Source organism: Microcaecilia unicolor, chromosome 11, assembly GCF_901765095.1.
Source record: "Microcaecilia unicolor chromosome 11, aMicUni1.1, whole genome shotgun sequence".
NCBI classification, from domain to species: domain Eukaryota; kingdom Metazoa; phylum Chordata; class Amphibia; order Gymnophiona; family Siphonopidae; genus Microcaecilia; species Microcaecilia unicolor.
The window spans coordinates 194,025,496-194,082,193 of record NC_044041.1 but is presented as its reverse complement, the minus strand read 5'-3'; the positions used below and the strand labels follow the sequence as shown (position 1 = coordinate 194,082,193).

At 43.4% G+C, this 56,698-nt stretch overlaps 3 protein-coding genes across 6 annotated transcripts; all 3 read right to left on the bottom strand.

The window, feature by feature from the left end:
* Nucleotides 1-5,060: 5,060 nt before the first annotated feature.
* GPN2 (GPN-loop GTPase 2) lies at nucleotides 5,061-21,671 on the bottom strand. Of its 2 annotated transcripts, none has more exons than XM_030218450.1 (6): nucleotides 21,543-21,671; nucleotides 15,026-15,470; nucleotides 11,085-11,241; nucleotides 8,778-8,938; nucleotides 7,389-7,519; nucleotides 5,061-5,936 (listed from the first exon to the last, which is right to left on the bottom strand). In XM_030218450.1, exons 2-6 carry the CDS (start codon nucleotides 15,434-15,436, stop codon nucleotides 5,864-5,866), a joined length of 933 nt encoding a protein of 310 aa, XP_030074310.1. In that variant the 5' UTR covers nucleotides 15,437-15,470; nucleotides 21,543-21,671; the 3' UTR covers nucleotides 5,061-5,863. The 2 variants fall into 2 exon arrangements, with proteins under 2 accessions (XP_030074310.1, XP_030074309.1); XM_030218449.1 differs by having other exon boundaries at nucleotides 21,570-21,671.
* GPATCH3 (G-patch domain containing 3) lies at nucleotides 14,866-37,749 on the bottom strand. Of its 2 annotated transcripts, XR_003943780.1 has the most exons (8): nucleotides 37,424-37,749; nucleotides 33,025-33,452; nucleotides 31,695-31,872; nucleotides 30,372-30,431; nucleotides 30,101-30,201; nucleotides 29,210-29,337; nucleotides 28,383-28,726; nucleotides 14,866-14,876 (listed from the first exon to the last, which is right to left on the bottom strand). XR_003943780.1 is itself a non-coding variant. In XM_030218448.1 (7 exons), exons 1-7 carry the CDS (start codon nucleotides 37,737-37,739, stop codon nucleotides 28,477-28,479), a joined length of 1,461 nt encoding a protein of 486 aa, XP_030074308.1. In that variant the 5' UTR covers nucleotides 37,740-37,749; the 3' UTR covers nucleotides 28,253-28,476. The 2 variants fall into 2 exon arrangements, 1 of the variants encoding a protein (XP_030074308.1); XM_030218448.1 differs by lacking the exon at nucleotides 14,866-14,876 and having other exon boundaries at nucleotides 28,253-28,726.
* A 1,622-nt stretch (nucleotides 37,750-39,371) lies between these two features.
* Nucleotides 39,372-53,693, bottom strand: NR0B2 (nuclear receptor subfamily 0 group B member 2). 2 transcript variants are annotated; one of them, XR_003943799.1, is made up of 3 exons: nucleotides 53,033-53,693; nucleotides 48,668-49,717; nucleotides 39,372-39,383 (listed from the first exon to the last, which is right to left on the bottom strand). XR_003943799.1 is itself a non-coding variant. In XM_030218781.1 (2 exons), exons 1-2 carry the CDS (start codon nucleotides 53,577-53,579, stop codon nucleotides 49,476-49,478), a joined length of 789 nt encoding a protein of 262 aa, XP_030074641.1. In that variant the 5' UTR covers nucleotides 53,580-53,693; the 3' UTR covers nucleotides 48,494-49,475. The 2 variants fall into 2 exon arrangements, 1 of the variants encoding a protein (XP_030074641.1); XM_030218781.1 differs by lacking the exon at nucleotides 39,372-39,383 and having other exon boundaries at nucleotides 48,494-49,717.
* Between the last annotated feature and the right edge of the window lie 3,005 nt (nucleotides 53,694-56,698).

Sequence of the window (56,698 nt, the reverse complement as noted above, 5' to 3'; positions counted from 1 at the left end):
CCTGGGACAGTGCTGGGCAGACTTATACGGTCTGTGCCAGAGCTGGTGGTGGGAGGCGGGGATAGTGCTGGGCACACTTGTACAGTCTGTGCCCTGAAGAGGACAGGTACAAATCAAGGTAGGGTATACACAAAAAGTAGCACATATGAGTTGACCTTGTTGGGCTGACTGGATGGACCGTGCAGGTCTTTTTTATGCCATCATCTACTATGTTACTACTGAAAAAGGTGTGAGCAAAATCTAAATAAATATTTAGATTTAGCTCTATTTTCATTGGTTGCTCAAGGTGAGTTACATTCAGGTGGAGTTGTTATTTCATTAGGTTTCATGAGATTTCCCTGCAAAACTGGAGGAGGCATTATAAAGTGAAAAAGTAAAGCCCTAACTATGAAATGAACACTATCTGCACATCTCACATGTTCCCCCCCACCAATCCTTATGCTTTGAATAATGAATGTGTCATTGGAAGCAGGAGAAAACTCTCAGAGCAGTTCCTAGAGACAACCAAGCAGACACACCATGAATCAAAATTCCTAGTGCAAAACTGCCATCTCTTTCAAAAAAAGCTTCAGATGTACTAGAACTGTAAAGCTGTGACCTAAACCCAAAGAACCGGCTCCAGTCTTTCTCTATCTGTACCGGAGAAGGGATCTATCATTTCTACTGCAGCGAGGGAAAGGCTTTTCTAAGTGGAAGGTAAATCTTCTTTTTGCACCTTGAGCTATTAAGAAAAATGATGGTGCAGCACCATGCAGGTTATTTTGGAAACAAGCTAGGCTTTTAGGTGGTTTATACATTTTTTTAAATAAATAAATATACAGGAAATCTCAGTGCAACAAGAAAGCCTTCAGCCGTTCTCTCTCAAAATCGGCCTCCAGTGGACTTCGAGCTCACTGTAGCACTTCTGCTGACAGAGGGAGCCCCCTCCTCTGGGAGTCCACTTAGCAAGAATGTTCCAGTGGGTTTTAGACCTTTCAGGGCACATATTTCACAGCAAGGTGCTAAGATGAGTCTTCCCTTGACTCATCTTTTCGACAAATATCTAAACTTTGAGGCGAGTGGGAAACAGAAAGATTTAACTATTTCATTTCTAGGATCTGTTAAATGCACAGAAGGCGATGTTAATTCTCTAAATAATTTTCAGATGATAATCTAAGCAATGCCAGCTCAGAGTGGCTGCAGCTCCCTAACACGTGCTATACATTAGTTAAATCTGCAAAGTATTGTCACTGCCCAGATAATGATCTTCCCCATAATAATCCGCCATTTCCATTCCACTGCTAGAGACAAAATTAAGACTGATTGATCTGAAAGGTCACTTAAAACTCTGTTCCCATTATTGGTTCAAAAGGGAAATATGGTCCATTTACCTGAAACTGCAGCCCACTGTTTTATTCTGGATAGGATTCAGGACAAATAGAAGATGAAAGCACCTGCTCAGTTTTTTTGCTCTACACAAGAATCTTATAAAGAAACCACTGCAATGTCAGACCATGCACGACAGTTTGGATAATTCTTATGTTGCCCCAGTAAAAGAAACGGAGTCTACCAGGGATCTTCCTCCACAGAAGAGCTATGGATGTCGGAACACAGCACTACAGCTCATCAGGTAAAAATACCAGCACACACTGGAGCTTTATTAAAATACTAGTAAAAAAGGCCCGTTTCTGACACAAATGAAATGGGCGCTAGCAAGGTTTTCCTCGGAGTGTGTATGTTTGAGAGAGTGTATGTGAGAGTGACTGTGTGTGAGAGAGAGACTGTGTGTGAGACACAGACTCTCTGTGAGACTGAGTGTATGAGACCAAGAGAGTGTGGGAGTGATTGTGATACAGTGTGAGACATAGAGTGTGTGAGAGACGGTGTGTGAAAGTAAGAGAAAGACATTGACTGTGAGAGAGAGAGAGAGTGTGTGTGAAAGAGATACCTCCCCCCACCCCCTCTCTGGTGTCTGAGCTTTACTGTGCAGGACGCTGAGCTCTGGCTGTGCTTCAAGGAACTGACCAATCCTATTTAATAAAATGCACCTCCAACATTCTGAAGCGGAGAAACCTCGTGTGGTTGGTCACTTCTGCTTGTGGCGAACCCGGAAGTACATGATGTCAATTCAGGAGATGGATACAGAGAGCAGGAATGCCTCAGCCATGCAGTCAGCTTCAGAATGTTGAGGTGCGTTTTATTATATAGGATAACTACTTACCAACATGCTCACTTCCTAGCTCCGGTCTAATTCCTAGATCTCCCAGAGCTTGAAAAATATATTTGTCAACTCACCAGCAACACCTACATTTTCCAGGCTGTCAAATAAACATTCGCAGTCCTGTTTGCCATGGCTGCAAAATTTGCAAGTCTTTCTATGTGCGATTCACCTACACGGCTTTCTGCTGTCAGTACTTGTAGGCAGCACTGCAGGGAGGGGGGGGTGGGGGTGTAGAAGACAGCAAAGATGGGACAGTAGCTTTCACTTTTATTTCCTTTGCTTTAGCACCTGGATACCTGCAACATAATGAAACCAAAGACCGTAATGGACATATCCTAACTCTTCCTCTCCCTCTCTAATGTTCCCCCAATTGTATTATTTTATTTTAGTTACATTTGTACCCTGCGCTTTCCCACTCATGGCAGGCTCAATGCGGCTTACATGGGGCAATGGAGGGTTAAGTGACTTGCCCAGAGTCACAAGGAGCTGCCTGTGCCTGAAGTGGGAATCCAACTCAGTTCCTCAGGACCAAAGTCCACCACCCTAACCACTAGACCACTCCTCCACTGTTGCTACTATTTGAGATTCTACATGGAATGTTGCTATTCCACTGGAAGTCGGCCCTTGCAGATCACCAATGTGGCCGCGCAGGCTTCTGCTTCTGCGAGTCTGACGTCCTGCACGTACGTGCAGGACGTCAGACTCACAGAAACAGAAGCCTGCGCAGCCTTCTACATGGAATGTTGCTAGTGGAATAGCAACATTCCATGTAGAATGTCCAATAGTAGCAACATTCCATGCAGAATCTCCAATAGTATCTATTTTATTTTTGTTACATTTGTACCCTGCGCTTTCCCACTCATGGCAGGCTCAATGTGGCTTACATGGGGCAATGGAGGGTTAAGTGACTTGCCCAGAGTCACAAGGAGCTGCCTGTGCCTGAAGTGGGAATCGAACTCAGTTCCCCAGTCCACCACCCTAACCACTAGGCCACTCCTCCACTACTCCACACATGTACCTCTCTCTACCACAATATCACCTTGTAATTGTATTATTTCATACCGCAGTCGGCTAACGCCGTTTACGGTACTATGTAAGCCACACTGAGCCTGCAAATAGGTGGGAAAATGTGGGATACAAATGTACCAAATAACTTATGCCATAGGTCATTCTATTGCCGGAGTCGTAAAATCTTGGTCCAACTCCAAGATTTCACACTCGTTTCAGCCTTACCCAATTCTAAAAATATTGCTTGCTGAATTCTGTCTTTCTTCAGACAGTTGGCGCATAGTCCTTCGTGTGTATTAAGATTTTGCAAAACTCTGGGACAGCAGCAGACCCCTAGTTACTTGAATGCATAAAGGTGAAAGTGACTAAGGAAACCTTTTACCAAGCTGCGATAAAAAGGGTCCGTTTTTTTGCCAAACGCTCAGGCCCTTTTTATTGCAGCGGGTATAAAGGCTGCAAAGAGCAGCACTTAGAGCCACCCATCTCTTCAAGACAGCTTACCCAAATGATCCAACTTAACCAACACGTGCCAATCTGATTCTTATTGACAATAGTCATATACTGACCATGTTCCCCATATCCATCCCTTTCCATCTTTTTACGCTTACCTCCCAACGCTCATTTCCTTCAGAGCCCAATTCCTCCTAGTTATGCGTTTACCACAAACTGTATATTCTTATTACGACTTTGTATTATTTATATTGTTGCTATGTAAGCTGCACTGAGCCTGCCACGTGTGGGAAAGCACGGGGTACAAATGTAATAAATAAATAAAGGGCTCCTACGCTTCCCGATTATCGCCGTCCAAAAATTAAATTTTTTTTTTTTTTTTAAATCGAGCCCTATTTTCCCCAGCGAGGGAAATGGTGCGGGCTGGAGCTACCGCCGTCGCCTGCATTCAGCTGGTGGCAGCTCCAAATTGCCGAGCAGTAAAAGGGCCCCTAAGTTAAGAAACCTCTCGAACAAAATATAGGAAAATGCAACATTCAGAAAGCTTTGGTTCTACACCGTGCATTTCTAATAGCCAAAGTCAAATTTGCCCTCATCCCACATCCCCCACAAGCAGAAAATCCGATGTCCTTTGCCACTCAAAGGCCTCAATTCCTGATGTGAATTAATGTGCAAGGTTGGGAGTTCTACACTTGGTAACCAGACCCCACTGAAATTAATAGGGCCTGAGGTTTTGTGCGGTTAGGTCTAACCATTCAAAAGACTCGAGGGAAAACACGAACACACAACCTGCAACGGACAGGAACATTTTACCATCACTGAAGTCTTGCTGTCACATCGAACAGAGACTAAAAAGGGGAACTGGGATAATTCCGTAAATCTCTTCGGAGCAGCAAAGGGTAAAATGATTTCAGAGTTGGTCCCTGCCAGCAGAAAGTTAACTAATACCCAACAGTGGAAGAAAGAAAGAATTCACAGTCGCAATGTAATTACTAGCCTGGCCCTGAGCCTGTTTACCAAGAGTTGCCAGGGTGGTTATTGCTTTCAGAGCACATGCCGGCCACAGCCTGCTGCTGTTTGATGATCACACACTTGCTAGGCTCGTTACTCTCTGATTTCTGTGTGCTTGTGCTAATGAAGAAATTCTGATACCCAAGTGAGACATTGTTTTCATCTTGAGTACACTGGCCCCTTTAAGTCCATCCCCACTCAGAATCCCCGGCTCTGCCACCCAGCCAAAGCAACTAGGGCTCACCCTTCCCCCACCGTTCGGCCCTATGGCAGTACAAGGACCAGAACACCCACCCCCTCATCTCCTGAACCTCACCTACAACAGCTGCATTAAATGGATCCCACATCGATTACGTTATTTGCAATAGCAAGAAAACAGAGAGATACAGCAGGCTTTACAATTTTTTTTTTTACATGAAAAAATAATTAACTATAAAACCATTTTCTCCCTCACATACACAGAAGACCAGAATTATGGATTTTCCTGTTTTTGTCACGTTATTTTTGGTGCCTGTTATACATAATCTAAGCAATCAGAGGCTTTTAGGACATCTGCAGGAAGGGAGCATCCCGTAACTTAAACAGTGTAAGGGACGTCGGTTTAGGTGGCTCTCTTGGGCAAACGTGTCATCAACCAAGCTACAGCGAAGGTGTCAAATGACACTAAACCCAGTACACCAAGGTGTAAAAATAGACATATTTGATCAGTCTTGATTCTGCCTGTCCAACAAAGTCTACTTTTAGCGTCATTCGTCACCTTCACTGTGTCTGGTATCCTTTGGGGCTGTGGAGATTATTGTTCGTTTGTCTTTTTGTTTCGTTTCATCAACCAAGCTATCATTCCACCTCTCTTCGGCTACTGCAGGAAGGTGGTGACAAGTCCAGTTCCCTTGCTCCGATTCTGATCCAGAGGATTACCTGCTTCCGCTGAGCACAGACTTCCCTTCCTTTGAAATAAGATAATTCAGAACGCTTCCCTTCCCATTGTAAATTGCATAATCTCAGGAGAGCAACCATGAGAGCTTAACGCCAGTGGGCCAAGCAATGGATAAGAAGTTCCTCCCTGGGCGGAAGGGATACTAGGATAGCATTACACATCTAGCATGTGCCAGCCCACTTCCCACCATAAATGAAGATGTTGGAATAAAGAGAACTACCACCCCATGAACCATAGTGGATCGGGTTAGCTGCCGATTACAACTGCATGGCTTCCTGCTCCACAGTCCGATCTTCAACGTGCACATACTTCTCCTGAACAGCCAGGGTTCTGCACAGACTGGAGTTAAGGACAATTTGCAGCAGTGACCAAAATCCCAGAAACAAGGTGCTCTTGCACACTCAGAATGCCATTTTCCTCAGCACTAGCAAGGACGAGGAAGGTATAATTAAGAATAGCAGAAAGACCCACGGCACCGAGACTTGTAGTTCTCTGTATATGCAGAAAGAACAGGAAGACTACAATTCCCAGAAAACACCGAGATGACAGCAGAATAGCAAAGATACTTACCTGTAGCAGGTATTTTCCGAGGACAGCAGGCTTCTTATTCTCAAAAGTGGGTAGACGCCGATATGCACTGCGACGTCTGCCCACTTCTGAGAATAAGCAAGCCTGCTTGTCCTTGGAGAATAAATGTTACACCGAAACACCTTCCCTGAAGCTCAATGCTGTCAACCCCACCCCCAAGACAAAGTCTCCTGAAGACAGGAGTAAGCCATGCAAAATGAAATTGACTTGGGGAAAATCCACTGCTTATTTCTGGGATATAACAAAATGTTTAAACACACATGAATACAAGTGTATTGCTTATTGAGAGTGGAGTAGTCTCATATGTAACACACGATAAAGATTATTTGATTTTTCACCCAATGACTGGGTCAATGATTAGACAATACACACAGATAATACACCCAGTCATTGGGTGAAAAATCAAATAATCTTTATCGTGTGTTACATATGAGACTACTCCACTCTCAATAAGCTGAAGAAGCAATACACTTGTATTCATGTGTGTTTAAACATTTTGTTATATTTTGATGCTCGACAGAGCACAGGCACAATTGTTTATTTCTGGGATAAGCAGCATTAAATGTATTGAGCTGTTTTGGGATCTTGTCAGGTATTTGTGACCTGGATTGGTCACAGAAACAGGATGCTGGGCTTGATGGACCTTTGGTCTGTCCCAGTATGGCAATACTTATGTATTTGGGATTCTGAATGGAATTTTGCTGCTCTTTGGGGTTCTACATGGAATGTTGCTACACTTTGAAATTCTGCATGGAATCTTGTTATTCTTTAGAATTCTAGAATCTTGCTACTCTTTGGGGTTCTACATGGAATGTTGCTACTCTTTGGGTTTCTGTCAGGTACTTGTGACCTGGAGTGGCCACTGTTGGAAACAGGATACTGGGCTTGATGGACCTTTGGTCTGTCCCAGTATGGCAACACTTATGTACTTATGAACAGGGAGTTAAACTTGAAAGATCCTTATCGCTGGATCTAGTGAGGAAGGAAAGGGAGTTTCAAGCATCCAGATGGCATCTAAAATTTACCCAAAACAAACCACTGAGAATTCGACAGTTAGTGAATTTCCCCCTTCCTCAGTGTAAGACAAATGGATCATGAGACAGAAACCTTTTTTAGGTAGTATTGGCAACCTCCCTCCTCTAGTGCTTGTGTGACAGGTCCCGATGTGCGTTAGGTAGACATAGCAAAGGATACGAAGTGAACTGGAAGTCTGCCCCCACTGCTGCTGACATCATGGCCTCCAGACTCCTCTGCTCTGGTTCTCCGAAGCAGTAGCCATTGGCTTTATCAACTGCTTTGATCACCCGTCGCATACTCTCTTTATCCTGAAAGGGCGAAAAAGGGTAGAAGGTGAAAAGACGGTTTACGTTAAGTTTTCAAGCAAGCAGCAGGACAAAGTAGGTTACTCGGTACTGTGCATGGGTGTGTAACAATCAATACAAAAAAAGGCCAGAAAAGGTGTGCCCTAAATAAATGCCATAGAATTATAAAGATTATAAGGAAATCAGGCACACTTAACCTTCTGTAACATATAACTGACAGAGATATGTACCAGTCATCGGTCAAGAAACATTCCTTTTTTTTTCTGGTTGTCATGAGAACCCCCGAAGAAGAATTATTATATTGTACGATGAAGGCCTCCATTATAAGGTAAGATCTAGTTTAGTTCATTTTCACTGAAATCTGGGTATATGTGTGGAATGATATTGAATTTACACTAGTATGATAATGACTCTTGCTGAACATGTTAAAGATGGATTCAGGACTTGGGTGTTTTGAAAATACTTAACCATTTTTTAAAGATGTTAAGTAGAGGAGTGTGGTAGCCGTGTTAGTCCACTCTTAAGGTTATCAATAGAAATCAAACAAAATAAAACATGGAAAAGAAAATAAGATGATACCTTTTTTATCAGAAACAGAAACAGAAGCCTGCGCGGCCGCATTGCTGATCTGCAAGGGCAGGCTTCTACATGGAATGTTGCTAGTGGAATAGCAACATTAACATTCTATGTAGAATCTCCTATAGTAGCAACATTCCATGTAGAATCTCAAGGTGAGTTACATTCAGGGACTCTGGCTATTTCTCTGTCCCAGGAGGGCTCACAATCTAAGTTTGTACCTGAGGCAATGGAGGGTTAAGTGACTTGCCCAAGATCACAAGGAGCAGCAGCGGAATTTGAACTGGCCACCTCTGGATTGCAAGACCGGTGCTCTACCACTAGGCCACTCCTCCACTCCAACAAAGAGTTATCCAGCAATAGTACCCGTGGCACAAATACACCAACACACAATGACCCCGAGAGAACCCCAAATTAGCTGAGAGGAAAAAAAACCACCTAAGACCTGAAGCTTTAAATGTAATACTCGGAGTGAGTATCCACAGATCATAGGTGCCAGCTCTGTGGATGCCTCAGAACCCCCCATTTGCCTTTACTTTGTCCAAGGAGGGGTAATTTGTGATGGCTTCAGCACTCACAATCATTCTAAAACGTTGGCTCCTATGTCATGCGTACAACGTTGCCTAAACCAAGTTTTTCTACAGTTTACAAGGCTTCTCTCCCTCTTAGGAAACTCTTCCGTTACCTGCACATTGAGGGGCACAAAGGAGACCAGGCTGTAATCCTCAATCACTTCCACCAACTTTTCATTGAGACGACGATAATGCTGGAAGAAAGGGTCTGAGGCCAAATGATCCAACAGATAAGAGAGATCCATCACCTCTGTATAAAAGTCCAGATTAAAGGCTGCACGGAGAGGAGGAGCTGATTAGCATGGGATGCATATGCTGGCTAACAGGCATCTTTTTCACAGATCTCTGAGTGGCAGGGGGTACTAAGCACATGAAAAACGATACAGATAAATAGTAATCACCCCAATATCCCCGAAGCTTCACTGTATTAAACTAATGTGGAAAAAAAGGACCTCATCAAAGTGTGAAAACTCAAGATTAAATTGAAATGAAATCAAAGCGATTTTCACACACCAGTCATCACAGATCCTAAAATAAATAGTCCAGCCATAAACTTTTCAATGATTGTTTTTCAATACATTTTTATATTCAATTTAATGAATTAAAAAATATATATAATACATGGCACCTATCTTGCATCCAACCAATGAAAATCCAGCGCTGCTACGAGAGTCAAGCTGGTTACCCAATGGAGCTTCATAAGCCAATAAGCTGCCTCCTCCTCAGGGGTCCCAACAGGATACCTTGCTTCGCAGGACAGACATCTAAACCCTGCAGCTTCCGTGTGGCTTCAAAATATAAAAATGTATCGGAAAACAATAACTGAACAGTTTACAGCTGGACTATTTGTTTATGGTTGGTATGTGAAATTCACTTTGATTTAATTTCAATTTAATCTTGAATTTTCACACTTTGCTTTTTTCCTCTGCATTACTTTAATACAGTAAAGATTATTACCATTATTTATCTACATCAGAAAGACTGCAACTGATGGGGGAGCTTCTCATTTTTCCCCCCAAACCCACCTCCCCACTCCCCCCGTTTTCTATTTCTGTTGATGGCTCTCTCATTCTCCCTGTCTCCTCAGCTCGAAACCTTGGGGTCATCTTTGACTCTTCTCTCTCCTTCTCTGCTCATATCCAGCAGATCGCCAAGACCTGTCGTTTCTTTCTTTACAACATCCGTAAAATCCGCCCCTTTCTTTCCGAGTACTCTACCAGAACCCTCATCCACACCCTTGTCACCTCTCGTTTAGACTACTGCAATCTGCTTCTTGCTGGCCTCCCACTTAGTCACCTCTCCCCTCGGTTCAAAACTCTGCTGCCCGTCTCGTCTTCCGCCAGGGTCGCTTTACTCATACTACCCCTCTCCTCAAGTCCCTTCACTGGCTCCCTATCCGTTTTTGCATCCTGTTCAAACTTCTTCTACTAACCTATAAATGTACTCACTCTGCTACTCCCCAGTATCTCTCCACACTCGTCCTTCCCTACACCCCTTCCCGTGCACTCCGCTCCATGGATAAATCCTTCTTATCTGTTCCCTTCTCCACTACTGCCAACTCCAGACTTCGCGCCTTCTGTCTCGCTGCACCCTACGCCTGGAATAAACTTCCTGAGCCCCTACCTCTTGCCCCATCCTTGGCCACCTTTAAATCTAGACTGAAAGCCCACCTCTTTAACATTGCTTTTGACTCGTAACCACTTGTAACCACCTGCCTCCACCTACCCTCCTCCTTCCTGTACACATTAATTGATTTGATTTGCTTACTTTATTTTTTGTCTATTAGATTGTAAGCTCTTTGAGCAGGGACTGTCTTTCTTCTATGTTTGTGCAGCGCTGCGTATGCCTTGTAGCGCTATAGAAATGCTAAATAGTAGTAGTCTCTTGTAACCAGAGCTAATATTGTGATGTCATAATGCCTCAGGCCACCAATAAGAGCCAACCTCATCAGTGATGTCACAATGGCTTGATTGTCCTATACTTGGCTCACTTTTATTACATAGCTCTTTGAGCAGGGACTGTCTTTCTTCTATGTTTGTGCAGCGCTGTGTACGCCTTGTAGCGCTATAGAAATGCTAAATAGTAGTAGTAGTAGTAGTAGGAAGGTATTCAAAAGCCACACATGTCCAAGTATATGTAATGGGAAGAAGACAAAAGTAAATTCACTTCCTCATCTAGGGCACTGGTTCACAACCCAGTCCTCGGAACACTAAGCCTGTCTGGTATTCAGGATATCTATAATGAATATGCATGAAACAGATTCACATGGAGGCAGTGCATGCAAATCTCTCTCGTGCCTGTTTTATTGTGAATATCCTGAAAATCCAACCGGACTGGCATTCACCAGCCCTCCCCAAAGTAGCCACTCATAGCCATGCACACACTGCCGCAATTTTCCGGCTCCCCAGCCCTCTACTTACCCAGTCTGCCAAACTGTTCAATCAGATCCATCTTGGAGAGTACGTTAACATGAGGAAGCTCCACGTGCAGCATGGTGGACAGAGAGGTGCAGAGTACAGAGATGAACTTGGCGGGGTCTGTGCAATAATGAGAATCCACCAAATGCACAGCTGCCAGCTGTGATGCAGAAACGAGAAAAGACGACACCAGTCAGGCTCGTGTGCAACAACCTATTCAAAAAGGGGGGGGGGGGGAAGATTTGCAGAGGGAGACTGCAGATGTGGCCTTTGACCCAGTTCTACATAGACAACTTATACGTAAGCTTAAACACCCCTGGTGTAGGGCCCTCAAGTGACATTAGAAACTGGTTGAGTGAGAGGTGACAAACGCTGAATAAAGCTCACTGGGAGGATATGGGCATTGCCAGTGATATGCCACAGGGATCTGTCCAAGATCAGGTTTTTAAAAATATTTTTGTAAGCAATACTGTAGAAAGGTTTATGTATTTATGTCACTTACACTTCGCGTTAGTTTGCAGATACCAACAAACACAAATATTTAAAAGCATGATGTCCAATTATATCATCATAGAATCATTCAGTGAAAGGGGATGTTGGAGTGATCAGGCCCCAGGCTCCATCCCTCCATTTGTCTTGAAACTGGGGATGATTGGAAAAGGGTGAAGGTACACCTAGGACAGTGATGGCGAACCTTTCAGAGACCGAGTGCCCAAACAGCAACCCAAAATCTAATTATTTATCGCAAAGTGCCAACAGGGCAATTTAACCTCCCTCCCAGTTCCAGGGTCCCCCCCTCCCTCCCTCCCAGTTCCAGGCCCCCTCCCTCCAAATTTTAAAAAAGTCATCTATCTTACCTCATCGGGTTTAGGGCAGCAGCAGCGGTAAAAAGCATGCAAGCTTGGCTCGGTGCTTAGTTCAGTTTTCCCTTATCTCTCTCTCTCAGCTGTGGTCCCGCCCTCATTTCCTGTTTCCGCAAGGGCGGGACCAGAGCTGAGAGAGAGAGAGAAGGGAAAACTGAACTAAGCACCGAGCCGAGCTTGCATGCTGCCACCCTAACCCCGGCGAGGTAAAATAGCTGACTTTTAAAATTCGAAGGGAGGGGGCCTGGAACTCGAAGGGAGGAGGGAACGAACTTCCGGTGGGTCTCTCCTCCTTTCCGACACAACTCTGAACTGCTAGCGTGATTGCGCCAGCAGTTCATAGCGGCAGTACGACTCTGGCTGAGGCAATGGCACGTGTGCCAACAGAGAGGGCTCTGCGTGCCCTCTCTGGCACGCGTGCCATAGGTTCGCCATCACTGACCTAGGACATCTAAAAAGAACAGCAGCCGTGAAGGTCGAAAATTTTGTATCAGCAATGGATGCTGTTCAAAAATATCATCCTGGAAGCCCAGGCCAAATATATTCCGCGTATTAAAAAAAGGAGGACGGAAGACCAAACGACGGCCGGCATGGTTAAAAAGTGAGGTGAGGGAAGCTATTAGAGCTAAAAGAAAATCCTTCAGAATATGGAAGAATTATCCAACTGAAAATAATAAGAATAAGAAACGGCATAAGGAATGGCGAGTGAAATGTAAAGCGCTGATGAGGACTTTGAAAAAAAGATTGCGTTGAAGGTAAAAACACATAGTAAAAAAATTTTTTTTATGGTATATTAAAAGCAAGAAGCTGGCAAAAGAATCAGCTGCACCGCTAGATGACCGAGGGGTAAAAGGGGCACTCAGGGAAGACAAAGTCATAGTGGAGAGATTAAATGAATTCTTTGCTTCGGTCTTCACCGAGGAAGATTTGGGAGAGATACCAGTGTCAAAAATGGTATTCAAAGCTGGTAAGTCAAAGAAACTGAATGAAATCTCTATAGACCTGGGAGATGTAATGGTGTAATTTGACAAACTGAAGAGCAGCAAATTGCCTGGACCAGATGGTATTCATCACAGAGTACTGACTGAATTGAAAAATAAACTTGCAGAACTATTGTTAGTAATATGTACTTTATCTTTAAAATCAAGCACAGTACGAAGATTGGAGGGTGCCCAATGTAACGCCGATTTTTAAAAAAGGTTCCAGAGGTAATCCGGGAAATTATAGACCAGTGAGCTTGATGTCGGTGCTGGGCAAAATGGTAGAGACTATTATAAAGAACAAAATTACAGAGCATATTCAAAAGCATGGATTAATGAGACAAAGTCAACGTGGATTTAGTGAAGGGAAATCTTGTCTCACCTATTACATTTCTTTGAAGGGGTGAACAAACATGTGGATAAAGGTGAGCCGGTTGATATTGTGTATCTGGATTTTCAAAAGGCGTCTGACAAAGTACCTCATGAAAGACTCCAGAGGAAATTGGAGAGTCATGGGATAGGAGGTAGTGTTCTATTGTGGATTAAAAACTGGTTAAAGGATAGAACACAGAGAGTGGGGTTAAATGGTCAGTATCCTCAATGGAGAAGGGTAGATAGTGGGGTTCTCCAGGGTTCTGTGCTGGGACCGCTGCTTTTTAACATATTTATAAATGACCTAGAGATGGGAGTAACTAGTGAGGTAATTAAATTTGCTGATGACACAAAGTTACTCAAAGTTGTAAAATCGCAAGAGGATTGTGAAAGAAAACCAAGAGGACCTTATGAGACTGGGCATCCAAAATGGCAGATGACGTTTAATGTAATCAAGTGCAAAGTGATGCATGTGGGAAAGAGGAACCCGAACTATAGCTATGTAATGGAAAGTTCCAGACTAGGAGTCACCAACCAGGAAAGAGATCTAGGTGTCATCGTTGATGATACGTTGAAACCCTCTGCTCAGTGTGTGGCGGTGGCTAAGAAAGCCAGTAGAATGTTAGGTAGTATTAGTAAAGGATGTTATAATGCCTTTGTATCGCTCCATGGTGTGACGTCACCTCGAATACTGTGTGCAATTCTGGTCAGCGCATCTCAAAAAAGATATAGTGGAATTAGAAAAGATACAGAGAAGGGTGACAAAAATGATAAAGGGGATGGGACGACTTACCTACGAGGAAAGGTTAAAGCAGCTAGGGCTCTTCAGTTTGGAGGAAAGACGGCTGAGGGGAGATATGCTAGAGGGCTACAAAATATTTGAGTGGAGTGGAACGGGTACATATGGTTTGTTTATTCTTTCCAAAAATACTAGGACTAGGGGGGGCACGCAATGAAGCTACAAGTAGTAAATTTAAAACGAATCAGAGAAAATATTTCTTCGCTCAACATGTAATTAAACTCTGGAATTTGTTGCCAGAGAATGTAGTAAAAGCAGTTAGCTTAGAGGGGTTTAAAAAAGGTTTCGATAGCTTCCCTAAAGAAAAGTCCATAAGCCATTATTAGGATGGACTTGGGGAAAATCCACTGCTTATTTCTAGGATAAGCAGCATAAAATGTATTGTACTGTTTTGGGATCTTGCCAAGTACTTGTAACCTGGATTGGCCACTGTTGGAAACAGGATGCTGGGCTTGATGGACCTTCAGTCTATTCCAGTATGGCAACGCTTATGTTCTTATAATATTTCTGCACCAGACCCAGGTTACTACCTAGGTCTCAGCAAAAGAAGTGCTACCCTCTAAGTTAGCACTGAATCAATACACCAGTATATTATAGCTACCAGCCATGACATAATTTGGATAAGGTGTTGAACCAAGACACGTTCTATTCTGTGCACATTCAAGTTTACCTGGTACTTTTAGTATGAATATGAGTAATATCTTAGTGTCCAGGTCAAACTGTCATAAAGGTTACACAAACTGAACTGTGTAAACATTAAATACTGGCAACAGTACATCACCTTTCTAAACCTATCAACACAGATTCTGCCTCTGAGTATGTTTTCTCCTTTGTGGATACTTTACTACACTGTAATAATACTGCGTTACTCCTCAATACAGTTACACAACCCTCTCTGAATCCTCTTTTAAGAACAGCAAGAGGACACACCCGAAAGTTCCATCTGCTCAGCTGTGCAAAGATGTTTTTCAGCGAAGCCTGGTGAGTGTAGAGCTCCACCTGCCCTGGGCAGTCGAAGAGGAAGTAATGATCCTTGAACTTGCTCAGTTTTTCCTGCAGCCAGTCAAAGTTGGCCTCCAAATACTCCATGCAATAGATAAGCCCACCATTTGGACCCAGCTTCAAAGCGTCCATCACATCTGCCAAGGTGACCAACTCGGAGATATCAATGGCAGAGTCATAAGGAGGTCCCTCATTGGCTGGGTCAAGGTTCACAACTGCCACCTTGCGCCCCAGTTTAGACAAGAATTCCTGCATGCCCAGACAGTAGGTGGTCTTCCCCGAGCCAGGTGGTCCGATCACCACTTGTCCAAAGGCTACAGATTTGTGTTTTTCAGACATCTTGGCACACTTTCCTCATCGCTTCTTGTGAATTCTGCAGAAAAGGAGAAAAAAAAAATCAAAGGTCTATTTCCTGTACAGTGGAAGACAGTTTCAAAGTAAAAATGACATCATTGTGCCTTCCAACCAGATATCTTCTGTCCACCTGAAATCTGCAGTATTCTTAAGCACTGAACAAAAACAGACACAACAGGTCCATCTCTCATAACAAGCTTTGAACAGCCATTCCAAAGCCTCAAACACCGGAAAAGGTAATTCTGACATTAAATACATACGCTGTAGGTAATTATCTATTTTGACCATCAGGTCTGGATGCTCGAAAGCTACTACTACTACTACTACTATTTAGCATTTCTATAGCGCTACAAGGCGTATACAGCGCTGCACAAACATAGAAGAAAGACAGTCCCTGCTCAAAGAGCTTACAATCTAATAGACAAAAATAATCAAATCAATTAATGTGAACGGGAAGGAAGAGAGGAGGGTAGGTGGAAGCGAGTGGTTACGAGTCAAAAGCAATGTTAAAGAGGTGGGCTTTCAGTCTAGATTTAAAGGTGGCCAAGGATGGGGCAAGACGTAGGGGCTCAGCGAGACAGAAGGCGCGAAGTCTGGAGTTGGCAGTAGTGGAGAAGGGAACAGATAAGAAGGATTTATCCATGGAGCGGAGTGCACGGGAAGGGGTGTAGGGAAGGACGAGTGTGGAGAGATACTGGGGAGCAGCAGAGTGAGTACATTTATAGGTTAGTGGAAGAAGTTTGAACAGGATGCGAAAACGGATAGGGAGCCAGTGAAGGGTCTTGAGGAGAGGGGTAGTATGAGTAAAGCGACCCTGGCGGAAGACGAGACGGGCAGCAGAGTTTTGAACCGACTGGAGAGGTGACTAAGTGGGAGGCCAGCAAGAAGCAGCTTGCAGTAGTCTAAACGAGAGGTGACAAGGGTGTGGATGAGGGTTTTGGTAGAGTGCTCGGAAAGAAAGGGGCTACCTTCTACAATGCCTGGATTCTTGATCCATATCTCCAAATTCCTTTGCTGAATTCATACAGCCAGTGATTTTTTCACCAATTACATCCTCCGTTGAGCTACCAAACTTACCACATAATGACATGCTTGCAGATACTGAAAGGGCTCTAATATCTGTAGCCCATAATGTTCTCTCAGCACCTCAGAATAAATCACCCGGTCTCATCCTCCTTCAGCAGGTGCCATACTTGCCAAAACCCCATTCCTATCACATAAGCACAATCACGCTGTGAAAAGACCAAAGGTCCATCAAGCCCAGCACTCTGTCTCCGACAGCGGCCAATCCAGGCCCCAAGAACCTGGCAAAAACCCAAAATGTACTAGTGATCAATGGACTTTTCCTTCAGGAATCTGTCCAGACCCCCTTTGAACTCAGCAAGGCCAGCTGCCGTCACTACCTTCTCCGGCAATGAGTTCCAGAATCTAACTACGCGCTGAGTAAAGAAAAACTTTCTCCGATTCGTTTTAAACCTACCACATTCTAATTTCATCTTGTGTCCTACTACTACTTGACATTTCTAGAGCGCTACTAGGGTTACGCAGCGCTGTACAGTTTAACAAAAAAGGACAGTCCCTGCTCAAAGGAGCTTACAATCTAACGGACAAAATGACAAGTTGGGGCAGTCTAGATTTCTTGAATAGAGGTAAAGTGGTTAGGTGCCAAAGGCGACATTGAAGAGGTGGGCTTTGAGTAGGGATTTGAAGATGGGCAGGGAGGGGGCCTGGCGTATGGGCTCAGGGAGTTTATTCCAAGCATGGGGTGAGGCGAGGCAGAAAGGGCGGAGCCTGGAGTTGGCGGTGGTGGAGAAGGTTACTGAAAGGAGGGATTTGTCCCCTGGTTCTATTATTGTTAGAAAGTGTAAACAAACGCTTCACATCTGTCCGCTCTACCCCACTCATTATTTTGTAGACCTCTATCATATCACCCCTCAAGCCGCCTTTTCTCCAGGCTAAAGAGTCCTAGCCGTCTTAACCTCTCCTCATAGGGTAGTTGTCCCATCCCTTTTATCCCTGTCAGTGGAAATAGCAACCAGGTCTCTCTCACCCCAAAACTGTGACATGCATCTTCCGCACCTATAGAACAGATTTATTTGTATTAGACAACAACTTCCTTTCAGCATTTAACATATATGTTATGCTATAGGGCTTGCCTGTTTTTTCCAGAGTGAAATGACACTGAGAATTTGCAGTAACTCAAGGTGCACACATGGTTTCTTCCCTCATCACAGAAAACTTACTTAACATGCTAATCCCATCTCTTTATGTCTGCCTGCTTCAGGACAGTTGGCAAATGTTGCAACATATACAGCTATTTCGGTGAGAGAGGGTAACAGGTATTCTCACCATAGCTGCAGCAGCTGGCTCATATCATATCACAAAGGGCCTACATTAATCTGGTAAAGTTTACAATGAGACACAAATTAAATGTGTAGCTCCTTAACGTGTCTGATTTGGGAGTAAACAATATGGAACAGACTTTTGTATTGGGATCTGTCAAATACTTCAAGTGAACTGGACTGGCCACTATTGGAGACAGGAGCTACAGACCAGGAACAGAGATGAGATGGGGAGAACTGGGGAGGGCGGGGGGGGGGATTTGTCAGATGGGCTACAAAATTTTCTAGCCCTATTCATGCAAAAAAAAAAAAAAAACCCCAGTCCAAAAGTAGCCTACCTCATATCAAAAAGAGCCCAATAATTTTGACACAAAAAAAACAACATGGAAAATAGTTTATCATCATAGTGTTAATAATAAATCAACTTCTTTATTGTACTGCATTCTATTTACATATTATTAACAAGTTTTGGCAGGTAGTAGGCATGTGTCAAAGTGCCCCAGGAGCTGCAAGCAGTAGGGTTTTAGGCTGTCATTTCCAGGCAGTGTATGACAGTCTGCTGATGGTAGTAGGTTTTTGGGGTTGTTTTTTTTTTTTTGCAAGGCCTCACTAATGGCAGAAGGGGAGAGTTGTGATAGCACAAGAATAACATCTAAGCTATATATCAAGCTGTACACCGCCTTGGGAGAATCCCTTTCATAAAGGGGCCTTTTTGCACTAACGGATTTAGCATGTGCTAAATGTCATACAGCCCCTTGGTTTACCCATAGGCTGAATGATGTTTAACACACACTAATTTGTTAGCGTGCCTTAGTAAAATGACTCCAAAGGCAGAGAATGCATCCCCAATAAATACATAAATGTCACCATTATAAGATGTGAAATAGAAAAAAAAATAAAAACCCAAAGTAGCCCCTTTGCAAAACTAAATGATGAAAAACAGAAAGGGAAACAACACAAGATCTGCCAACAAAAGGATATTTATTAAAAATGTCACAACAATCAACTAAAAAAACCATACAGGCCATAGGGATCTATAAAAATGATATCAAGATAATTCACAGGGGGTACATATCACAATCACAAGCAGTAAGAGCAGGATGGATATCTGATGCTCAATGTCCTAAGTGTCATAGAGATAATAACACTTTTTTGCATGCATTTTGGCGATGTGATCGAATAAAACACTTTTGGAAAATGTTACAGAAATATCTTGAACAACTATTGAGACATAGACTGCTTCCCTCCTGGAGGGGAGTGCTTTTGAATAAAAGCAATGCTTAGGGGATCTGAGACAAAAATCAGGAGTTATTCTTGTGGGGAAAAAATGTATACTCAGACATTGGCTGCAGGCTGAGCCACCCTCCTTTTGGTACTGGAGAAATAGGTTCCATGAGCTAATGCTCTGGGAGGCCAGGGAGGCTTATGGTAACCCAAAGAAAAGAAAGATCTTTGTTAATATATGGTCTAAATATTTACAAAATATCTCCCACAAGGCTAGAAGTGCAGTGCTTAACAAATTGGATACGTCCTAGATAGTGAGACAACCAGCAGATATTGGCTCCGGATTTTGGACCGGTTAAGACCTGTAATAGATATTGCTAGTATAATTACCATGAAATAAGTAGATAAAGGTAAAGGAGTAAAATAAAGGGGAGGTTGGGGGGGGGGGGAAGGGGGAGGAAAGGATATAAAATAATGATGATGATGTTAGACTAGATGCACATGTACAATTATGACATGACTGAATGTTTACAAAATGTTTGACTTTATTGGTTTTGTTTGACGTGGTACAACATCAATAAAAACCGTTGAAATATAAAAATGATATCAAGACTGGACACAATCCTGCGTTTTGGCACACAGAGGCATATTTTCAAAGCACTTAGCCTTCCAAAATTCCACAGGTTTCTATGGAACTTTGGAAGGCTAAGTGCTTTGAAGATATGCCTCACAGTGCATCTGCTTCAGGAGTCTCAACTTCAGCTGCAGTTGTAAATCTCTTGTACTGTTTAAAGACAGATATAAACACACCACCATCAAACAGCCCCCCCCCCCCCCCCCCCCCCCCGCTCTGTTGGGCTGTGAGGCCAAAATGAAACCGCAGAACAATTCGTTTTGGCAACAAAACCCACCCCCCCAAAAGATCACAGAACTGTGGTTTAACAGCTCAACAGAGTTGTTGATGGTGTTGTGTTTATATCTGTCTTCAAACAGTACAAGAGATTTACAAGTCCAGCTGAAGTTGAGACTCTTAAGGCGGGCGCACCGCGTGCTGAAACACAGGACTGTGTCGTCTTGATATCGTTTTTATAGATCCCTATGGACAGTGTGGGGTTTTTTTTAGTTGATCTTTGATTGTGACATTTTTCATAAATATTTATTTATTGGGGTTTATTAACCGTCTTTATGAAGAGAATCACCCAAATATCCCTTGGTTGGCGCTTCTTTGGTCGTTCCCTGTTTTGTTTTTCTTCATAGAAAAAAATAAGAACTGACAGTTAAATAACTGAACAGCCTGAATGTCACGCTGGCACCCTGTGATCAGTTAAGTGTTCTACCTCTGCTAGCACTTAAGGATTTAAAAGCGAGGCCCCCCCCATCACCACCAGTAGAAATGAATCGCATATTTTCAAAATATGCCTCTATGTCACAAGCCTTAGATGTCAGGTTGTGCTTTGAAAGTCAGATTATCCCAAACACCTAATATCAAATCACTTTTATGTATATCTAATATTCTCACAGTGTGCTTATTTATAAATCCATCAAATTAAATAAGCAGGGATCTTCAGAATTTTTAACAGCGCAACCATCCAAGAAATAATTTTTCAATATAATGATGGTGCTGTTCACCTCGTCATGGATCAACCCACATTCCTCCTAATTTTTCTTTGTTTTTCAATATTTTCAGTAGTTTCTTAAACAATAATCTTTAGAGTGAATAATTATTATAAGGAAATACTGATGCTAATGGGGATTTTTTTGATATACTGTTTTTTTTCCTAGCAAACCTCTTCCCTGACGAAGAAATTCGAAACCTGGCCAAGTCGGCAGAGGTTTGAATCTGAAGAACTAATGCTGCTTTATAGCCGCTAAAAAGCTAAGTTATGATTATTCACTCTAAAGATTATTGTTTAAGAAACTACTGAAAATATTGAAAAACAAAGAAAAATTAGGAGGAATGTGGGTTGATCCATGACGAGGTGAACAGCACCATCATTATATTGAAAAATTATTTCTTGGATGGTTGCGCTGTTAAAAATTCTGAAGATCCCCGCTTATTTAATTTGATGGATTTATAAATAAGCACACTGTGAGAATATTAGATATACATAAAAGTGATTTGATATTAGGTGTTTGGGATAATCTATCGAACAATGTTTTAATCCCCACACAAGTAATATATGGTCCCTTTAAATTAGACTGTTGAAAATATGCTTGTCACATTCAGCACTCTAGGACAAACGCACAAAACATTTCCATACCTGGGGCAACCAAAATATAAATCCCATTATTACTTCAGACCAAACTAAAAGCTAACGCCGTTTTTCATCTACACCGAACCCCAAATATTTGTAAGTATGTTTAAAGGTAAGTCTCTGGTGTTACAAACAACATTTCCACCCAAAGAACGGTGAATACAGTGAAGCCCTGAAGGCACAATCTGCATTTAACCTCACCGGACACTGAGATCAGCCTGCTTCCCAATTCTGCATATGAAAGGGGGCAAGAGAGCAGAGAGAACTAACCACAGATGAGTCAGTTTGTTCTTATACCTTGTTCTCTTGCTTCCAAGCTCCGTTTCCAGGCGGCTGGGCTGCAGGCCGCATGTGTTGAAGAGCGGCTACCGTCTACCAGTGTGAAGTCTAGGAACAAGAGAGAAGCTATTGGAGACCCAGAATGAGGCTTGGAATACAGAGAGATAGAAGCTATTGGAGCTCCAGAATGAGGCTTGGAATACAGAGCGAGAAGCTATTGGAGACCCAGAATGAGGCTTGGAATACAGAGAGATAGAAGCTATTGGAGCTCCAGAATGAGGCTTGGAATACAGAGCGAGAAGCTATTGGAGCTCTAGAATGAGGCTTGGAATACAGAGAGATAGAAGCTATTGGAGCTCCAGAATGAGGCTTGGAATACAGAGCGAGAAGCTATTGGAGACCCAGAATGAGGCTTGGAATACAGAGAGATAGAAGCTATTGGAGCTCCAGAATGAGGCTTGGAATACAGAGCGAGAAGCTATTGGAGCTCTAGAATGAGGCTTGGAATACAGAGAGATAGAAGCTATTGGAGCTCCAGAATGAGGCTTGGAATACAGAGCGAGAAGCTATTGGAGCTCTAGAATGAGGCTTGGAATACAGAGAGATAGAAGCTATCGGATCTCCAGAATGAGGCTTGGAACATGACGCGAGAAAGTATTGGAGCCCCAGAATGAGGCTTTAAAGTGCACAAAGAGACAGCTACAGCACGCCTTGAATAGTAAGTATCCCCCCCCCCCCCCAAAAAAAAGAAAGAAACACACACACTGCAAGAAAATAGCCCCCCCAACAACAACACACAAGCCGCACCTCTACCATTTCAAACTAGCCCAATTTGGCTGGAAAACCCACCCACTGGCGACACTGAAGTGAGACAACAAGCTCAGTTCTGAAACGTCAAGGCTCTTGCAGGTGGAGCCAAGGAGGTTTGATAATAGAAGGCATCATGTGGGCTGAAGCCAGTAGGCGGAGCTTGTCACCCTAAAAGTTTCCGTGTTTTGGATGTACCAAGATGGTGGCAGCTACTGAGGGAGAATTAAAAGCATCTTTGGGTGGAGACTGTCATCAGCCCTGTGCATCATGCTGTCTTCCTTGGTGGGAGCTGGGAGGCAGCTCTGATGCAGCATTGCTTCCGGTTTCCTATTGACTAATATCGCGCATACATCTTGAGGGCTGTTGTTTCGCTCAGCAGCGTAGCCAGACCTGCCATTTTGGGCGGGCCCTGCATTAACCTGGGTGGGCTGTTCCCAACCCCACCCCTACACAGTAATTTTAAAATATTCCCTCCCCCCCCCCCGACATTTTCTTCTGTCTCCCTCTGCCTACCTTGGCAGCGCTTTCTCCCTTCGCCATCCCCTCCTGACGGCTCTCCCCGTCCGCGTGGTCTGTTTATTTTTAGTCCTTGAAGCGCCGTTCTGGCGTTCTCCCTCCAGCACCGCACCGGCGATTCCGATAGCCTTTTGCCAGCGTGCGTCATTGGGGACAGGGCCTCTCAGGCACGTCCTGAGGTGGGATGCGCCTGAGAAGCCCCGCCCCCGACGATGCACACTGGCAGAAGGCTATCGGAATCGCCGGTGCAGTCCTGGAGGGAGAACGGCGCTTCAAGGACTAAAATTAAACAGACCACGCGGATGGGGAGAGCCAGCAGAAGAGGCAGGAAAAGATGGCTTGGGTTGGGGCTTGTTAGGGTGGGCACTGGGCGGGCCTGAAGGAAAAGTGGCTGGGCCTGGGCCCGTCCAGGCCCACCCGTGGCTACGCCCCTGGTTTCGCTGCTGTATCAGTGTTGCGAGTTAATTGGCTGCAGGACATTTTTTGTGATTATAATTCTTGGGCTACTTTCCTGCAGTGTGCGCGGTTTTTTTTTTGGGTATTATTCACTAACTCCAGTGGCTTTAGAAATGATAAGTAGTAGATAGTAGTAGTAGTGTTTTGACTGCCTCTCGATGCATTCTAAGCCTCATTCTGACGCTCCAGTAGCTTTTCTCATGCATTTCAAGCCTCACTCTGGCATTACCACCTACTGCATCTTGCTGTATTTTTTTTTTAAGTTCAAATGTGTTTATTAAAGTTTTCAAAAATATATACAAATAAACAAAAGAAACACAGTCCTAACCAGGATGTCAATGCTGCCAGCCATTTGGGCTTTTCACAATATCTACAATGCATATACACGAGATTGATTTCAATACAGTGCAGCCAGTGGATACAGATTTGTCCCATGTATATTCACAGTGGATGTCTGTAAAACCTTACTGGTTGGTTTTATCCCAAGGACTGAATTGATAACCATGGTATGGAGTATAAATCTGTGTACTCTTCCTTCCCTCTTTGGCCTTAATCAGTCTCTTCCCCCAACTCCCCCAGCGATCTTTTGTCTCAGTTAGCCCCTTCCCCTCAGCCAATACTCCCTCACATCATTTTTGCCATTGGGCTTTTGTGGCAACAGTTCTGCCATGATGGTAGAGAAATTTGGGCTCTGGGTGACAGGGAATCGAGGCAGCCATTTCTACAACTCTGTTTACAGGTCATCTTTCACTTCTTTCTTGGGAGAGGCCTAGGAAACTGTACTGCTCAGGTCCTGGGCTTCCTCCTTCTTTGCTGGTGGTGGTGGAGGGGGCGGGGACAGACACCTGACCCTGGCTCTCAAAGTAGCTAAAAGGACACATGGACTTTCTTAATGGGAAGACATTTAGCCAGATTAAAAAGAAGCATTTTTTGGAAGTGGGGGAGGGTTTAGATGGAGGAGGAAACAATGTGTATATATTTGCATTGTTCTACCCAGTTCTGCTACCTCCTGCTCAGAAAGGCACAAAGCTTATGGGCACTTTTCTACCTGTAGACCTTGTACTTTGTAGTTACTTTTTGAAAACTATTTATCTACAAGATCCATATATACATTTTTTTTTGTTACATTTGTACCCTGCGCTTTCCCACTCATGGCAATGCGGCTTACATGGGGCAATGGAGGGTTAAGTGAGTTGCCCAGAGTCACAAGGAGCTGCCTGTGCCTGAAGTGGGAATCGAACTCAGTTCCTCAGGACCAAAGTCCACCACCCTAACCACTAGGCCACTCCTCCACTGTTGCTACTATTTGAGATTCTACATGGAATGTTGCTATTCCACTAGCAACATTCCATGTAGAAGTCGGCCCTTGCAGATCACCAATGTGGCCGCGCAGGCTTCTGCTTCTGTGAGTCTGACGTCCTGCACGTACGCAGGACGTCAGACTCACAGAAACAGAAGCCTGCGCAGCCTTCTACATGGAATGTTGCTAGTGGAATAGCAACATTCCATGTAGAATGTCCAATAGTAGCAACATTCCATGTAGAATCTCCAATAGTATCTATTTTACTGTCATAGTAATGCTTGAATGTTTTCACTTATATACACTGTCAGCTAGCACATTTGCTTATTTCCGATCTGACGAAGAAGGGCAACCTTCAAAAGCTAATCAAGAAATGTATTAAGTTATGTCCAATAAAAAAGGTATCATCTTATTTTCTTTTCCATGTTTTATTTTGTTTGATTTCTATAGATTCTACATGGAATGTTGCTATTCCACTAGCAACATTCCATGTAGAAGTCGGCCCTTGCAGATCACCAATGTGGCCGCACAGGCTTCTGCTTCTGTGAGTCTGACGTCCTGCACGTACGTGCAGGACGTCATACTCACAGAAACAGAAGCCTGTGCAGCCTTCTACGTGGAATGTTGCTAGTGGAATAGCAACATTCCATGTAGAATCTCCAATAGTATCTATTTTATTTTTGTTACATTTGTACCCTGCGCTTTCCCACTCATGGCAGGCTCAATGCGGCTTACATGGGGCAATGGAGGGTTAAGTGACTTGCCCAGAGTCACAGGGAGCTGCCTGTGCCTGAAGTGGGAATCAAACTCAGTTCCTCAGGACCAAAGTCCACCATCCTAACCACTAGGCCACTCCAATTGCAGGAACATATGCCATTGAACACTGCTCTGAATATTTGTTAATATGCATTAGTCCAATATATTATGCAAATCTATAATTTAAAAGCCATGTGTTGACAATGTAAAATAAAAGCATTAAAAAATGCCCTATGCCATGTAAATGTGAGAAGCTTCCACGCTTAGGCTTATGGATAATTTTGTTCTGAGTTCTGCATTTCTTTTCATTTCTGGTCTCAGGGCCACTGAGATAGATTGCTTTCTTTCTTCGAAGGCAGCACTAAATGAGCCAGGACAGGAGGCTGCAGCCTTGAAGTAGAAATAAGAGTATTTATTACCATAACAAAATGCTGACACGTACATAGCAGCCCTGAGAGTCTTTAGTTCAGCTCTGGGAACTGGTAAAATATGTAAAGGTCTATATCCAGAGATTTGTTTGTGATTCTGTTATGATTTATCTTACTATCTGGCCGGCTGCTTCCCCTGCACTGTGGACTAGTAGAGTACCATCTCCTCGACCATGTGTTGCCATCAGAAAGCAGAAGAGGATTTTTCCGGAAACAGGAAATGAGGGCAGGACCAGAAGCAGAGCTCAGACAGATGGGAAGGCAGTCTGTAGCGCCGCTCACCTTCAATTCTGACGCCGGACCCCGAGGTAACAATTTTTAAATTAGAGCTGGCACGCAGGAAGGCGAGGGGCTGTCGGACAGGTCCTGCTTGCACTTCGAGGGAGGGAGGCATGGGGGCGCTGAACTCGGAGAGGGGGGAGCGTGGAACTTGGAGAGGAGTGGGGCGGGCGTCCTGCAACTCGAAGGGGAGGGAGGCGATTGTTTACTCACCTCCGGTGCCTGCTGCTGGGTTCCCTTCCCTCTCACTTCCCATTGGTCTGCCCTGTGACATCCCCATGGAGGACCAATAGGAACTGTGTTACGAACCCAGGCAGCCAGACGGATGTGCAGCGGTCCAAATTATTATATAGGATGCCCCTTTTTGTCTGTATTTTGTGGGACCTACATTGTTTGTGATGTTAACAAGACTAATTCAAATTGTCTACTTCTTACTCAATTGTATTGCCGCATTGATTTGTCTTCATGCATTGTACTTTTGATGAAGAGTTAATGGTTACGAGGATGGGCAGACTGGATGGGCCATTTGGCCTTTATCTGCCATCATGTTTTGTATAGCACTTTGTATATCAATAAAAATGATTTAAAATTTGAACTTTGCATGGTCTCCAAGCTCTGGCTGAAGCTACGTATTGGACATTTTGGGATTTATCCACAGCCCTGAAATACAAACAGCTTATTCTCACATTGTATTAGGGGAAAGAAGCTCAGGTGGGAGGGGACTGGGATAGGCATTTGGTTTGGGAGTTCTGTACTAGCATTTCACTACTGTTCATATCTGTTGGATTTATCTCCTCCCCATTCTTCTGGTTGGGGTACAGAGGATTGCAGGAGGTTTGGTTTGGGGGGGGGGGGGGGAGGAGGAGATATCCTATGGGGGGGGGAAATTTTTGGTGGCTCACTTTGTATTTTACGTGGTTTCTGATTTCTTTCCTGTTGCATTTGCAGACACCAGAACTTTGACTGAACTATTAACTGCCTGTATGAATGCAAGTCACCGATAAAAAGTTTTTTTGCACTAGGGGAAAGAAGCTCAAACAGCAGCAGAAGTTACAAACTCTATGCTCTAGAGAAAGAAATGCTTTCATGATATTTAGCAGACTGGCTAAAACAGAGTTTGTATAAAACGAGAATGCTGGCACCAGCACCCAGAAAATCCAGGATAAGCAGTACCCACCACCCAGTATTGTACGCTAAGTTACTGGCCTCCTCAGACCTCCACCACTACTTGACCTGGATACTGCCAGGTAAATTTCACCAAGACAGAGAACTTAGATTTTTGTGATTTAATGCTTGGAAAAAAAGAAACCACTTTTAAATAAATTATAAAATAGAATACCAAGGTACTTTTGCACTTATCACAGAGCATTTTAACCAATAAAAAAGTGCCTGGGTTAATTCCTGCTAAAGATATGCTTAAAAAATATTTTGGAGAAATCCTAGGAATCCCAGTGGAGGGTTTTCCTCCCATCACTGGGGCTTGTTATATATTTGGAATTCGGTCTCAACCCCCGGTTTCTCAATCTCATTCGGATATGAATTTAACCAAGTTCCTCGAGAGTTCACTAGAGGTGGTTACCGAACGTACAACTCTCTTGGTGACATTTGCTCTTGAGTTTGATAGAAATAATGTCTTCAAATTGTTTTTTCGACACATGAATGCACTTTTTTTTGGAGCCAAGATCCAGATTTTTCCTGATCTTAATAAAGAGACACAAAAGCGGAGACGAGAATTCTTGGTGCTTAAACCACGAATCCTCGCAATACCTGGGACTTTTGTTCTTAAATATCCATGCAGATGCTTAGTCTCTATTGAAGGTGTTAATTATATGTTCCTTGACCCCAGGAAAATGCAAATATATATTGAATCAAAAGAACATGGTAAGACTGATGTTCATACCTGAGATCCCACTTTGAAAATGCTGTTATATCGGCTAGCGAGTAACTGGTGGTTCTTTCCTCTTATTAGAGTAAATTAAACTCAATAATTGTTTTTTTCTTCCTTTACTTTTTGATTTACCTAGTTTCTTGCCTCATATTGTGGTGTTGATTGTGGTCGAAATAAGAACAATATATTCATTATGTTATAGTGTGCTTTATATATTCTCTGTATCTAATACATTTTTTTTTTTTTTGCAATGGATGTAATACTGTAAAATCATAAATAAAATAAAAAATAAAATAAAAAAAGTGCCTGGGTTATAAAATACTGCGCCCTGTGTAAGCAGCCCTCAGTCTGGGAGTAACGGTTTATATAATCAGTTTTTGCTGCTGCTGCTCAAGGACACAGTGCAGCGGGTCCAACAATCAAATGTTCCACAGCGAATAGTGCCAGCTGCAGCAGGCTCCATCGCACTATGTTTGAGAACAGAGCTTCACGTCACGTATCAGAGCGGCTGCTGCAGTCTTCCTGGACACAGGCCACCAAGGGAGTCCATTTGTCTGTGTCAGAGCTACGAACAAACGGAAACCCCTGTCGGTATTTCATGCTGGAAGCTGGCTGGCGCCGGAGCACCGTGTCCCCTCCATCCACGTCATAAGGGTCATCGTAAACGGTAGAAATGAGGATACCGTTGTTTCTGCGGAGCTTTTTTGCTGTGTGAAAGGTCTGCAGCCGTTCTCCGTGGTACCTGTGGAGTAAATGGGGGAAAGAGATGAGGTGAATACTTGGGCCTTGGATTTACTCGGCACTTGTATCACTGGATCCTGGGACTAAAGACCAATGCCCCGATATTCAGACTGCAGGAAATAGCCGGGCTGTGTCCTGCAGTCGGCACTAAAGCCCGATATTTAATGCCGGTCCGTTTCCGGTGACCGGCACTGAATATCCGGTTCGATTTTGGCCGTCCACGCCGATATTCAGCGCCGGCCGCTTAAAGTGAGAACGGACAAAAGTTATTCCACGTATTGTGGTGGCCAAATATAGCTACCAAATTTGGCTGCTCTCACATTAACCAAAAACAAAATTGGCGGATACCCAATTATATCGCCCGATATAACCAGCTATCTTTAAGGCTCTATCTGCATATGACCCATTCCTCCTAACCCCACCCTCCCCTCAGCAGTTTATATGCCTTAAAGTCACATGGACTCAAGTCCCAGTCTGGACTCACCCTAATCCATGCCTGCACCTTGGGTTCTGTCCCTCATTGTCCAGCGCCTCAGCCATTCCAGAGCCTTTGCTCCCCAGGCCAAGCCCCTCGGTCCAGCCCTGCCGTTCCATTAGCTTTCGCCCAATGCCCTGGAAGGGAAAAAGATAAGTCAGAGGTGAGCAGAGTAGCCATCGGCTTCAACTATCCTGCCCTCGTACAAAGAAACAGACAGACTGAGTTGCACACACTACAGCAGGCCTTTTGCTGGTGATCTCCACCTTTGGTAAAAGGGACAGGGGTTCTTGTCCACTCCCTTCTCCCTCCAGAAGAGCAATCTTACCTTCACATTCCACTTCTACCCCTTGGTGATATATATTCACAATACCCTTCCTCCTACCAAGCAGAACGTGAAGGCCATTTCCTGGGTGGTCACAAGGAATGTTATATCTGTCTATGTAAATAAAGTCCTTTTTCCTTCAGGTTTATCACCTTCCAAAATCCCATAAGAGGAAATCTCAGGGTATTCCTTTATACTGTCCTACGTGTGCTCTCTCTTCTCTTGAGCCGAGAGAGAAGACAGAAATGTTTACTATCTCCTAGTCCTCTGACCTCTGCACTAGGGAGCATTAGAGCAGTGGGCAAAGAACCAGGAACGCCAAGTTTACATTGCAATTCAGCTCTTGGTTACCTCAGGTATCAACTTAGGATTGTGAACCTTCTGGTGGACAGGAAAACACATATAGTACCTGAATGTTCTTTGCCTTGAACTAATCTAAATCCCTTTCCCTTCACATTTATCTCTTCTTTACAAGTCACATCTGGTCTCAGACCTTGCTGACAGAAAAAGTTATAGAGCCGAGCTGTCCTCAGCTTCCTGGCTCAGGTTCCCATAGGCAGAGAGTCTCTTTGTACCTTAGTGTACTGCTCAAAGGTCCCAAGTGGCTCCAATCCTTCCCGGCGTTTCTGCTCCAGCCGCATCTGCAGAAAATCTCTGGCATCCTTATCACCTGCATCTGACGATAAAGAAAACAGGAACACTGTCACCCACAGGGAATGCAACCAACTGGATACTCATTATAATAAATGGGGAGGTATTATGTGAAGGACTCAAGAAAGCAGCAGCAGACTGGGGCCTCCCCAGCAGTGAGGAAAATGATCCGTGTAAGACATGGCAGCAAATTACCTTGGTCATAGTAAATGCTCATATCCACATCCCAGTCATCGGCTGTCTGTTCATCAAAATCTGTCCAAGAGAAGAAAAAAAAAAAAAGAGGGACTCAGATAAGACAATGAAACCATGGAGCAATATTTTGTGACAAAAAGGTTTTCTTAAGAGCAAATACGGGTGACATTCCTGCAGTGCTTCATGCCAGCCTAACTGCCCACCCTCTTCTTCAGACTGAACATTTTTTTTTTTTTTTTTTTTTTTTTAGAGAAAGCGGGCATAGGTTCTGGAGTGCCCTATCATTCTTTTCTCATCTGCCCTTCACAGAATGCATGTTTTCCTCCTTTTCAGGAGAAAGCCTGTTCAAAGCGGATTACAATGCAATGAGAGCAGCATTATATTCCTCCGAGACAGTACAGGCTCATGGATTAGATATACTGCCTTTCTGTGGGTATAACCAAGGTGGTTTACCTATATATTTGTTACATTTGTACCCTGCGCTTTCCCACTCATGGCAGGCTCAATGTGGCTTACATATTGTATACAGGTACTTATTTGTACCTGGGGCAATGGAGGGTTAAGTGACTTGCCCAGAGTCACAAGGAGCTGCCTGTGCCTGAAGTGGGTATCGAACTCAGTTCCTCAGTTCCCCAGGACCAAAGTCCACCACCCTAACCACTAGGCCACTCCTCCACTGTTGCTACTATTTGAGATTCTACATGGAATGTTGCTATTCCACTGGAAGTCGGCCCTTGCAGATCACCAATGTGGCCGCGCAGGCTTCTGCGAGTCTGACGTCCTGCACGTCCTCCACTAGGCCACTCCTCCATATACTATACATGCAGGTACTTTTTCTGTCCCTAGTGGGCTCACAATCTAAGTTTGTACCTGGGGCAATGAAGGATTAAATGACTGAGCTCCAGTGGGAACTGAAGCCAGTTCCCCAGGTTCTCAGCTTCTTGCGCTAACCATTAGGCTACTCCTCCACACTGTGCTTGAATTTATATCATCTTGAATGTATCCAAACAGAAAAGTACAGCAAAACAGACCCACATGGCACAATAATAGAACAAAAGAAATTCAATTAGCTTGATCCCAAATCTGATCTGTAACTGCATGGTTAAACCTAAAATGCTGTAAACCTCCCAGCACTGTAGAGAATTTCTGGAATGCCCTCAATACAACAGAACCCCGACTCATACATGATAGATGGGCTTTCAGCTTCAGATGAAATGAGAAATCGGGGTCTGATTGGCGAGGGCCAGATGTTCCATGTTACTGGAACCACTCCCAGGAAAGACCTTGCCCTAGTTTGGACAAGCATCTGGCTCTCAGCTTTACCTCCTTGTTCCTCCTGCCAATACTGAGCATCGGTATAAAAAACCAGCCCTGAGCCGCCTTTCTCCCATTTCAGCTCGATCTCCTCCTCAAACAGCCGCTCTTTGGTGCGCTCTTGAACTGTTACGTCTTCATGCAGAGCCTCGTGCCGCTCCCACTCCTCACACCTATCATCGTCATCCTGCTCAAGGGGGGGGGGGGGGGGAGAGAGAGAGAGAGTATCAGGTAGGCTGTAGCCAAAGGCTACCTAGCACTGGCAACCAACCTTGGACTTCCCAGTGAAGACAAACGTACAGAGATTTCAGCATTTTTTGGCTTGTTCTCCAAAGGGAGGATGGCTTATGAGATTGGTGTGACTTAACAGAAGCATGCAAGAGGATCCTTATCTTTTTATTCAGGGGAGATCCACCTAAACCTGCAGATGCACACGCATCACAGAATATAAACTCTATTTGTTTTGCATAGAATTCTGGTTGTCGTTCTGTCCCCGGGTTTACAAGAAGCAGCAGCAAGGTGAATCTGCTACATTGCTTTAAAATATCTTAAATTCGGTGTCAATTGGTAGAAGGGGAAAGATGGGGGGAAAGGGTTGTTGGGAAATTGCTGTTAATAGACCTTGTTGAATAAATGTTAGCTAATAGTACAAAGGGGGGGGGATAAAGTTAAAAGATTAATGGAGATGAGTAATATCGTACAATTTCCGTACTTGCTGTGTGTTGTTTGATTGTAGTGATATTTACATTATGTAAACACCATTTTTGTGCTTCATTAATAAAAACTGTTGAAACCTAAAATATCTTAAATTCAATTTTTGGCCAAGTGATAAAAAATGCCACAGTTTGTTTTGCTCTAAAATCACTTTTACAACCAAAAATGTGCCAAATAAAAGCTGGAAAGGGGAATAGCAAACAGGCAGAGAACTCGCTGCCCCAGAATTAGAAGAGGCAGTCCAACAAAACCAGGGCTATGTATACCAAATCTTCAACTCTTTCATTTTGCTACTGTCCGACTCTAAAGCCTACTGATATTAAGCTTTAAATTTGTTTGCCTGGATCTAAAGTACTGGTAAATATAACTTACTCGGGTATACATATAAAGTATCACATACCATGTAAAATTAGTTTATCTTGTTGGGCAGACTGGACAGGCTGTTCAGGTCTTTATCTGCCATCATTTACTATGTTACTATATTTACCAGTACTTTAGATCCAAGGAAAACATATACAAATATAAAACGAATTTACCCTATAGTATAAATATAAGGTTTTATTTTGAAGCTAGAGTTTCAGCAGAACTCCTTGGCCACCGCCCCCCCCCCCCCCCCAGTACTTACATCAGAATGCGACTCATTGCCTGAATTCACTCGATCTTCCTGTCTCATGGGATCAGTTTGCTTCTGTTCCTTAAACTCAGAGTGAGGCTCCTTCCCCCTTGAAATCTCCTCTCCTGTGGCTGTGTACACCAGGTCCTCCTGCTGTACAGTCTCGGAGTCCTGGTAACTGAACGGCACATTACCATAGCGCCGGCTGGAACCCGTCTTGGGGAACTTGAGTGCCAGTTTCTTGATGATACTCGGGGGCAGTCTGCAGGCCTGGATTAGTTCCAGGAAGACTTTCACGGGGGTCCCAACATTCCCTTGAGGCATCAGTGCTGGGGGGTTCAATTCAGGCATCCTCCCCAGGTCCGCCTGTGTAAACGTTTCACTGGTAGCTTTCTTACTCTGAAGTTGCTTTTTGGTTTTATAGGGAAAAGTGCATGGATCTAAAAAATAAAAATAGGGTTGTTTTTTTTTTAATACTTCTGCCAGATCTAGTTTAATGGCTCATATCATCATAGTCTATCATTTATTTTATTTATTTTTTTATTTTTGTTACATTTGTATGTGTTTTGCAAAATGTAATAATTTTCACCTCCATCCATCCATGTCCAGCAACCCTCCTCTCTGCCCTGCTCTCACGCCATGTCCAGCAACCATGCCCTCCCCCCATGTCCAGCTACCCTCCTCGCCGTTGCTCCCTCCCCCCTCCGTGTCGGGCCCCCTGCACTGACCTGACAGTGCCTCTCATCTCCGTGTGAAAGCTCTGCTGCTGCCTGCAGCGCTTCCACACGGAGATGAGAAGCGCTGTCAGGTCAGTGCAGGGGGCCCGATACAGAGGGGGGCGGGAGCGGCGGCGGGGATGGGGGGGGAAGGTGGAGGTTGGTGCGCGCGATGTTCGTTTCCAGGCTCCAGCGGCAGCGTCCAACAGTCCGACTCCGTTTCCCTCTCTGTTCCGCCCTCTGACGTCATCACGTCTTGACGCGAGGGCGGGACAGAAAGGGAAGTCTCTACTTTGCATTTGCAGGTGAGTCGGTCACTTGCCATTTATATGTTTGATAGGTAGTCACATAGATCATCATTTTTTTCTAGAAATTAAGGCATGTAAACTGAACAAAGTACTACTACTAATTATAGTGCTAATAGATGTACACAGCGCTGTACACATTATAAGCAGGTACTTTCTCTGTCCCTAGAGGGCTCTGCTGCCCCTCACTACCTCTCCACCCTCATCTCTCCCTACACTCCTTCCCAGGAACTCCGTTCACTAGGCAGAGATCTAATTGCACCCTTCTCCTCCATCGCTAACTCCAGACTCTGTTCCTTTTATCTCGCCGCACCTTATGCCTGGAATAGACTTCCTGAGCCATTACGTCAAGCTCCATCCCTGGCCGCCTTCAAATCCGGGCTAAAGGCCTACCTGTATGATGCTGCTTTTAATTCCTAACTTGTCACCTGCTCGTAACCTTTATCTTGTCTTCCTCTCTTCAATAGTCCCTTTTCCCTATGTGTCCTATCTGTCTGTCCTACCCTTATCCCTTATTTGTCCTGTCTGTCTGTCCTGATTTAGATTGTAAGCTCTTTTGAGCAGGGACTGTCTTTTCTTCATGTTAAATTGTGAAGCGCTGCGTACGACTGGTAGCACTATAGAAATGATTTGTAGTAGTAGTAGTTAAGTGACTTGCCCAAGGTCACAAGGAGCTGAAGTGGGAATCCAACCCAAGTTGCCAGGATCAAAGTCCACACTGCACTAACCATTCGGCTACTCCTCCATTACAAAGTATAAATGGTTTCTCTGTCTCAGATTAATTTGAATTCTTTGCAACTAAAGAGAAAAAAAAACCTGCCTCATCTATTTTTAAACTTTTGTCAACAGGATAAATTTAGTAGGTACATTTAAACTATGCCGTAGAAAATTTTAACTAAACTCTGGAAATTGTTGCCAGAGAATTTGGTAAAGGCAGTTAACTTAGCGGGGTTTAAAAAAAAAAGGTTTGGACGGCTTCCTAATGGAAAAGTCCATAGACCGTTATTAAATTGGACTTGGGGAAAATACACTGCTTACTTCTGGGATAAGCAGCATAAAATATATTGTACATTTTTGGGGAACTTGCCAGGTATTTCTGGCCTGGATTGGCCACTGTTGAAAACAGGATGCTGGGCTTGATGGACCTTTGGTCTGTCCCAGTATGGCAATACTTATGTACTTCATATGAAAAAAAAAAAAAAAAGGCAAACTGACCCATACTCTGCTAAGAAATTCTTTACCCTACACATTTTTCTCTGCATGACAGGTTGTGAACAAACTATCAGTAACACAACCTAGAACTATACAGTAGAACACTAAGCACAAGCAGTTATGTTGGTATGTACTGTGAATTCTTGCAGCCATATTACAATATTAAAAACCCAAGTCTACTAACATAGTAGATGACGGCAGAAAAAGACCTGCATGGTCCATCCAGTTTGCCCAAAAAGATAAACTCATATGTGTATACCTTACCTTGATTTGTACCTGCCTTTTTCAGGGCACAGACCGTACAAGTCTGCCCAGCAGTATTTCCCACCTCCCATCACCGGCTCTGGCACGGACTGTATAAGTCTGCCCTACACTATCCTAGCCTCCCAACCACCAGCCCTGCCTCCCAACCACCGGCTCTGGCACAGACCGTATAAGTCTGCCCAGCACTATCTCTGCCTCCCAACCACCGGCTCTGGCACAGACCGTATAAGTCTGCCCAGCACTATCCCTGCCTCCCAACCACCAGTCCCGCCTCCCATCACCGGCTCTGGCACAGACCGTATAAGTCTGCTCTCCACTATCCTCGCCTCCCAACCACCAACCTCTCTTCCCCCACCTGCTCTGCCACCCCTACTATTCCCTTATCCTACCAGTGTATGGGGACAGACTTAAAGATCTCAAGATGTATACTTTGGAAAAAAGGCAAGAGAGAGGAGTTATGATAGTGATGTTTTAAAATACCTATATAGCATAAATGCACAGGAAAGTCTCTTTAAATTGAGAGGAAGCTCTGGAATGAAGGGGCATATAATGAAGGTGAAAGGGGATAGATTGAAAATTAACCTGAAAAAAAATACCTTTTCCACAGGAAAGGTGCTGAATTTGTGAAACGACTTGCTAGTGGAGATGAAAACCGTATCTGAATTCAAGAAAACTTAGGACAAGTGCATAAGACCTCTAGAAGAGAGGAAAGGATAGTAGGTGGCATGAATGGGCAGCCTAAATAGGCCATATGGTCTTTACCTGCCTTCATTTTTTTTTCTCTGTTCCCGTCTTCCATGTGACATCTGTACTGCATCACCCATCAAGATGGTACAGTATGTCCATAAGTGAAGACTGACCTAAAGTCACCAGAAGGAGGTTCACTTAACCACTACTAAGGGGTGGGTGGGTGTGCTGAGGGGGGGGGGGAGCAGTCCTTGCACCACCCAATACCATACCAGGTAACCTAGTTTCAGAGGGTAAGCTTTAGGCTTCCCCTGGCTTCTCTCATCCCTCCTCTACTACTACTACTTATTTCTATAGCGCTTACAATCTAATTTGGACAGACAAACAGGACAAATAAGAGATAAGGACAAAGAGCAGCAAGATTCCGGAATCCCAAAGAGTAGCAAGATTCCGTGCAGAACCCCAAAGAGCAGCAAGATTCCGGAATCCCAAAGACTACTACTACTTATCATTTCTCTGGCGCTACTAGACGTACGCAGCGCTGTACACTTGAACATGAAGAGACAGTCCCTGCTCGACAGAGCTTACAATCTAATCAGGACAGACAAACAGGACAAACAAGGGATTAGGACAAAGAGTAGCAAGATTCCGGAATCCCAAAGAGTAGCAAGATTCCGGAATCCCAAAGACTACTACTACTTATCATTTCTATAGCGCTACTAGACGTACGCAGCGCTGTACACTTGAACATGAAGAGACAGTCCCTGCTCCACAGAGCTTACAATCTAATTAGGACAGACAAACAGGACAAAGGATTAGGACAAAGAGTAGCAAGATTCCGGAATCTCAGAGCAGCAAGATTCCGGAATCCCAAAGACTACTACTACTTATTTCTATAGCGCTACTAGACGTACGCAGCGCTGTACACTTGAACATGAAGAGACAGTCCCTGCTCCACAGAGCTTACAATCTAATTAGCACAGACAAACAGGACAAACAAGAGATAAGGGAATATTAAGGTGAGGATGATAAAATAAGGGTTCTGAACAAAGTGAATAAGGGTTAGGAGTTAAAAGCAGCATCAAAGAGGTGGGCTTTTAGCTTAGATTTGAAGACGGTCAGAGATCCTCTCCCTTCTCCTATTGTATCCTGGTCCTACAAACACCACAATGAAGAAATCCAAACAGTGGGCTCGGTAACTGCCCCATCATCATCATCAGCAAGTACCTGTGTCTAGGGAGACCCGTATCCGGAGAATGACGCAGCGGCTCGGCAGCCCGTTCCCTTCCTCGTCCACCCACCGCTTCCCAGCGTACATGCGAAACAGCTGCTGCTCCCGACCCGGCCGCACGGCCACCAGGCAACAGCAGGTCCCGCCCACCTCCGGGGAGCCCGGTCGCCGCTCGGGACGGTGCCGGTAGTGGAAGCAAACGAGGCCATCACTTTCCACCAACTGACTGAAGTAATTGCGGAGCTGGGCCGAGCGAAAGCGGGCGGGGATGTTACCGACAGCGCAGTACACAACCCCACTGGGCGCCGCCATCTTACGCGCTCACGTGACCGTGACGTCATCGGCCCGCATGCGTACTCAACTAGCGGCTTTGATGACGTGACAGGAGACGAAGTAAAGCCATCTAGTCCACTATATATGCTGAATATCGTTAAAACAGCTTAGAGATTTACAGTAACTGGTGTAGAGGAGTGTGGTAGCCGTGTTAGTCCACTCTTAAGGTTATCAATAGAAATCAAACAAAAGAAAACAAGATGATACCTTTTTTATTGGACATAACTTAATACATTTCTTGATTAGCTTTCGAAGGTCGCCCTTCTTCGTCAGATGGGAAATAAGCAAATGTGCTAGCTGACAGTGTATATAAGTGAAAACATTCAAGCATTACTATGACAGTAAAATAGATACTATTGGAGATTCTACATAGAATGTTGCTACTATTGGAGATTCTGTTGCTACTATTGGAGATTCTACATGGAATGTTGCTACTATTGGAGATTCTACATGGAATGTTGCTATTCCACTAGCAACATTCCATGTAGAAGGCTGCACAGGCTTCTGTTTCTGTGAGTCTGACGTGCAGGACGTCAGACTCACAGAAGCAGAAGCCTGCGCGGCCACATTGGTGATCTGCAAGGGCCGACTTCTACATGGAATGTTGCTAGTGGAATTGTTGGATTATTTGTAGTAAATAATTAGCAGATTTTAGTACACACAGCTTCAGCTTTAGAAATGTTAATTTCTTTCTTCATCTCTCTCTCATTCACCCCTGAATAATTCACTGCTGAGTCACTTTAAAGTTGAAGTAACAAAACATCTGTTTACTCACAGTTTGTAGTTAGATTATAATCAGACAGGCTTATATATACATATTACTATACATTTGTATTATCAGCTCCTTCCATGTGCTTAGATGGTAATGGATGCTCACACCACCATAGATCCTCTCAGGTTAGGAGAGATCATGAGCTCCATGTGCTCCATGTGCTGCATCTGCTGCATCTAACCCCCACAGGAAGTTGCATAGCTGTGTGACCTCTCTAAGTAATTCACATCAGAGGTCACAGAGTAATCACAGAGAAATAATAGGTGACAGGCAATGCATGCAAAATACAATACATTCCAACAAACCCCTTCTCATGCATAACTGTCATGCAATTATTTATTCATACAAAGTCCAAGCTTTATACGCAGATTCACAAAATGTTCTCTGGGTAACGGTTTGGTCATGATGTCAGCTGTCATCTCACTGGTGTGACAATAGTGTAGACTGATGACCCCTTCTTTCACCAACTCTCGCACGTTGTGGTATTTCGTTGCGATGTGCTTGGTGCGTGACTGAACCTTGTCATTCTGTGACAGTCGGATGCAGCTCTGATTATCTTCCATTATCTGGATTGGTCTCTTTTCAGCTATTCCAAAATCCAGCATAAGTTTTTCAATCCACATCAGTTCTCTGCACGCTTCCGATACGGCCACATATTCAGCTTCTGTAGAAGACAAACTCACAATACTTTGTTTATGACTGGCCCATGAAATTTGTACATTTCCATACATAAACACATATCCACTTGTGGATTTATAATCAGAATGATCCCCTGCCCAATCTGAATCACAGTAACATATTAGTTTTGGATTACTATTGGCTGAAATCTTTAATTTACAATCAATGGTACCCTTTAAATACCTTACCATCCTTTTAACTGCAGTCCAATCTGATTTGGTAGGTGAGCTGACCCTTCTGCTCAAAATTCCTACTGCATTTGCTATATCAGCCCTGTATGTGGTAGCTAGATATAAAAGCTTACCTATGGCTGATCTATATTGGATGTTATCTGGTAAAGGTTCTCTTACTGTTTCATCCTTCAGAAAATCAGTGATCATGGGAGTGCTTACAACTTGGGCATCTTGCATACCTAAACTTTCAATAAGCTCATTTATTTTCTGCTTCTGGCTTAGAAGATAAGAACCATCATTTTGTTTCTCAATTTCTATACCAAGATAGTATGACACATTACCAAGTTCTTTTATCTCAACATTCTGGTTTAAACACTTTACAATGTCCTTGTACTCTTGCTCACTTTTGCTTGCAATGAGCAGATCATCAACAAAAGCTAAAATGTATGCATATTGTCCATTTCTGCACCTAGTGTATAAACATTTATCTGCTTCACCTTGCTTAAATCCTAAATTTGTCAATATTTCATGCAATTTTTCATTCCAACATTTTGCACTTTGCTTTAATCCATAAAGACCTTTGTTTAATTTACACACTAGCTGTCTTTGTTTTGTATTTATGAAACCTGTTGGTTGTTCCATGTACAAGTCTTCAGTTATATCTCCGTGAAGAAACGCTGTTTTCACATCAATGTGGTTGACTTGCATGCCTTTTGAGACTGCAATGCTCAGAAGTGTTCTAATTGTCGTGTGTTTCACTACAGGTGCAAACACTTCATCAAAATCTTCTCCATATTTTTGAAGATATCCCTTTGCCACTAATCTGGCTTTATACCTTTCCACTTTTCCTTGTGCATTCCTTTTTAACTTGAATACCCATTTGCATCCTATAGCTTTCTTGCCAGGAGGTAATTTTGTAAGAATCCAAGTATTATTTTTATCCAATGCATCAATTTCTTCTTGTGCAGCTTTATGCCATTCAGCAGCTTCTTCTGCTGGCATTTTCTCAATCTCATCCCATGTTAAGGGCTCTTGAGCTTCTGCTGACTTTGTTAGGTAAGACAGTCTTGGGGGTGGAACACCTTTGTTTTCCCTGGATGAGCGTCTGACAACAGGTTGGTCCGACCTTTCCGCATCCTCTATATCTGAGAGTCCTTCTCCAATTGATTCCCCTTCTCCAACTGTACTGTCTTCTTCAATGATCCTTTCTGTGTCTGCTTCCTCTGCCTGTTCCTCGTTAGATACAGATGAGTTGCTTTCAGACATCTGCCTTGGTATGGCATTTATATACACTGGCATGTCTATTATGGTTCTAGTTTCATATTCTGGATGATAAGGCTCATCTGGGATAATCCAGCCTTTATCAACCCTTTTGTTTTCATCAAAATATGTAACATGTCTTATGCCAACAATGCCAGTTTTCAGATTCAAAATTCTATATCCTTTGTGTCCTGGAGTATAGCCAACTAAAATGCCCCTTTCTGTTGTGGAATCCAGCTTATGCCTTCTTTGCTTTGGTATATGAGCATATGCTGTACTTCCAAATGTTCTTATGTGTGACAGGTTTGGCTTCCTACCCTGCCATGTCTCATGTGGTGTGCGCTCAGCGCCTTTAGTTGGCATTCTGTTTTGTAGGTACACTGCTGTGAGAATGGCTTCCCCCCATAGTCTTTTAGGGAGATTGCTATCTGACAGCATACATCTGGTCATTTCCACAAGTGACCTAAATTTTCTCTCTGCAACAGAATTTTGCTCTGGTGTATAAGCTACTGTTGTGATATGCTGAATGCCTTCTTGTTCTAGAAATGTGCGCATGCTTTGTGAAATGAACTCACCACCATTGTCGGTCTGAAGAACCTTTGGTTTTCTTTCAAATTTATTGCTCACCATGGCTACGTATTTCTTCAGCATGTCTGTGACTTGACTTTTCTCTTTCAGCAAATAGGCCACACAATATCTAGAGAAATCATCCAAGAATATTAGCACAAATCTGTTATTTCCCAATGATGGGATATTAAACGGTCCACATAAGTCACTGTGTATTAAGTCCAGCACTTTATTACTCCTATTTCCTGTGTATGCAGGAAATGAGGGTCTCACACCTTTTTGAGTAACACAGTCTATGCATTTCTCCATTTTACCAGCATCTGCACTTATCTGAATGCCGGTGGCCAGTTGCTTACTGTAAAGATCCTGGATCACCTTAGAATCACGATGTCCCAGGCGGCGATGCCAGATTTCCAGACTACATTTACCATCATTCTTCCTTACTTGCGCCATATGTGAGGCTTCACCTGAAATGCTCAGTTTATAAACATCATTATGCATAAAAGCTTCAGCATACACTTCATCATTTTTAGAGATTGTGCACTTACTGTTTTCAAAATGAATCACAAATCCCTTCTTATCTAATGTAGATACACTAAGCATATTACAAACTGCTTGGGGAATATACAAGACATCACTTACAGGAATTTCTTTAACTTCATTAGACACTTTGCATTTTAAGAATCCAATACCTTTTGCTTGGATCTTAGCAGTCCCTGCGTTTGCAGTTTTAAGAATACCTTCCTCTGGACACATTTCCTGAAAGAAATTCTTACAATTGGTTAAATGGCATGTGCTCCCCGAATCCAAAATCCAAGTACTTTCATTTGAATTATTATTTACCATAGTCAAAGATTTTTCTGCCATTAGAAAGCCCTTGTGTTTATCTTTGTCCTTCATACATTTCCTGGTTTGAAAATTCTTTAGTTCCATTGGCTTAGGTGAGCTAGAGGGAGTGTTTTGTGTTTCCTTACACCATTTAGATACATGTCCCTCCTTTTCACATGAGTAGCAAATCAGCTTGCCCTTGGGTGGAGTTTTCCCATAGCTCCGCCTTTCTCTGTTCTTTGCCAAGAAATTTGTTTCATTTCTCTCTGACTGACTTTGAGAACAGATCTCCTCAGAATCATTTATTATGCATTCCTGCCTTAGTTTTGATGTTGCCTGTTCAAAAGATTGCCCTTCAATGGCCTCATTTACAGACCTAAAAACATCAAACTTCTTTGATAGTGAGGTAAAAAGAAATGCTCTTTTCAATGCATCACACATGGGAATTCCAGAAAGTTCTAGCTTTTGAAATGAAGACATAAGATACATAATGTGATCATTACATTTACTTTTATCCCTTAATTTGGTTTCATTCAACTCTGCCAACCAAATTGGTTGCTGCTTTGCATATGTAGTTGCATACATAGTTCTCAGTTTATATAAAATGTCCTTTGGTGTATCTTTTCCCTCCACTAATATGGCTTGTTTCTCTGAGAGAGCTTCCAAAAGCATGCACTTCACATAATAGTTTGCATTGTCCCATTCAGCCATATTTTCAGCTGTTCTGTCTTGGTCTAAGCATATATCTAATCTTTTTGCTCGAAGGAAACATATGAATCTTAATTCCCACTGCTGATAATTAAACTCAGTTAATTTAGGCACCTTGAGAGAATAGAACAATGGTGAATTTCTTCCCTCAGCCATTTTCTTAGCCTTCTGTCTGCTGTGTGGGGGGGAGAGAGAGACAGACTGAATCTTTCCTTTAAAACTTAAGAGAAAAATGTGGCCTTTTTTTCTGCCTGGTAATATTTCTCTTCTTTTTCAATTCCTGGACCCTGGGCCCATAACCCTTTTGTTGGATTATTTGTAGTAAATAATTAGCAGATTTTAGTACACACAGCTTCAGCTTTAGAAATGTTAATTTCTTTCTTCATCTCTCTCTCATTCACCCCTGAATAATTCACTGCTGAGTCACTTTAAAGTTGAAGTAACAAAACATCTGTTTACTCACAGTTTGTAGTTAGATTATAATCAGACAGGCTTATATATACATATTACTATACATTTGTATTATCAGCTCCTTCCATGTGCTTAGATGGTAATGGATGCTCACACCACCATAGATCCTCTCAGGTTAGGAGAGATCATGAGCTCCATGTGCTCCATGTGCTGCATCTGCTGCATCTAACCCCCACAGGAAGTTGCATAGCTGTGTGACCTCTCTAAGTAATTCACATCAGAGGTCACAGAGTAATCACAGAGAAATAATAGGTGACAGGCAATGCATGCAAAATACAATACATTCCAACAGGAATAGCAACATTCCATGTAGAATCTTAAGTAGAGGAGTGTGGTAGCCGTGTTAGTCCACTCTTAAGGTTATCAATAGAAATCAAACAAAAGAAAATAAGATGATACCTTTTTTTATTGGACATAACTTAATACATTTCTTGATTAGCTTTCGAAGGTTGCCCTTCTTCGTCAGATGGGAAATAAGCAAATGTGCTAGCTGACAGTGTATATAAGTGAAAACATTCAAGCATTACTATGACAGTAAAATAGATACTATTGGAGATTCTACATGGAATGTTGCTACTATTGGAGATGCTACATGGAATGTTGCTATTCCACTAGCAACATTCCATGTAGAAGGCTGCGCAGGCTTCTGTTTCTGTGAGTCTGACGTCCTGCACGTACGTGCAGGACGTCAGACTCACAGAAGCAGAAGCCTGCGCGGCCACATTGGTGATCTGCAAGGGTCGACTTCTACATGGAATTTTGCTAGTGGAATAGCAACATTCCATGTAGAATCTATAGAAATCAAACAAAATAAAACATGGAAAAGAAAATAAGATGATACCTTTTTTATTGGACATAACTTAATACATTTCTTGATTAGCTTTCGAAGGTTGCCCTTCTTCGTCAGATCGGAAATAAGCAAATGTGCTAGCTGATAGTATATATAAGTGAAAACCTTCAAGCATATGCTTTGATGTCCCCATGCATACCTCCGACCCACCCCCATCCTCCCACCCTGTCAGACTGTCATAGTAATGCTTGAAGGTTTTCACTTATATACACTGTCAGCTAGCACATTTGCTTATTTCCGATCTGAGGAAGAAGGGCAACCTTCGAAAGCTAATCAAGAAATGTATTAAGTTATGTCCAATAAAAAAGGTATCATCTTATTTTCTTTTCCATGTTTTATTTTGTTTGATTTCTATTGATAACGGTAACTGGTGGAAACAGCACTAATGAAGGCTGTATTTTGTGCTCATTTTTCCACACTGTTCTATACAATACTGTAAAACATGGCCAAAGTGAGAGTATCCTGTTTCCTTGGGAAGCCTGGAGTTATAAATTAAGCTTTTCTTTCATTGGGGCACATCATGGATCACATCTTCACCTCATCTCTTTTTTACAAGTGGATTATTGTGTTTTGAGCATGTTTCAGGGACAAGTGGTTTCATAAGTCAAATAATAATTTCTTTCATGCAGATCTCTCATTTGTTGGGCTAGAAGCCCCTAATGGGTTTCTTATATTTTGTCCTTGTGATGACTTATACTGTGCCAAAACTGGAAACACAGTGAGACAGAATAATAGAATTATTCAGTAGCAAATTCCAAACTTACTAATTAACATTTTTAATTGTGTTCGCATTTGAGTAATAACTGAGAAAATGCAGTTGAAAGCTGACTTGAAGAAGAAATAAATATATATCTCAGAACTGGAAAATGTTGGTACATAGACTGACTCTGGACAATATTAAGTGCATTTTAATAATATATCACTGCATTCTACAAAACAAAAGGAGCAAGTTCTCACGAACCAACTTTCTCTTTTGATCTAGGCACTGGGAGAGTGTCACCGAGCCTGTGTCCTCTGTCCTGTGTGTAGGAATTATACATTTAACCTGATATCTGCTGCCACCAAGCTCCCTACCTTGATTCTATACTTGGACACCTGAGGTAGGCGTTGTGTATGCCAAAACACAGCCCGTGTTGGGTCATTTACCAATAAAGGACTCCTGTTGTCCCAGTCTTGAAGGCCCAGTTGTGCTTTTTTCTGTTTGCTATTTTGTGTATACTATTTGACCCTCTCTCGTTGCATTGGATATAAATGTCATAAATAAGTACATAAATAATTAGAAACTCTGAATGTTGAGCACCTGATTCTCATAACATGATGTCTGTTTTAGTGGCCCTTTACCAAGAGAAAAAAAAATCTCTGCACAAATACAACACATGCTAGGATGTCCCTACAACCAGCCCCTCTAAATGATACACTGATTTATAACAAATTACTACTCTACCTAGGGTTACCATATGTCCGGATTTACCCGGACATGTCCTCTTTTTGAGGACATGTCCGGGCAACTGGGTGGGTTTTGCCAATCTGCCCGTTTGTCCGGATTTCTGGACAAACGGGCAGGCTAGTGGGTGGACGGCCCGCCCGCCAGCCTGCCCGTTTGCCCAGAAATCTGGACAAACGGGCAGATTGCTAGCCTCCCCTCCCCTTACTTACTAGTGCCCTGGTGGTCTAGTGACCTCTTCCACCTTCGGGGCAGGAAAGAGCCCCCTCTTTCCTGCCCGGAGCGCTGCCCTGCATGCATTCTTCCTGTTGGTGATCCTCGGTGCCAATTCAAAATGGCCGCCGAGAGTTTAAGTGACCTCGCGCGACTTCAACTCTCGGCGGCCATTTTGAAACAGCACCGTGATCACCAACAGGAAGGATGCATGCAGGGCAGTGCTCTGGGCAGGAAAGAGGAGGCTCTCTCCTGCCCCGAAGAGGTCACTAGACCACCAGGGCAGTAGTAAGGTAAGGGGAGGGAGGGCGATGGGGTATGTGACAGGGGGGAGGGGAAAATGTGACAGGGGGCGGAGTGAGGTGTGAAAGGGGGTGGGGCATGTGTCATCCTTTTTGGGGGACAAAATATGGTAACCCTAACTCTACCTATGAAAAGTTATTGTTATTATACTTCCTCTGTGTACATTAGTATGTTTGAAAGTATAAGTGGGATCAAATAAAAATGCTACCAACAATAAAGAACGACAATGTGGATGCAGCAGCTCATAGGCTCTTTCCTGCCCCAAAGATGTCACTAGACCACCAGGGCAGTAGTAAGGTAAGAGGAGGGGGGTGATGGGGAGGGGGAGTGATGGTGTGTGTGACAGGGGGGAGGGGGAAATGTGACAGGGGCAGAGCGAGGGTGTCAAAGGGGGTGGACGGGGCATGAAAGGGGCGGGTCATGTGTCCTTTTTGGGGGACAAAATATGGCAACCCTAGCTTCTCTGCATCTGAGCTGATTAGTGATTAAGCCTTGTTACTGCTGTAAATATGCTCTGCACTTAAAACTTTCTGCAAGGTGATCTTGTGTGTAAAACCCCTGTCTGCATTGTGCACTAAAGCTATAACTGCACAAAGCCTTGGGAGTCTGGAAGGTGAGAACTGAGTTAAGGATATCACCAGTGACCCAGGTGCCACCAACGGAAGAGACATGCTGATATAGAGCAGTGTTTCCCAAGTCGGTACTGGATTAGTGCCTTGCCAGTCAGGTGTTCAGGATATCCACAATGAATACGCATGAAAACATTTACATATAATGAAGGCAGTGTATGCAAATTAATTTCATGCATATTCATTGTGGATATCCTGAACACCTGACTGGCAAGGGGGTACTCCAGGACCAACTTGGGAAACACTGATGTGGAGGACACCTGAAGGAGTTTGTCAAGGAGCCTTAAAGATTGAAGAGCAGAATCCCTATAGACTGGGAAAAGGTGAGGAGTAAACATTGGATCCCAGGTATGCAGCAGGATTTTTTCCATCCCACTAGAGCCCTAGGTTGCCCTGTACTTGGAAATTAGTGAGCACAGAGGAGATATATGCACAAAGGCATCACACACACACATTTTGTTTTGTACAAAAACTTTAAACTAGAAAAGAGCTGTACCATGATCAAATTCTCTAATTCCAGTTGTTAAGTGAAGTTTGGTTAGTGGTTGAACAATAAAGATTTGAAATGGAGTAGATTTATTGAGAATTTGCATGTTTTTTTTTTTGTTACATTTGTACCCCAAGCTTTCCCACTCATGGCAGGCTCGATGCGGCTTACATATTGTATACACCTTAAGTCTTGAAGGGGAATCTTTTCCCACCCTTTTGGAACACTCGTGCCTGGTCCTATGGAGAGATTGTCCCTAGGAGACGTGAGGGGCTCTTTTACTAAGGTACACTAGTGTCATATGGGCATCTCAGCGTCAGATGATTTTTAGCAAGCTAAAAATACTAGCTCACCGTTGTAAAAGCACCCCTTAGTGTTTGCTATATAACTCCAGATATTGAGGCCCTCTCAGGGGCTCGTAACCTTGGGGTAATCTTCGACTCCTCACTCTCTTCTGCACATATTCAGCAGACTCCTAAAACCTGTTGTTTCTTTCTCTATAATATCAGCAAAATTCGCCCTTTCCTTTCTGAGCACACTACCAGAACCCTCATCCACGCTCTTATCACCTCTTGCTTAGACTACTGCAACTTGCTTCTCACAGGTCTCCCACTTAGCCATCTCTCTCCTCTTCAATCTGTTCAAAATTCTGCTGCACGACTAATATTCCACCAGTGTCGTTATGCTCATATTAGCCCTCTCCTCAAGTCACTTCACTGGCTTCCTATCCGTTTCCGCATACAGTTCAAACTCCTCTTATTGACCTATAAGTGCATTCACTCTGCAGCTCCTCAGTACCTCTCCACTCTCATCTCTCCCTACATTCCTCCCCGGGAACTCCGTTCACTGGGTAAATCTCTCTTATCTGCACCCTTCTCCTCCACTACTAACTCCAGACTCCATTCCTTTTATCTTGCTGCACCATATGCCTGGAATAGACTTCCTGAGCCGGTACGTCAAGCTCCATCTCTGGCAGTCTTCAAATCTAAGCTAAAAGCCCACCTTTTTTATGCTGTTTTTAACTCCTAACCCTTATTCACTTGTTCAGAACCCTTATTTTATCATCCTCACTTTAATATTCCCTTATCTCTTGTTTGTCCTGTTTGTCTGTCCTAATTAGATTGTAAGCTCTGTCGAGCAGGGACTGTCTCTTCATGTTCAAGTGCACAGCGCTGCGTACGTCTAGTAGCACTTTAGAAATGATAAGTAGTAGTAGTAGTTATATATGCTATGTGAAAATCTATTAGATACTTGAGGATAAGGGAGGAATATTTAGACTTAACACCCTCTTTCTATTCTAATATTCTACCCATTACTTCACCCGTGCTGATGGAAGAATAGCCAGCAAACCAGTGGATTAAAACATTTATTCTGGGGAAAAAAAAAAAAAACATTTTCAAAGATGCAAAACATTTTCTTAACAAAATAATAATAACTTAAAGCATCTATGTACAAAAAATGCAGATAAACATCTAGCCTTAAATACTGACAACCGAATGGTGTGGGCAAAGGCTGATCTCGTACAGTAGATTAGGAAATAGTCAACCATGCCACATATGCATAAGGCCCCAAGCCTAAAAAGGAAACACACCCATCTGTCAGAAGAAGCCATATTGACATCCTCTGCACTTTACCAGCAACAAAATTTCAGTGGCATCATTCGTAGCCTTATATTTAGCTCATCTTATTCCAAGTAACAGAGGGGACCTTTTGCTAAAGCTTCGAGAACCCTAGCAGACATTAATCTCACGTGGCCCATAGATATGGAATAGGATGTGGAACCTTTAGTGCTCCCTAACCTTTAGTAAAAGGGCCCCAGAATTAGTATAAGTTAGAGAAATGTACAGAGCTGCCAAGTTACTCATTCCAAGACATTTTGGACAGTCCTGGATTTCTTCCAACCTCATCTTGGTGCATTATGGGGCCTACAGCACTGATTTCAATTGATAGAATCATGAACTGCAAACCAGAATTGGACAAAAAGTCTCCTTCCTGGAATGGGTAACTTGGCAGCTCTGTATGCATCATTCATCAACATCCTATATGGACAAATATGACACATGTAAACATTTTCTTTTGTAGTTGAAATCTTTTGTTTTCTTTTCTATTAGTAATTGTTGTTAAATTAAGGGGCTTTTAATCAGTACTGGTTAATGTTCATCACCCTCTCCTGTCCCAGTACTGGGTTGCTCTTGACTTGCAGTTTCTGGTGAACAAAAGCCAGGTGGGTGTTATCCAGATACCTCCTTGCCCATGAGAATACTTGAGATCTTTGTGTCTGGAAGTGCTTGCAGGTTCTTATAGACCAAGAAAAGAGTTTGTCTCTGCTTAATCACTGCATGTATAGCATTTCCATGACCAGCTCCACGATGTCAGCATTCCCAATCACCGACCGAAAGAAAAGATCCGAGATCAGTGCTGGGGAGATTGATTTCAGGGTGGAGGCAGTTAGCAGGATACGTGCAAAGCGGCCAGGATCTTCAGGATGGAGGGGCATTAGAAGCTCTCGTAATGCCTTCTGGGCTTCCTGCTGCAGGCTTTCAATGTACAAGGAAGCTCTTAGTCCTTGGACATCTAGTGTGGTGGGGGAGAAAGGGGGAATAAAAATTAAAAACTCAGAAATTAAAATAGCTGAATTTTCTATTCTAAACAACCAGTGTCTTTTGCTTATAATCCTGTACTAGTATCCAGTTGCTTAATCAGACCTTAAAATTGAAAGGGGGTCTGAGCCCAAGGGGGGGGGGGGGGGGACACAAAATGTTGCCTTGCCCTGTTCTCCATGCTCTCCAAGTACCCAAGCTGATGGGAATTCCCAAGTCCTGCCAGCAGAAAAGGTCCTCCACTAGCAGTTGGTGGCTTTTACTATCCCCCCCCCCAATCCTTTATTTTTATATTTAAGACTCTAGGAAGTGGCACTCAACTCAGTCCGGTTTTCAGGATATCCACAATGAATATGCATGAGATAAGTTGTATGCACTGCCTCCTTGGTATGAAAATCTATCTCATGCACATTCATTGTGGATATCAAGTCAGCCTGACTGGTTGGAGCTCCCCCAGAACAGGTTGGGGAACCCTGCATTATCAGCTGATGCATTAAGCTTGTGTTAGAGCAGTGCTTCTCAACCTAGTCCTCAGAGTACTCCCATCCAGTCAGGTTTTCAGGATATCCACAATGAATATGAGATAGATTGCATGCGCTGCTTCTTTGGTATGCAAATCTATCTCCTGGATTAGGAGGTTGTTTTAACTAATTAACTATTATATATATTGAAATGTATACACTTTCATTTCCAATCCACCATCTGCACAAACTGTAGCTGCCACTATACACAGGCATTTTTGTACACATGTATGTACTATGTAGGCAGTTTTCTAAGGAAAAATACATAGCTAGTCTTCCTTTGAAAATCAACTACAATGTCCATGCAGCTAAATGCCTATACATTGTACAACTCAGGATTTCAAGACTGTCAGCTAGCACATTTGCTTATTTCCGATCTGAGGAAGAAGGGCGACCTTCGAAAGCTAATCAAGAAATGTATTAAGTTATGTCCAATAAAAAAGGTATCATCTTATTTTCTTTTCCATGTTTTATTTTGTTTGATTTCTATTGATAACCTTAAGAGTGGACTAACACGGCTACCACACTCCTCTACTTAAGACTGACCTGGAAATAGTTAATGGACAAGTAAAATATTTATGAGAATAAATGCTATAATAAGTAGCAGTTACATAAAAAAAGAACCCCCTGCAAAATATTTGCAGTCCATTAAGATACTCTGTAGCGTACTTCTCTGTCCTAAAGTATGACGTGTTTAAGTCAGTTATAGGGTATTTTACAGTCTAATTATGATGGAATCCCTGGGGCTTCAAATCTTACTGCTACCAATCCACATTAGCCCACTGGCAGCTTAGATAGATGTAGCCTTCCACATGGGAAACACTGAAGTCTGTAGTTGTTCAGAACCCTTATTTTATCATCCTCACTTTAATATTCCCTTATCTCTTGTTTGTCTGTCCTAATTAGATTGTAAGCTCTGTCGAGCAGGGACTGTCTCTTCATGTTCAAGCGTACAGCGCTGCGTACGTCTTGTAGTGCTATAGAAATGATAAGTAGTAGTAGTCTTTGGGATTCCGGAATCTTGCTGCTCTTTGGGATTCCGGAATCTTGCTGCTCTTTGGGGTTCTGCACAGAATCTTGCTACTCTTTGGGATTTCGGAATATTTGTTACTCTTTGGGACTCTAGAATCTTCTTATTCTTTGGGATTCTAGAATCTTGCTACTCTTTGTCCTTATCTCTTGTTTGTCTGTCCTAATTAGGTTGTAAGCTCTGTCGAGCAGGGACTGTCTCTTCATGTTCAAGTGTACAGCACTGCATAGGTCTAGTAGCGCTTTAGAAATGATAAGTAGTAGTAGTAATTTGAAAAGGTGGAATTATATGTTATATGATCTATTTTACTGTTGTGGTCCACCTTGTATCGTTATTTTGAAGAGGCAGAATTTAATCAGGTTATAACATTCAAATAATTAAATGTAAGCAAAGGCAAACTGTGACATCTTATCTTAAAGGACTGCTTCTGAACTCCTCCAGAGTCAGGTTTCTGAATTGCCACAACAAATATTCACGATTCTCCTGTATAGCCATATTTATTTCACGCCTATGCATTGCGGTAATCCTGAAAACATGACTGACTTGTTGTGCCTCCAGGAGAGGGGTGAGAAGCAGTGTCTTAAAGAGATTAAGGAGAGATTTATCAATGCGAGCGACTGTTAAGGCAGCGTTATTTTACTGTTAAACTGTTGACCCCAGTTTTTCGTAACTAGGACTCATTGCATAAATTGGGACCTGTGCTAAAATAGCATGAGTTATTGTTAAAATAATATGTCTTAAGGATAGACCATGTTGATAAATTCCCCCCCCCCCCCCCCCCTAAAGCTGAGGTTCTCAACCAGTCCCTGGGACACACCTAGCCAGGCTGTTTTTCAGGATCACCCCAATGAATGTGCATGAACTAGGGGGCACTTTTACCAAGCTGCGGTAAAGGGGGCCTTGCTGGCATCAGCATGTTTTGTTGACATATGCTGAGGCCCCCTTTTACCTCAGCTGTCTTTTTTTTTGTTAAGAAATGGCCATGCGGCAAGCGAACCACTTGCCATGCGGCCATATTTTTTTTTTGGAGGGGGGGAGGTGGTGGTAAGGGCTCCTGTGCTAACCCGGCAGTAATCGGGCAGCGTGCAGCACTGCCCGATTACCGCCGCCGGGTAAACACCAGCGCTACCAAAATACACATATTTTTGTAGCACCGGAAGTGGCACGTGCTGAGGGCGGGAACTACCGCCGGGCTGCCGAAGTAGCCCAGTGGTAATTCTAGACTAGCAAGCAGTAAGCCCCTATTGAGCTTACTGCCATTCATAAAAGACCCCCTAGATTTGCTTATAATGAAGGCGACGCATGCAAATCTAGCTCATGCATATTCACTGAAGATATCCTGAAAACTAGACAAGCTAGGTGTGTCCCAGTGACCCCCCCTGCCCTAAAGAAGTAGAGCTCCCTCCCTATCATTTAAGGCAGTAGTTCTCCACCTAGTCTTCAAGGCTCACCCAGCCAGCAGGATTTTCAGAATATCTGCAATGATTATGTATGACGTCAATTTGCATACAATGGATAGAATGCATGCAAATCTGTCTCATATATACTTGAGGATATCCTGAAAACCTGATTGGCGGGATAGGCTTGGGAACCTAGAGGTAGGAAAATTGTGTTGTAAAGGAAATTTGGGCCTCATTAAACAACCCCCAAAGTTTTGCTTGGGCAATCCAACTTGTATACATAGGTGTTGTCCTCTGAATATGCTGTATACAAGCCTACTGCCGGGTAGCCCACTTACCAGGGTTAAAGAGAATGGCTCCTTTCAGATATGCATATTCTTTCTGGCTTAGGTCCAGGCTCCAGAACTTATTTAAGCAGCACTGCAGCCTCTGCACTCCCGCTAGGGTGGGCTGCGTTTTACCATATTCTGGGCTTCGGCTGCAGGATTGACCATCCAGGAGGATTCTCTTGAGCATGCTGGGCGCCAGCGTCTCTGTGACTTCAAAGCTGACCATCTCTTGCGCAAGCCCTAGAATAAATAATGGAGCCCAGCAGCTTTCTAGAAGAAGGAGCTGGTCTTCCTGGGGTAGCAGCTGGAAAGATGGCAGGTTCTTCACAAAGCTAATGGTCTTGACCAGTACATTGGAAGCTGCTTGGCAGGTGAGGTGTGGAGTCTTAAGACATACTGTCCTGCGGTTTTCACAAAGGCAGCGGTATTGTGCTAGGTTGTAACAGGCCCCAGCGTGGTCATTTTGACTCAGGATGGTGTATAATATAGCATTCTGCCTTTCTGCATTGACCGAGTTGCATTGGCAATTTTCACATTCCATTTCCAGGCTTGTCATGATTGTTTGCTTCAGTGACGGGTTCAGTAGCTTGATGGACAATCTCCTACCTTGCTGTAAGGTATAGTGAGCAAACGAATTCTCTCCAATGCTGTAGCTCTCAGATCCCTTCTGTCTGGCTTATTCTGATAAGTCTGGTTGTTGTTCTCAGCTCTATTTATAGAGCTGCAAGCAGGGAAGCAACCTTGACCTCACTGACTAAGCTGCATTCATTGAAAAACAAAATGACCCTGGATGGATTGGTTGGGAAGGCTGGCTCCACGTGGCATTGATAAGGCTTTTCTCAATGAAGGTACCAACTTTAAGCCAACAGGATCTAATCATAGAAGGGGCGAGGAGAGATGGGGGAGGGGGAGCGTTAGGGTTGGGAATGGCAGTCTGTCTTATCAGGGTGATTACCCAAACTGTATAAACAAAGTCATTAACTCAACCTGTACCAGGGCACCAAGGACCAGATGAGCAATCAACTTGCTCTGTGTGACAGGTGGCCTTGCTAGGTAATACACTGCACTGTATTCTGCTGCACAGCAGACAGAAGCAGCTTGCAACCTGGAATGAAAGTCCGTCCTTGGAAATCGGAACCTGGAAGTGTCTTTATTTGCAGGTTGTTTGTTTAACCTTGTTGGCAGGAGGCTGCTGGTTCAGGTTATAAAAAAAAAAAAGAAAGAAAGAAGGAAAGAGATAGCACAGTGCTCATGAATCTATTAATCACTTGGTGGAGGAAAAACAGATAAATAATGAACAATTAAAGTGCATGTGTGTTTAGGGGTCAATTAAAATGAATAGAGGAGGAAAGAGGGTGCTGGACCAGGTGACTCAGAAACTATTATAAAAAGCATATGCTGGAATAACTGAACAGAAAAAAAATATAATTAGTTTAAATTTCCATCTGGCTTATCAACATTTATATACGGGGAGTCCAGGCACAGCAGCTCACCCTGTGGGAGCACACCATGGGGTTAATTTTCGAAAGAGAAAAACATTTAAAAAGTGGCATAAAGCAGCACTTGGACAGTTTCCTTACCAAAACGTTCAAATTGCTATTTTTCACTCCTATTTTACAGATGTTTATCTTTTAATTTTGTCTGCAGTGTCGAAATCACAAGGGGATGTGTTGGGGGCAGGATTAGGGCATTCCTAACACTTTGGACAGTTTTTCTGCCATAATGGGACACAACTAAAATGTTCTGAACTGGACCTGTTTAAATAATGACTAAGCCACAAAAGGTGCCCTAAATGACCACTGGAGGAATAAAGGAATGACTCAGTTTACTCCCCGTCCCACCCCACCAACAATGTAAAAGAAACAGTACATACCAGCCTCTATGACAGCCTCAGATGTTATGACCAGTCCTATTAGAGCAGCAAGCAGATCCCTGGAGTAGCCTAGTGGTTGGTGCAGTGGACTGTAGAGAAGGGTATCTAGGCCCATATTCCACTTTACCTGTTACACTTGTGGTGGAAAGTGTGAGGGGAAAGGGAAATGGGACTTGATATACCACCTTTCTGAGGTTTTGCAACTACATTCAAAGCAGTTTACATATATTCAGGTACTTATTTTGTACCAGGGGCAATGGAGGGTTAAGTGACTTGCCCAGAGTCACAAGGAGCTGCAGTGGGAATTGAATTCAGTTCCCCAGGATCAAAGTCCATTGTGCTAACCACTAGGCTACTCCTCCACTCATTCCACCAATAAGAGCCAACCTCATCAGTGATGTCACAATGGCTTGATTGCCCAATACTTGGCTCACTTCTGATATTGTGATGTCATAAGGGAAAGGGGGAAAAGGGAAATGGGACTTGATATACCACCTTTCTGAGGTTTTGCAACTACATTCAAAGCAGTTTACATATATTCAGGTACTTATTTTGTACCAGGGGCAATGGAGGGTTAAGTGACTTGCCCAGAGTCACAAGGAGCTGCAGTGGGAATCGAACTCAATTCCCCAGGATCAAAGTCCACTGCACTAATCACTAGGCTACTCCTCCACTAGCCATCCGAAACCCACCAAAAACCTACTGTACCCACATACAGGTGACACCTGCAGCCATGAGGGTTATTGTGGTGGTGTACAGTTGGGTACAATGGATTTTTGGTGAGTTTTAGAGAGCTCACCATACAATATAAGTTGGGTATGGTGAATTGTGTACCTGGGACCTTTTATATGAAGTCCACCTCAGTGCCCTCTAGGATGCCCCACTGAACTGCTGGGATGCCTGTGTAGCCAGTCTACGAAGAATGCTGGCTCATCTTACATCCCAATGGCTTGATTTTGTGCATTTTTCACTTGGACTTTTTTATTTGAAAATGGATCAAAAAGATAAACGCACATAGCACAAACAAGTGGGCATCTTTGGAAAAAAAAACCCCAACAAATAAAGGAGACATTTTGCTGTTTAAAAAATTGCTACATTCGCTATTCAGATTCCAGATGTTTTGAGCAAAACATCCAAAGTCAGACTCAGACATCATGTAAAAAATGCCTCTCCATGTGTTTAGCTATTTATTTCTACCTTTTTCTTTCTCTTATCTTCCAGATGCACATTTTTTCTTTCTTTCTTTTTGTGTTTTAGCAGTATCCTTCAGTTCCTGTGGGGTTACAGCAGAACTGGAACTGGCCTGTACATAACCTGTTTTTCCATGAGCTGCCATTCACAAGAACCTGAAAGTTTCTCCCCATGATTTTCACCCCTTCCATCCTGTACTCGGTTTATCACAGTGACATAGACTGATGATCATAACCTGATATGCACGTACACTGAATCCACCAGGCGTTGCTGCTGTGTGATGGCTAAGATGACTTCCCCACTGGGGACTACAATCTCTGTCTCTGCATCTTCCTCAGTTCCAGGCTGCCTGAGGACAGGGCCGCTGAGAGACAGAGCTGGTCCTGGTACAGTGCCCCTGCAGTTGACACCACCCCATCACTGGGCTGCAGCCGCCGCCTCCCCACTCGGCCCACTGCCACTGTCTCCTTCAGGCCATCGCCACCGCCCATACCTTCCTGCATCTGCTCCTGCCTCAGTCTGTCATTCTCCTGCTCCTGTGTGCTGGAACCGGGTTATCACATTAACACAATCACCCGGGTCCCTACACGCAGGAGCAGGAGAGAGACAGT

What these genes read in the sequence shown, in the direction of transcription:
- GPATCH3 (XM_030218448.1), bottom strand. Translation starts at nt 37,739, where the DNA reads ATGGCGGCGCCCAGTGGGGTTGTGTACTGCGCTGTCGGTAACATCCCC. An exon ending in TTGGCAGGAGGAACAAGGAG is followed by an intron (nt 30,432 to 31,694) that starts GTAAAGCTGAGA and finishes TCTCTTGGACAG; the next exon opens with ATTTTGATGAACAGACAGCC. An exon ending in CCTTTGAGCAGTACACTAAG is followed by an intron (nt 29,338 to 30,100) that starts GTACAAAGAGAC and finishes TTTCCCTTCCAG; the next exon opens with GGCATTGGGCGAAAGCTAAT.
- GPN2 (XM_030218450.1), bottom strand. Translation starts at nt 15,436, where the DNA reads ATGTCTGAAAAACACAAATCTGTAGCCTTTGGACAAGTGGTGATCGGA. An exon ending in TGAACAGTTTGGCAGACTGG is followed by an intron (nt 8,939 to 11,084) that starts GTAAGTAGAGGG and finishes CTCTCCGTGCAG; the next exon opens with CCTTTAATCTGGACTTTTAT. An exon ending in GCAGACTTCCAGTTCACTTC is followed by an intron (nt 5,937 to 7,388) that starts GTATCCTTTGCT and finishes CAGTCTGTGCAG; the next exon opens with AACCCTGGCTGTTCAGGAGA.
- NR0B2 (XM_030218781.1), bottom strand. Translation starts at nt 53,579, where the DNA reads ATGACAAGCCTGGAAATGGAATGTGAAAATTGCCAATGCAACTCGGTC. An exon ending in AGCCATTCTCTTTAACCCTG is followed by an intron (nt 49,718 to 53,032) that starts GTAAGTGGGCTA and finishes CCACCACACTAG; the next exon opens with ATGTCCAAGGACTAAGAGCT.